Here is a 60,948-nt window from a genome sequence, read left to right as displayed (position 1 = left end):
TCTCTCTTATTTATAATTCACTTCATCTCACAAGGAAATCTACAAAATAAAGAAATCAAGAGTTAAATCAATAATATAATATCTTCAAGATCTTTATCATAAATATGATATCTAAAAAAGTCAAATCCAATATTGTACATAATCTTATCAAGAATGAAATTAGACTTAAAGAAGATATTATATCACAATAAAATCTTAACATAATTATCTAGAAAGGCAAAACCATAATTAAATATTATACTCAATCAAATAAACAAAAAAAGATAATATTAGAAAAATCAATTTAATATGAAAATTATATTTCCCTTCATCTCCTTTACTTGACAATGTATACCCATATCTGGTTTAGCGACGTAAGCCTCAGATACGTTCAATTTTTTTATCCAAATAAAACAGCCAAAATATCCCATCAAATTTTCTTGACATGGAAATTGATTATATATAATGGTTTCTAGGCCAATGTTTTGTTCGGCAGGTTATTTGAACAAAACTAGAATCGAGTATTTCGAGTCTTGTTCGATGCTAATTTTTCCACATAATTATCTATAAATTCTTTATAAAGGGGATCAAAACATAACGTAGTGTAAGTAGATTAATACAACGTAAATAACACGATGTAAAAATAAATAAACGATGTTCTATGAATGGATATCTTATAACAAAACAATTTTATGAAGGAAAAGAGAGGAATTTTTTTTAAATTAATTGCAGCCAATCTTATATGAATTTTAATATCATATGATTATATAAGTTCGTTCATTTTCAGTAGAATTAAAATGTTAAAAAATCAAAGGATTTACTTATATTTCATTTCTTGGTATGAAAAATGTTATTATTAAGGGTTACATACATTACTTTCGTAAACTCCCGAGATTGATTAAAACTCCTCATAATTATTGACTCCTTTTATTTTCAAATCATGAGTACACATATCCCTAAAAATACGTATGGATAAGAATACATACGCTCAAGATTTTAAAATATGAGAATGTATGTGCCCAAGATTTGATAAATCATTTTTCATGAAGAGATTTTAGTAATCTCGAGATTTTATTGGGGTGAAGTATGTATCTAACTTTATTATTAATCTTGTAGAAAAAATAATAATTGTTAGGAATTTTTTGGATATAGAGGTATTTTATGAATTTTTAGGTAATTGTTTTTAATAAAAAATGTTTTAAATAATGTTGGAGCGACTGTCCTTGATTACGTGCAGCAGGAGGAGAATCAGCTATTTAATTAATGTAATTTGATGGGTAACAGGAATATTTTTTGAAAGCTTACAATTAAATGTTATTTTTTAAGTATAATTAATTAAGATTGACAATATTTCTCTGTGCAATTATGCCTTGAAAATGTAAATTTGTAATGAGATAAATACGAAAAAGCTTCCAAATTATATTTGATTAACATATATTTTACAACAATCTTGACTGAGATTTGCCTGTTATACAATATTACAACTTTTAATTAATTTTCTAATACTACTTTACATGCCTAAGTATGAAATGGAAATTTTCAATCTCCACGAAACTGTAAAAATATATAGAAGTTTAACAATGGCTAAGTTACATGCGTTGCTCCATTTGCCCGTGAAAAGTGCCGTCACATTCATAATCTTGATTGGGTTATTTCTTCTTTGCTCGCGTTTAGCAGGTCGATTAATATAATTTCCTGTTTATTCATCTTTTTTTTTATTTGTTTTTTGACTCGATAGACTAATTAATTCTCCATTCGTTATTATTGAAATGAATAAATGATATCGAGCTTGATGAATGTTGGATCCAACAAAAATAAAACATGATGCAAATATTGCACCGGAATCAGCAAGAACTAATTATGTTTTGCATGTTAAAAACAAATTAAATGCAGATGCTCAAACGGGAGTATGTTATGGAATCCTGGGCAGCAATTTACCTTCGCCGCCAGATGTGGTTTCACTTTGCCTCCAACACGGTATCCACTCGGTCCGAATCTACAACCCCAACCCCAACATCCTCCAAGCCCTGAGTGGCTCCAAAATTTCAGTCATGGTAGGAATCCCGAACGAAGGATATCCCTGCAATAGGGAAAAACCCTGCTGTAGCACAAGAATGGGTCCAAAAAAATATTAGGAGATTTCCAGGCGTTAGTTTCAAGTACATCGTTGTGGGAAATGAGATCGACCCGTCAGACCCCGCCCATGCCGGAATCGCCCCATATATTGCCCCTGCCATGAAGAACATTTACTCGGCCGTTTCTGGAACTATCAAGGTTTCTACGTCCATAAGCACGACACTTCTCGGCCAGTCCTATCCTCCCTCGGCAGGAGCTTTCCGGGCGGAAATAGCTAGGTTTATTGGCCCGATTATCAATTTCCTCAAGACACATGATGCAACCCGGGTGAAACGGACGAGTCGGGTCAGGAACTCTGCCGGGTAAACTATCAGGATATTGAAGGAAATAGGAGTTAGACGCTGGACTTGGATTGTAACTTCTCGAGCTTCTTGAAGGATCTGTGAATAAGAAAATAACCACGTGAATGGGCGCCGGAGGGGAGTCCGGCGTGGCCACTCCGATGCTTAAGTCAGCAGGGTACTCAAGCAATAAAACCAATGTAGCCAAGTGATGACTGTGATGATTGGTGTGTAGTAAAGGAGAGTATTAAATGTGAATTAATATCTGAAAAAGATAGTAAATGCGAGTAAAGAACCTGATATTTATAGTAGAGGATACAATGATGACCTCGTTCTTCGTGTGAGAGCATTAATTATAATAGGGTGGCTGATTATACCCTATTGTTCTGACATGTCAAATCGCACACTTGTCACATCCAGGCCACTTGATTTATTGACCACTTGTAATAATGTCAGAGATAAATCGGCTATAAACACTGTTGATCGGCGGCATTAAATACTTCACTCATATCGAAATGATCAGGGTGAGGTATTTCTCGGGATTCCTTATAAGAACATAAATGTATAACTTCTCAGGGAGGTTCTGCCTCGGGTGCTCTTGTGGCCTGGCCTCTGATTGACCGGCCCTTCCGTGGGTTCTTCCAGCCACCTTCTCGTTATCCCGGGTAATTTCATGACTCGGGTGCCGATCCGTCCGATTACTTTATTGGTATGGTCAGAACATTTTATTCTCCTGACCCGGGCATTAACCATGGATATTATCCATGACCCGGGATATCTCGGGGCATCATCACTCCTACCTTAATTAGTCGGGCTAGAGTCCACTCGTTGTCCCGATCAGTCTCGTGTGCCCGGTCAGGAAAAATTGTTTGCTTACTCGCTTATTATTATTATTGTTATTTTTTTTAGGCTGATCGTAGTATATGGACACGTGGATTATAGCTGACATAGGCCGTAGGATTTGTCAGAGACTTTTTTTTTCCAAGAAAATGAATCATTATGACGCATTGATTCCTGGACCTGTCTTTTCGAATATCTTCTCGTCTGTATGAATATCTTTGCACTATTTCCGATGGATATCTGAGCCATTGGGTCCATTATGGATTAATGGTGTGGATTGGCTTCACTCTCCTATATATATAACAACCCTTCCTTTGTTCAATGACACCATCATTTATCTTCTAGAGAATAGAATGGCAGGTGCAAGCGGCTCCAAGACTCCTGGTATGGCGGAAGAGTTCATGAAAACATCCCGCGAGAAACGAAAGCTGGAACTGGAGGATGAAGTCTTCCATAAAATTATCCACTACTGGGAAAAGCTTCAGAGATTGAAGTTTCTCTACGAGACTGGGGAAACTAATACTCCTAGACTGGTGGTAAAGCTGAAGGAGTATCGGGAACGTCTGCACGTTTCTGAGACAGCTGATCTCTTCAAGGACGATTATGTCTACGAGCTGATGCTCTACAAGGAAAGGAAAATTCTGACGGACATTGTCGAATCCGACAGCTTCCTCAAATCGTCTACTGGAGAAGTAAAGGGCTGGATGACCCTGTGGATGATGTTTGTAGAGGAAGCATATTATGATGTAGTCCGCAAGAATTTCTTTTTCTGAATAAAAGTTATTTTTGTTTTATATCTCCGTTACTTCCCCAGCACCCTTTCCGGAATAAAAATGCTTGTCCATTTCTAATTCTGTCGAGAATTTCAGTTTTTCTAGATATTGTATTTGTACTAGGAACTGAATAAAATAAATCTCCTTAACTGAGATGCCGGGAGCTAAAATTCCTCGTGCTATAGAATAAGATGCCGGGGCCTCAAACCTCCCGGGCTATGATGTAGAATCATAATGACGCATGTATCAATATTAAATTCCTGTCGAAAAACGTTCCATATTTCGAGATGGATAAGAATGATGCTTCGATAACCGTGAACGTCCTTTCGTCTTACTTGATACCATTTACGAGGTGCATCCATTAAATGTCATGTGCCTATAAATAAGAGAATAGAAATGAAAGGTGAACATCAGTTCAACATGTCTTCAAGTGACTCCACTAATTGCAGGAGCACACACGTCTTAGTAACCAACGCAATGCGTCCTCATCTGGAGGACTTGAAGAAGACGATTGAAGAATTAATCTGGGTGAAGGTCATGTCTACCTGGTACAAGGTTCAAGACCTAAATGATACCTACCGGAACGGTTTGGCTCCTACTCGAGCACAAAGAGCAAGAGCAAGGAAGTACACCCGAGAATTTGAAGTGGGTAGAGTTACAGATCTGGCTACCGACCAGGTTCTGTTACACATGATGCTGTGGAAAGAATGGCATCAATTGGAAAAGATCTTAACTGCTGAGTCCTTCATCAATCTTCGGATTCATGAATTGACCGACTGGCTAACTGAATGGCAAATTTATGTATATTCAATAATGGATAATGTAACAATTCGCCGGATCTTTCTTTAATAATGAAAAATTATTAATTATCGTGTCTTATGTTTCTTTATCTCCTGCACGCAAATAGGTACAAATAACCAATAAACAATAGTACCCCGGGCTTATAAGAATATGCCGGGGCCTCCCATTATTCGAGCCTGTAGATAGTGCCGGGACCTTGCGTCTCCCGGGCTAATATGCTTCGTTGGTTAATGTAACCGGTCAATCCATAAGGATTATTATGATGCATGCTTATTTATGTCAACGAAAATCGTTTCATATTCCAAGGTTATAACACCTAGATATTCGTGTACGTCTTTCCGTCTACTCTGCTCTATATTCAAGACTAATCCTGACCGTTTATGTATTCAGTCAATGATGGTGATCAACTTTCCTTTTGGGTAAATAGGAAGGCGCTTCGACTGCCTAGGGCCTCTTTACCTTCTTTAACATTAAATGTCACCTTCCTATAAATAAGACGATATGGATGAAATGAGTATTAGTTCATCATGTCGAGCTCAAGTGATTCCAGTGTCTGCAGCAGTACAGTCTCTTCCATTGGTGCACATAGCCAAATACCAGCCGAGCTACGTCCCTATGTGGAGAATCTAAAAAGAACTGTCGAAGAGTATACCGAAGTAAAGGTTATGTCCACTTGGTACAAGATTCAAGATATTACCCTCGCTTACCAGAATGGCCTGGCTCTTACTCGTGCACAGAGAGCAGTGGCGAGGAAATATAGGCGAGAGCTTGAAATAGCTCGAACTGCAGACCTAGCCACCGACCAAGCTCTGTTGCATGCTATGCTGTGGAAGGAGTGGCATCATTTGAACAAGATTTCAACCGCCGAGTCCTTCACCAATCTCTACTTTCAAGAGTTGACTGATTGGATGAATGAATGGCAAGATTATATATCTTCTAGAATAGCTGTAATACGACGCCGACCATTTTCTTAATAAAAATTTTAATGTATCTTGCTACTTAATATCTTTTGTGAAGAAGCCGGCATAGATTAAGAATCAATAAACAAGAAAACCATAAGCTATTAATTGATCGCAGGGTCCTCGTGCCACCCGCACTTAAGATAATACGCCGGGGCTTCGTACCACCCGGGATTAGGATAATACGCCGGGGCTTCGTGCCACCCGGGCTTAGGATAATACGCCGGGGCTTAGCCTTCCCTGATCATTTAATGAGATGTCAGAACGACGCATTCCCCTCTGACAAGCTGTGAGGAACTGTCCGTATTCCGAGCAAGTGAATGACTATAATTTCTCGATTTGTGCTCACGTCTTTTCAAATATCCCGCCCAATGATGCCGCTCAATTTCCGAGGCTGATCTGGTCCGTTCGATCTGCTTTAGATCAACGGTATAGATCACCCTCTTCCCCTATATATAGTATATGACTGGTTTTCAAAATTCACTTGCAAGTTCCCTTGTAGCGAAGCTCTGCCAAATTCTTTCCTCGAGCTTTTCCGTCACGTGGGTGTTATTCCGGCGATCTTTCCGTTCATCGACAACCGGTCACCATCTCCATTTCTTCCTAGTAAGTCTTCTTTCCTCATTTACCCTTTTCATTATGTCAAACTCCACATCTTCCACGTCTGGCAAAAATGTCAGGGGCCGATCGGAGGATAACTCCCCGACCCCTTCTGAGACCTCCGTTCGCCTTCCAGTAGGTATTCCTATTTCCCATTCTCGACCCCTTAAAAAATCCAAAACTTCTTCTTCTCGGCCTGCTGGTACCCAGGGCAAGGGAAAAGAAAAGGCCACAAGTCTCCATGGTTTTCCACTGTGACTTCTACCATTTGCCCGGGTAGTATAGAGGAGTTGAAATCTTTGGGCTCCATCCCTTCTACTTATGACATCAAAATTCCCGGACCGAACGATCACCCAGATACCCCTCCCCCCGGCTATCATGCTTTCTTTCTTGAGCAGCTCAAGAGTGGTCTCCGCTTCCCGGTACACCACTTCTTTGAGGGAGTTTCCCGTTTTTTCAACCTTCCCATCAACCACCTCCATCCTAACGCTTTTCGTATTATGGCTGCTACTTTTGTACTGTTCCGTATGAAACAACTTCTCATCAATTCTTCAATTTTTCATTATTTTTATTCTTGCCGGTTTAATGATGGGGTATTTTCTTTTATGGCCCGGATGCATTACCGGTTCTTAACTGATATCCCTTCCTCTTTGAAGGGATGGAAGACAAAATTTTTCTTTCTTCAATTCCCGACTCTCCCCACCACTGCTTTGGGCTTTTTTTCTGCTATGCCCTCCCAACCCGAGCTTCCCCGGGATTACAAACTCCTCCCTCCTTTTATCCAAGCCTGGGGGGCCCTAGAAAAACAATCTTATCTTTCCTCTGTATTGATTGGGGGGGACAACTTGATTCATTATGGGATTGGGTCCCGGCCTGAAGACCCCGTGGACAAGATAATAGATGAGTTCAATCACCCCGGGTCGCAGGCTGGTAAAGTATTATCTTACCATTATTTCCCTTTACGTATCCTTCACTTGCTTGGTCATCTGACATGCTGTTTTTGTAATGCAGCCGAGGACATGATCAGGACGAGTTTCCAGGAGGCCGCGGCTAAGAGAAAAGCCGAACAAAAAAGAGCCTGTGCTGAGAAAAAAGCTCGGGAAACTCAAGAGGAGGAAGAATGCCAAGCCCGAGAATTGGCTGAAGCCCGGGAAACTGAAGGACAGGGGGACGAAGCAGAAATGATGGTTCGTGAGGAACCCATTCTTCCCCAGGAAGAATCCACCGTCCCAGCTACCGAAGAGGATCCAGCTCCTCTTAATCAACGAAAGAGGAAAGCCATCCAGGAGCCGGTGGTGGCAGTAGAGGATGACGTCGAGGAGGTCGTCCGGTCTCCTCCTATGACAGGTTCTTCTACCGGGCCCTCTGGGGGAAGGCCTTGGGTTATCCCCAACATCTTCGGGGAAGATATCAGTGCGGACCTTCTTAAAATGATCTGGGGCCTTCTTCGTCCTGACGAGGTGGCACACCTTCAGGGACTCCATCCCAACATGCTTCTCTGAAAAGGAACGTCCCGGGTTTTTTCTGTAAGTTCAGGAAATTGTAACCCCCCCCCCCCCCCCATTTTCTTCTCTTCTTTCTTTCTCTTTTCTCGCTTTATCCCCAAGTTTGAACAATATTTTCAGGGCCTGCAGATGCTCGTACATTCTTACGAGCGAGTAGCTACGTAGCTAAAGGGGCCAATGCTCGGGCTACCTCGGCCCAGGAGACGCATGCTAAACTCCGAGAGGAGGTGGGCCGTTTGAGCGAACTTCACGAGCATGTGTTGGCTCGGGAGAGGGCTGTCTGGGAGCAACAAATGGATTTGATACGGGTGGAGCTGACAGTGGCCCGAGCAGAGACACAAGCGTTAAAGGAGGAAGCCGAGTCCTCCCGTGCTCGAGCTGATGGTCTCCAGGCTGTCGTATCCCTTCTTAAGACTGCTCAGGAGGAGCAGATGACCAACTTTTTAAAATCTCCTGAGTTTAAGCTGATGTTGGCTAAGAAAGCCTTTCCGTACTTTGAGCAGGGTTTCAACAAGTGCCTGGAACAATTCGAGGAGGCGGGTTTGGTCCCAGCTGACCGGGAAGATTTTCCTGATTTAGAGAAGGACAGTAGCCTCTCTCCCAGACGAGGAGGAGGAGCAGAACAAGGAGCATGATCCCAAATAAAACTAGTTTTTTTTTTTTTTTTTTCTCCCGGGTTCCGGGCACTTTGTAAATATCTTCTTTGTTAATGAGATCTCTTCATCGCATTTGATAACGGCTTCCCCGATATTCCTAGATTTGAAAGTATAACCGGGGTACGGGTCCACCGGGCCAGGGTACGGGTCCCTGGACTTGAAAGTATAACCGGGGTAGGGGTCCACCGGGCCAGGGTACGGGTCCCTGGACTTGAAAGTATAACCGGGGTACGGGTCCACCGGGCCAGGGTACGGGTCCCTGGACTTGAAAGTATTTGAACGCTTTCTCGAACAATCTTTTTATTTGATGTAGAAATCAGTAGATACAAGTATTTTCTACACATAATATCTCTTTAAATGAAAAGCATTCCATGGCCTCTTGAGAGTTTGTCCCAGGGAATTTTCAAGATAATAAGCTGCACCAGAACTGATTCTTTGAATTATTTTGAAGGGTCCTTCCCATTTTGCTTCCAATTTCCCTACATCGCCCACCGGTTTCACCTTTTTCATGACCAAGTCCCCTATCTGAAAGTTTCGCGCCCGAACATTCTTATTATAGGATTTCATTACCTGGCTACGATAAGCTTCCATTCGAATGTTAGCTCTGTCTCGTCTTTCTTCAACCAGATCAAGTTCAATGGCCCGGGACTGATCATTGTGATTTGGGTAGGACTTTATCCGAATAGAAGATTGCCCGATCTCCACTGACAGGACTGCTTCTGACCCATAGACAAGGCTATAGGGTGTTTCCCGGGTAGATGATCGAGGAGTAGTTCGGTAAGCCCATAAGACACTTGGCAATTCCTCCACCCAATCTTTACCTTTCCCATGGAGCTGGGCCTTCAGTGCTTGCACGAGGATCCTGTTAGTTACTTCCGTCTGGCCATTAGCCTGAGGGTAGGCTACTGAGGTGAAGGATTGAATAATCTTCATTTCATGACACCAGGAGGTGATCTTTTTTTCCCTGGAATTGTCTTCCATTGTCGGAAATTAGCTTCCTAGGGATGCCGTATCTGCAAACAATGCTTTTTCAAAGAAATTTCATAACTTCGTCTTCAGTAATCCTGGCTAATGGCTCAGTTTCCACCCACTTGGAGAAATAATCAATAGCCACTAGAAGAAATCTTTTTTGTGCCCGGGCCATGGGGAAGGGGCCCACTATATCTAGACCCCATTGATCAAAAGGGCATGAGGCGGAGATTGGTTGCATACTTGCAGTTGGGCGATTGTGAAAATTGGAATGGTGTTGGCAACCCTGACATTTTTGGACTAGTCTGGCGGCATCTTGATCCATCCGGGGCCACCAAAATCCTGCTAATAGGGCTTTCCGAGACAGGGCCATCCCTCCCAAGTGTTTTCCACAGCATCCTTCATGAATTTCCCGGAGGATGTACTCTACTTCACTTTCTGAGATACATTTCAATAGAGGACCCATGTATGATCGCCTGTAAAGAGTGTTGTTCAATAGAGTGAACCTGAGTGCTTGCTTCTTTATCTTTAAAGCCTGAACTCGGTCAATCGAAAGCTTGGCATGGACTATGTATTCAATCAGGGGAGTCATCCATGAATTTATTTGGGTAGGTGATGCCTCATCAATAATAGTACCAATCGGGTAAAATACATGATTTCCCGGGTACTTACTTCGGACATAGAAGCAGCTAACTTGGCCAGACTATCAGCTTCCTCATTCTCTCCCCGGGGGATTTGTTCGATGCTCCATTCGGTAAAAGTGGCAGCTCGGGCTGCTATGAGTTTCAAGTATTTGAGCATTTTTTCATCTTTGGCCTCGTAAGCACCCTCAATTGTTGTGCCACTAACTGAGAATCAGAGTAAATAATTACTCGGGAGGCTCCAACTTCTTGGGCGGCTTGTAATCCTGACAAAACAGCTTCATATTCAGCTTCGTTATTTGTAATCCGGGAATCGATTCTCAGGGCCAATTTTATCTTTTCTTCGAATGGGGCTACTATGACCACTCCAACTCCGCATCCGGATAGATTTGAAGCGCCATCAACGAAGACTCTCCATACCTCCTCCTCTGTCGGTTGGATCATTTCTATCAAGAAGTCTGTCAGAGCCTGAGCTTTGATAGCGGTCCGGGGTTGATACTCAATGTCGTATTCCCCCAGCTCTATTGTCCATTTCACCATTCTTCCTGAGACTTCCGAATGTGTCATTATTCTTCCGAGTGGGGAATTGGTGAGGACCACTATCGGATGAGACAAAAAGTATGGCCTTAATTTTCGGGCAGTCATTACCAGGGCTAGAGCTATTTTTTCCATTTCACTATATTTCAACTCTGCTCCTCGGAGGGCGTGACTAACATAATACACGGGCCTCTGATATGTCCCTTCTTTCTTGATGAGCACAGAACTGACAGCATGTTCAGTGGCAGACAAATAAATCCACAACTTTTCCCCCGGCTCCGGCTTTACCAAAACAGGTAATTCGGATAAGTGTTTTTTCAAGTCTTGGAAAGCTTGTTCGCACCCTTCATTCCAACCAAACTTCTGGGCCTTTCTGAGGATTTGAAAAAAAGGATAGCTCCGGTGAGCAGATCGAGAGATGAATCGGGACAAAGCAGCAATCCTCCCGGTCAATTTCTGTACATCCCGAGTAGATTGAGGGGAGGGCATGTCAATCACAGCTTTTATCTTTTCCGGGTTGACTTCAATTCCTCCGTCTGTAACCATGAAACCCAGAAACTTTCCACTCTTGACCCCGAACACACATTTGGCTGGGTTGAGGTTAATCTCATACTTTTCCAACGTGGCAAAAGTCTCTGTCAAATCATCAATAAAACAAGACATTTCTCGAGTCTTAATCAAGATATCATCCACATATACCTCAATATTCCTGCCTATCTGCTTTTGGAAGACTTGACTCATTAGGCGTTGGTATGTGGCCCCGGCATTCTTTAATCCAAATGGCATGAGCACATAGCAAAAGGTGCCCCTAGAAGTGATGAAGCTGGCCTAATCTTGATCTTCTCGGGCCATGGGGATTTGGTGATAACCCTGATATGCATCCATGAAACTTAGTAACTCAAAGCCGGAAGTTGAATCCACCAACTGATCGATTCGAGGAAGTGGGTAACAATCCTTCGGGCAAGCTTTGTTCAGATCCCGAAATCTACACACATTCTCCACTTCCCTGTGGCTTTAGGAACAAGGACCACATTAGAGAGCCATGTGGGAAATTGGACTTCCCTGATGTGGCCGGCTCCCAACATTTCCTTCACATGTTCTTCTATGATTTTGTCTTTTTCGGGCCCGAAGTGCCTTTTCTTCTGTTTTATAGGTCAGGATCCAGGGATGATGTTTAATTTGTGCTCGGCTACTTTGGGTGATATTCCCACAAGTTCCTATTGGGACCATGCAAAAATAGAGATATTAGCTCTTAAACAGGCTAGGAGTTTTACCCGGGTGGAGTCTTCCAGGTCTCGGGCCACTCGGATACTTTTTCCTGGTTTTATTTCGACCACCTCTTGCTCGTCCTCTGCAACAAAATTTACTTCATTCCCTTCGTACCTCCTTTGCTCCCTGAGCCACTTTCTTTCCCCTGTCCTCCCTTCTCGCCCTTTTCTGATCTACTCGGATTGTTTCACCATAGCATTTCCGGGATGAGGGCTGGTCTCCCTTAACCTCTCCCACCTGCCCTCGTATCGGGAACTTGATCTTCTGGTGATAAGTGGAGGCTACAGCTCTCATCTCGTTCATAGCTGGCCTTCCAATGATTACGTTATACGAAGATGAGGCATCTACTATGGTGAAAACTGTCATAACTGTCTTCCTCAAATCTCCACTTCCAAGTGTTAGGGGTAGAGTGATTTCCCCTTCAGGGTATACAGCATGACCGGCAAAGCCGAACAGAGCAGTCGCAACTACTTCCAGCGGATATTCATGTAAATCCATCTGGACCAGGGCTTCCTTGAAAATAACATTAACAGAACTCCCATTATCCACAAAAACTCTCAACACGTCATAATTAGCGACCCGGGCCTGAATAACCAGAGCATCATTATGAGGTAGGCTGACTCCTCTGAGGTCTTCCGGGCCAAAACTAATAACCGGCTCACTTCGATCCCTCCCATCAACTTCTAAGCACACTCTTCTACCCCTTGCTTTCCTGGCTCGGTTGGAATCACCATCAGTAGATCCTCCCGAAATCATTTTGATCACTCCCCGGATAGGGGGAAGGTCTTTTCGTTCCACTTGTCTGCTTTTTTCTTCCATAAAGTTCCCTTCTGCTCTCCTGCTTCCACCGAGGATGTCAGCCGATCTCCTAGGAACATTCGGTCCAGGTCGTCGTGATACCCAGGGCGGCGACCTGGGCTCCTCCCGAATAGGACGAGATTCCGGCTCAGTATGCCTCTTAAATCCCTTCCTAAGGGATCGGCATTCATTCGTGTTGTGGGAGCATTCTTTATGTAGGGTGCAATATCTGACCTTCTCTGATCGGACCGACCGGACTGTGAGATTAGAGAGTGGGGCCACATCCGAGCTGCATTCTTGAACTTCCATACCCCGGGCATTTCTCAAAGGAACATGAGAAAGATGCCCGGAACCATTCCTCTTGTTACTTCTTTCCTCAGGCCTGACAGCCCGGTCTCCCCTTGTTCTCTTCAATGCTTCTCTCTTCTGGTGCTGGGCTTCTTCCATATTGATGTACTTTTTTGCCCGGGACAAAAGATCTTTGAAATCTCCGGGTAGTTTTTTGGTGAGGGAGCGGAAGAAATCCCCTTCTAGCAATCCTTGCGTGAAAGCAGTAGTTTTCGTCTCGGGCGCGCAAGCAGGCACGTCTAAGGCTACTCGGTTGAATCTTTTGATATAAGCTCTTAGAGTTTCCTCCGAGCGCTGCTTTACCTCGAATAGGCTAAATGCGGTTCTTTTATATTTCTTACTACTGCTGAACTGATGTAAGAACACTTTCTGAAAATCTTCGAAAGAGAGAATACTCTGAGGAGCTAAACCCTCAAACCACCTTTGTGCCGAGTCAATCAGAGTGGTTAGAAACACTTTGCATTTAATTTGGTCCCCATAACAATGCAACATAGCCATGTTTTCGAAACCAGCGAGGTGCTCTTCGGGGTCAGAACTCCCATCGTAGTCCTTGATTTTAGCCGACTTGAAATGCCCGGGTAATGGTTCCCGAACAATGATGTCAGAAAATGGGCAACCTTTTGCAACTGGAGCGCTGCCTTTAGAACCAACATGCCCTTCTAACACTTTCACTTTTTTCCTCAATTCTTCCAATTCTTCTGCAACAGTGGGAGACTTAGAACCCGCGCTTGATTCCCCCTCCTCTTCCCTTCTCTCTTTCCTTAGCGGCTGTTCATGTTGTTGCTCGGGATGACTGGCATGGTGAGAAGTGGCCTTCTTTGCCGTGGTCATCTTAATAGCATCAATTATAATCTTCTGTAACTCCTCGGGGGTTAAATGAATGGTAGGCTGAGGACCATTAGGGGGAGGACCATCAGCACCAGAGATACGAGTGTTGTTTTCTCCTTGAACATGAGTGTTGTTTTGATTTGCTGTTCTTCTGATAGGAGCCATATCAACGTCTTAGAACTCCAATTTCCCACAGACGGCGCCAATGATGCAACCCGGGCGAAACGGACGAGTCGGGTCAGGAACTTTGCCGGGTAAACTATCAGGCTATTGAAGGAAATAGGAGTTAGACGCTGGACTTGGATTGTAACTTCTCGAGCTTCTTGAAGGATCTGTGAATAAGAAAATAACCACGTGAATGGGCACCGGAGGGGAGTCCGGCGTGGCCACTCCGATGCTTAAGTCAGCAGGGTACTCAAGCAATAAAACCAATGTAGCCAAGTGATGACTGTGATGATTGGTGTGTAGTAAAGGAGAGTATTAAATGTGAATTAATATCTGAAAAAGATAGTAAATGCGAGTAAAGAACATGATATTTATAGTAGATGATACAATGATGACCTCGTTCTTCGTGTGAGAGCATTAATTATAATAAGGTGGCTGATTATACCCTATTGTTCTGACATGTCAAATCGCACACTTGTCACATCCAGGCCACTTGATTTATTGACCACTTGTAATAATGTCAAAGATAAATCGGCTATAAACACTGTTGATCGGCGGCATTAAATACTTCACTCATATCGAAATGATCAGGGTGAGGTATTCCTCGGGATTCCTTATAAGAACATAAATGTATAACTTCTCAGGGAGGTTCTGTCTCGGGTGCTCTCGTGGCCTGGCCTCTGATTGACCGGCCCTTCCGTGGGTTCTTCCAGCCACCTTCTCGTTATCCCGGGTAATTTCATGACTCGGGTGCCGATCCGTCTGATTACTTTATTGGTAAGGTCAGAACCTTTTATTCTCCTGACCCGGGCATTAACCATGGATATTATCCATGACCCGGGATATCTCGGGGCATCATCAACACATAACTCTCCTTTACTCGCAAATATATACCAATTTCTTTCTTACGCAGGGGATCCAAGCCACGTAAGCCTGTAATACGCTCTTTTCACTTCTCCTTCGGCTGTCGTAATAGACGGGCCTTATAGGTACCAAAACATGTTCGTATCGATCCTGGATGCCATTCACGTGGCTCTGGAGAAGTACGGGGCACAAAATGTAGACATCGTGGTTTCGAAACGGGTTGGCCTACTGCCGGTGGACCAGCTATACCTGTGGAGAATGCAAGGATTTATAACAACAACTTGGTTAATCATGTACGTGGTGTAACCCCGAGGAGGCCTGGAAAGTATATCGAAGCTTATATATTCGACTTGATCGATGAGGATCAAAAGAGCTCGGAATTCGAAAAACATTGGGGTGGTCTTTTATCCAAATAAACAGCCTAAATATCAAATCTCATTTTCTTGATCCGGGAATTGATTATATATACATGTTTACTATACATGCTTGTACAAGGTAAATAAGAAACTTCCAAGCGGAGATAGACTGTGCAGCTGATATGAACAAATACACATTAATCTTAGGTGCAAAAACGCACCATCAGTAATTTATCTGTTTATCCAATATTTTTTATTTGTAGTTTGATGATGGTTTTCTGACCGATGTTTGATTTGCCGGCTATTCTTTAACCAACTTAAAACTACTAAAATTGTGGGAAACTATTTTTTTGTTGATTAGGTCTCTTGTGAGACGATCTCACGAATATTTATCTGTGAGGCGAGTCAACTCTACCGATATTCCCAATAAAAAATAATACTTTTTCATGGATGACCCGAATGAGAGATCTGTCTCACAAAATACGACTCGTGAAGCCGTCTCACACAAGTTTTTGCCTTTTTTGTTCTATTAAATTGTCTAATTTTGGGTTTTGGTTCATTAGTTTGTCAAATTTTGTATTTGATATACTAACTTTTCATGTGGCACATGCGATCCAAGTATATCTCTGAGTCTTATCACCACTTTCGACGAAAAACTATTAAAATTAACTAAAAAATACATAACTAAGTCTTAGATTGGACAACATAAAAAATCAAAAATCGCAAAATAACAAACATATAAAACTAAATTGCGGTTTTCCCTATTTTTAATCATGGATTGAAATGTGTACTATTTCTTTAGTTATTTGTTTTGGCTCCTGCTTTCCCTAAGCAAGTAATGATTTACCTTTCTTTCTTCAGTGAGCGAGTCGTTTTTCTCTTAGTCTTTTACTAACCTAACTCCCATTCCTTCTCTCTTTGGAAGTCTTTGAAACCGGTCTCTCTCTTTCGATGTGGTCGAAGAGTCTTCCTTTCAGTCGGAAAGTAGAGCGAGTCTAGGGTTCGAATCCCGTTTCCTAATGATCCGTAAGCAGTAAAAATATATGTTTATAATGTAGAAAAAGTTTTTATTTACATCTTTATTTTTCGTTTTGTAATTATGCCATAAAAATGTATATATGTAATGAGATAAATATGAAAAAGCTTCCAGATTATATTTGATTCGCATATATTTTACAACAATCTTGACTGAGATTTCCATGTCTTTGTGCAATATTACAACTTTTAATTAATTTTCTAATACTACTTTACATGCCTATAAGTATGAGATCGAAATTTTCACTCTCCATGAAACTGTAAATATATATATATATATAAGTTAAACAATGGCTAAGTTACATGCGTTGCTCCATTTGCCCGTGAAAAGTACCGTCACATTCATGATCTTGATTGCGTTATTTCTTCTTTGCTCGAGTTTAGCAGGTCTATTAACATAATTTCCTGTTTATTCATCTTTTTTGTTTTTGTTTTTGACTCGATAGACTAATTAATTCTCCATTCGTTATTATTGAAATGAATAAATGATATAGAGCGATGAATGTTGGCTTCAAGAAAATTGTAACATGATGCAAATATTGCACTGGAATCAGCAAGAACTAATTATGTTTTGTATGTTTCAAACAAATTAAATCCAGATGCTCAAACAGGAGTATGTTATGGTATCCTCGGTAGCAATTTACCTTCGCCACCAGAGGTGGTTTCACTTTGCCTCCAACACAGTATCCGCTCGGTCCGAATCTACAACCCCAACCCCAACATCCTCCAAGCCCTGAGTGGCTCCAAAATTTCAGTCATGGTAGGAATCCCGAACGAAGATATCCCTGAAATAGGGAAAAACCCTGCTGTAGCACAAGAATGGGTCCAAAACAATATCAGGAGATTTCCAGGCGTAAGTTTCAAGTACATCGTTGTGGGAAATGAGATCAACCCATTAGACCCCGCCTATGCCGGAATAGCCCCATTTGTTGGCCCTGCCATGGAGAACATTTACTCGGCCGTTTCTGGAACTATCAAGGTTTCTACGTCCATAAGCATGGGACTTCTCGGCCAGTCGTATCCTCCCTCGGCAGGAGCTTTCAGGGCGGAAATAGCTGGGTTTATTGGCCCGATTATCAATTTCCTCAAGACACGTAACTCTCCTTTACTTGCAAATATATACCCATTTCTGGCTTACGCAGGGGATCCAAGCCACATAAGCCTGGAATACGCTCTTTTCACTTCACCTTCGGATGTCGTCATAGACGGGCCTTATAGGTACCAAAACCTGTTCGTAGCGATCCTGGATGCCATTCACGTGGCTTTGGAGAAGTACGGGGGACAAAATGTAGACGTCGTGGTTTCCGAAACGGGTTGGCCTACTGCCGGTGGACCAGCTACAACTGTTGAGAATGCAAGGATTTATAACAACAACTTGGTTAATCATGTACGTGGTGGAACCCCGAGGAGGCCTGGAAAGTATATCGAAGCTTATATATTCGACTTGATCGATGAGGATCAAAAGAGCCCGGAATTCGAAAAACATTGGGGGGTCTTTTATCCAAATAAACAGCCTAAATATCAAATCTCATTTTCATGATCTAGGAATTGATTATATATACATGTTTACTGTACATGCATGTACAAGGTAAATAAGAAACTTCCAAGCGGAAATAGATTGTGCAACTGATATGAACAAATGCACAGTTAATCTTAGTTGCAAAAACGCACTATCAATAATTTATCTATTTATCCAATTTTTTTTATTTGCAGTTTGATGATGGTTTTCTGACTGATGTTTGATCTGCTGGTTATTCTTTAACCAACTAAAAACTACTAAAATTATGAGAAAATATTTTTTATGTCTATTAAATTGTCTAATTTTGGGTTTTGGTTCATTAGTTTGTCAAATTTTGTATTTGATATATTAATTTTTAATTTTCGACTATTTTAGTTCAATCGTGTACGGGACATTTGATAAATCAGCAATTTTTTATGTCACATAAGCATTTTTTTGAGTACGACGTCAGTAATTGCACCAAAATAGTCGAAAATTCAAAATTAATATACTAAAACCAAACTTTTAAAACTTAACGACCGGCAAAGGGAGATCTCTTTCTTGAAATGGTCCTTTATGGACTTCTGATGATAGCTAGCATGGACTTAACAGTTCCCTTTCTGTTTCTTTGTTGGAATATAGAGAAACAATTTCGATTAATGACATCTTCTCCCCCAGACGTCGTGTCCCCGTACAATAAGAACAACGTCAGAAGAATACGGATTTACGACCCCCACCAGCCAACTCTCCAGGCTCTAACATCCAGGTCATATTAGGTGTTCCGAACACCGACTTGCAATACGTTGGATTCGTTCTTCCGGTTTTGAGGAACATTTTATTGTGATTTCTGGTTCCGGACTCGGAAACCAGATAAGAGCGTCCGCTGCTATTGACACAGAAGTTCTTGGGAACTCTTACTCTCCGGCGGATGGAGTGTTTAATGATGATGTTCGGTCATAACCTGGGCCGATCGTAAGCTTTATAGCAAATAACGGAGCCCCTTTGCTCGTAAATTAATACCCTTACTATTCATATGTTGGCAATCCTGGAACTATTAGCCTTCCTTGAGCGCTTTTTACATCTGATGGAATCGTTGTTCCTGATGGACTACGGTATCAGAATCTTTCTACGCGATCTTAGATGCTACGTTGCAGCACTTGAAAAGTATGGAGCAACGTCAGTTGACATTGTGGTATCCGAGAGTGGATGGCCTACGGCTGGAGGAATTGCGCCGACAGTTGAAAACGCAAGACTTCAGAACACGAACTTGATTCAAAGGGTCAAGAATGGAACGCCTAAAAGACATAAAAGGGCAATGGAAACATACATTTTTTCCGCATTTGCATAAAATCAGAAGAATCCTAAGATTGAAAAGCATTTCAGGGTCTTCCAACCGAATGGACAAAGCAAGTATCCGATCAGTTTTAACTAGTTCTGTTGAATAAAAATTGTATCCATAGAATAAGGACTTCAAGTTCAACCGATGTATTACAATCAAACGTTATTAAGCTATAAATTCTACTGAACATAGTGTATTTATCTGGTTTCTTCACTATGTTACCTAGTTTTCTATGCTAGAGAACCGAGCCTATAACATGATGAATTTCAGTTGGCGATAATATATGTCATTTTACAAACAAAAGATAAAAAATTTGGACTAGAAAGAAAAGAGGGCTCTCTATAAGATTCATCGGCCAAAAAGTAATTAGAAAACAACAAACCAAAGCGAAAAGGCGAAAATTTGGGTAAATGCACATATTGACACGATAAATTGTAATCTAAGCTCAGAAGTGGGAGTATATTCAAAGGTTTAACATATAATATAAATGAAGACTGAATCATTTTCTTTCTTAATCTTGATGAACCATGATGTTCTTCTTATAGGTGTTACATGTTCTTCTTATAGGTGTTAGTTGTTTGACCATTGAATGAACTAGATGAACAAATCTTGATCTTGTACGGAGAATGTTGGCCTGAGTATGTGTCACATAATCTCAGCCGTTGCCTTGGTGTGCTCAGTGATCTAGACTTGGCCTTGGCAGATTCTGTGGTGGTCATGTATGCTGGAAAAACTGGACAATTGGGTAAAAATCCATCTTCGCCTATTGATTTCTGTTTCATGTGACAAAACGATCTTCTTGGTAATGAAAAGGGCGAAGTTAGTTCTTCCATTAGTTCTTGTTTCTCTGTAGTTCGCAGCCTAAGGTTTGAAAGTGGCAAATTCTTCGACCTCTCTGTTTCTTCATGCTGATGTTCCTCGAATTCTTGATCAAACCAGCTGCTTTTTCTGTTTTCTTTGGGGATCATTGATCCTTGCAGGTTTTGGTAATTTTCCCTCTCCTAAATAAGAAAAAATAATCTCTCTTGAAATAAATAACGAAAAGGTGCACAAACTTTACGCCTTATTTGGTTATGAATAAAGATACTTGTGACACCAGATAAGCTAATAAAAGAATCAAGATTACCCGACGAGAGAACGAAAAATGCTTCATTCGGTCCCTTTTAGCGACAGATTCTTGCTTTCTCAGGTATAATCCATCTTTCGACACTAAGGTTAAATCCCAACTCCTGTGAGTACAACAACGAAGCTGCCATGAACAGAATAAAGGTTTTTTTAGTTCGATTTTTAAGCCAAAAACAATCATGCAATATAATGCAGAATCTTCCTCATTTACTCTTAGTTCTTCAGATTTGATCCCTTCCTTTCCCCTAAGATTACGTCTCTTTTCACTGTAATTTAGGTAATCAAGAAGAGTTGGAGCTCTACGATGATGTGGTTTTTCCAACTGCATGGATGCTAAGTTCTTAGGAATTCCGCATCTTACTAGCTCGCCTCGGACCACTGCTTGAAGTTTCACTATCCCTTTTAATGCACCCAATGCTTTTCTAGCCTGCAAAACATCCAAATCAATCTAAACATCCGATCAAATTTATCGATTCTTTTTAACTATTGCAAAAGACCTACCCATTTTTTTCTCTTACATAGTGATTATTGAATGCACAATTTTTGTGGCGAAATTTTCGACGAATTTAAATTAACTCACAAGATGTCCCCTATAAGCACTTTGAATTTTGAGGGTTGCCAAGTACTGATTTTTCAGTTCAATTTTGTACGAGATACTTGTGAGACGGACAACCTCGGCTGCAGCATTGGCGGCAGCAACGGCAGCTTCTGCTGCAGCTGCTGTTGCAACGGCCACAGCTAATGCACGTTTTCGCTGCTCTTCTGTCGCCTCGTTTAGCAATTTTTGAGGTTGTTCCAGCTCAGGGCACTGCATGAACTTGAAAATTCCTAAAAACCAACTCCATTTCTTTGATCTCTAACCATTCACATTCACAGAACCATTATCAAAAACAAAAATTTATGAAAATGAAGAATAGAACATATTTACGATCATAGAATTTTTACCTCATCTGATTTCTGTTTTGACTCGGAAATGAAAAATCTTTTCACACAAGTGAACCAGCCTTTTCCCTCTCCCATATCAAACAAATCTCCTAAATCAGTGAAAGAACAAAAAGATGAGTAGGTGATCGATGATCCCGCGGGTTCAAGTGATCAAAGAACCTAATTTCATATAATCGTCAAGAAAAATTCAGCTGTCAATTTCAAGAAAACGAAATTTACAGATCTTTCATCAATCACAACTAACGAAAAGAGCAGAGTGCCAGCTAAAAGGAGCGGCCCATATGCATACGATTCATTCAAACAATAAAATCATCCTCTAAAATACATCAAATCACTCGTTCTCGACTAATGAGAGACGAAGTCACCTCAAGGGGAAAACCATTAATGAGAATGTCACCATACCTTCGAGAAATTCATGTGACGCATGCAGGAGAAAGCTAACAACGCAATTTATACAAAAAACTCCAGCATTTTCTTGGACTTCATTCTTACAACAATAAAGGACATATTTCTTTTTTTATATAATCATAATATAATAACCCCTTCGAAAAAAAAAGGTTCCAAGTACAAGTAGTTTTTTTGATTTTTGTGCTCTGAATAGCAAAACATGTGCTGATAAGAAAGTGAGATCGAAAGCAACTTTAGGCTACGAATTAAAGTTTTCCCAAACAACTATTTGAATTATCAAGTCATTGTAAGTACTGTTTTAGGGTGACATGAGGAAATGCTTTTAACATCAAATGGGCTTGGATTTTTGCATTCTTTTCTAACTGTCATTTTCTCAAACATCTGCCACTCATCACTTCAAATGTCTCTTTCGCATGAATCAGATTAATTTTTTTTTTAACATATCATATTTCTTGAAGGGAAAAAAACAAGTGCAACTTACATATCAGTACAAAAATCTTTCAAATTTTAAATTTAGTACCTAGCTTCCCCTAATTCCCCTCAACCCCATTTGAGTAATTGTTTTTCTCTTTTTTAAATAATGGCCCATCATGCTTTCGTAAAATAAATTAAATCTTTTACCTCTTTGACCGAAGTATCACCGGGTTATATCCACCGTATTTTACGAACTGCTCCTCACAGTCCAACCACACGATCGCAACCGATGGTTACAGACGCAGATTCCTTCAGTAGTACTTGGGCACAACTCTAATTCGTTTCCTACCTTAGAGTGTACAATAAAAGATAAAATTTTGAAAATAATACATGAGAGGGGCTAAGAGCAAAGATCTCTTTATTCAAACACAAACATTTTATTAGTACATAGTAACCTCTTGTCGAGGAGGAGAAACTTGTTTAGCTACTAATAGTAGCTGAACTCACTACACACATACACTTGAAAGAAAATTATTACAAATGATTTGAAGAAAGATGAAGAGGTTGATCGATGCCTTCATCTTCCTTTTGCTTCCTTATTTATAGAAGGCTTCTTCGGATTTGAAACTCGGACTTCAAATCTTCATAAGCCTTTACAGCTTGCTTGGGGACCATATAGTGGTTGGTGTGGTCCCTTCTTGACCTGTCTTTTTCTAGATTATTAATCTAGAAATTAACTTCTCATCTTCTTTTATCTCTCTGAGATACCATTGACGATGAATATATAAGATATCTGCGGTAATTTCGTCTTCCTTTTCCTGGAAACGTTGAACTAGCCATTTAAGAGCATCCGCCTGTTTTCTTTTATAATTAATTCTTCTTTTCAAGACTTTCAGATATACACGGTACATCTTCTAGTTTTGATTTTGGTGTGTTTAACTGGTTCCATTTACCCTTTTTTATAGTGTAAAGTTGGGGTCCAGTTTTCTTGTTTTTCTTCATTGGATTCCCTTTTTTAAATTAGGTATTCAATGGTCCTTGTCATTTTCCATCGATTATTGGTGGTCCTGTCCCTCCACTCACATGGTGGGTTTTCCTTTTGTTAGTGGACTAGTCACATGTCCACATTCAATTTTGTCGAGGAATCTTTGGCTTTCGGTGTCCCCGAGGAAAACGTGAATGTGGTACATCCCCACTTGTGCTTGTATCGGTAAAGTTTTTCCGATCAGATCTCGGTTTGAATCCTTTACCGAATTCAGGTTCCTTCTGGTTTTGGCATTCAAGGCAGATGTTTTCTGACCATCTTCCTATATGTGCCATATTACAGAATTTTCGGCGAGTTTCTTTACTGGCCGGCAGCTTGCTGTTCCACAAAAGATTTCTCTTTTTCTCAAATAAATCTTCTGCAAAACTTGTTGTTTTTCCTGTCATAGTATTTAACAGGAATGATCCGTTCACTGAATGATTATAAAATTTGAACGGAAACTTGACTTTGTCCATCTTACTGAGACAGACCCATAGACCCCAAGCTCTTCTGGTAGAAATGTCATCTTCAGTAGTTGAAGCAACCAGGGGTGTTTCTTCTGTTGGAGGGTCCTTGATAAATTTTTGAACATTTGTATCCGGCCTCCTTAACTTGATGAAATGAAAGGCTTCGTGAGAACCTTTCCCTGCTGGTTCTGGTGATGCACTGAAAAAGTATAGCTCCAAAATATCTCCTCTGGACAAATAATCATTATTCGCCCAAGTTTCGTGAACAGCTTCCTGGATCCATTTTGGTAGTCCTGAAATTTCCGGAAAGCTTGGTGATGTAGTATAAACTGAGGCAAGAGCCCCGAATTCATACCATGCCTTGACCTCCTTTGGATATGAATTTGGTTTCATCCATACCCTGGGATATTTTCCTGAAACATCAACCCTATTGGTAGCTGGGTTAATGTCAATTCTTGTTTTTAATTTCTCCCAATTCTGTTGATAAACCTGAAATGGAGAAATTGTTGCTTCGTTAGTACCAACCTTAGTTTTGCCTTTGTCAATACGAGGCCTAAGGTTGATCTCTCCCTCTTCAATCCCCGAGGTGAAGGGTTGACTTGAAGACTCAAGATAAGGATCAGGAGTCTCAATTTTTGTTTCAGCCGATTCATCTGGTGATGATCCCGACTTAACACTTGTGCAAGGGGTATTTGAATCCCCCGCTACAGGTATAGAGTCATGTACTCGAAAACTCTCCATTTGGGAAACCAATGGCTTCTCAATGCCTTGGAGGATAGGCCTTTGCATTACAGACCATAACTGAGTATATATGCCTGTAAACAACCTGTAATTCGATCAGAGACAATTCTCTTATCGGCTTGTTGTAGCCTTCCCGCAACTTCTGCGTTAACGGCCAACTTGTTGAACTCGGTTTGAAGCATTTCAAGGTGTTCCCTCAAATGCCTCTGCATCTTGATAATAACATCAATGTCAATGCTGTCCATCTCTTGTTAAAAAATCTGCAAGAATATTTTCATGAGATTTTATTATCACAATATCAAAAATATAATTCTGACATAGTGCTTGCCATCGTAATAATCTAGCCTTCTCAGGTTTAGACTCAATTCTATTCCTTAAAAAAGCTTTAACTTGTGTGTTATCAACTTTCAAAGTGAATTTCTTTGCAAGTAAGAATAATGGCCATTTTTCAAAAGCCCTTTTTACTGCATAAAATTTCTTCTCATTGATATGACATCTAATGGCTTCTGCATCTGAGAATAATCCACTGCAGTATCTGCATGGTTGTTCTCTATCTGGTGTGAGCTTAGTAAGAACTGCTGCCCACCAATGATCACTAGCATCGGTATACAATACCAGATCATCTTCGTCTTGAGGAATAGCCATTTTTGGAAGATTTTTACAAACCTCCTTTAAATGGATAAGTCCTTCCGTGTGTTCTTTTGTCCATATAAATCTTGCATCTTTTTTCAATAATGGACTGAACACCTTCCTGTGTTTTGCTAGGTTTTTAATAAACATCCCAGCAAAATTAACAACTCCTAAGAAACTTTGAAGTTGCTTCTTGTCTTTGATATTTTATGGAAAATTCTGCACTTTTTCCACTATGTGTTCTTGCAGAATTATTCCTGATTCATCGATTTCAATTCCGAGGAATTCAATCTTCCTTGAAGCAATGACTGCTTTCTTTTCAGATAAAACCAGTCCTTATTTCTTGCAAACTTTAGAGAAAATCTCCAAATGCTTAACATGTTCATTCATATCTTTGGATGCTATTAAAACATCATCAATATAAACAAACATAAATTTAAAATAATCTTTAGAAAGATTATCCATTTTTCTTTGAAATATCTGGGGTGAATTGGCCAATCCCATTGGTAATACTTCCCAAATATAATATCCTTGAGGTATGGAGAAAGCTGTGAATTTCTTGCTTTCTTCCTGCATCCGAATTTGGTAGAATCCAGACTTGCAATCGAACTTAGAGAATATCTTGGTATTGCGTATGCAACTAATCAAGTGTTCTCTACTAGGTATAAAATACCCATCAAACTTCAGAATCTTATTAATTTCTTGATAATTAATAACTAATCTGGGTTTTTCCTCGTTTTATCTCACCATGATTTATTACCAGGAACCCTGGACTACTATATGGTGACATACCTGCTTTGATCAAACCAAGGTCCAAATGTTCCTTGATTATAATCTGCATATCCCTTTGATCAATGATATTCATTGGGATAGGCTTGCAACGGACAAATTCATACTCTTTGCCTTCCTTAATCTTGAGGCAAGCTTTGAGTTGATTTCTATCCCACCATGCCAAGGGATCTTCATTGTAATTTTCTTTGATCCTCTTCTTGACATCTTCCAATGATACCTTAGATTCGAACTCTACTTCATTTGTTTGTAGAGTTATCATAAGGCATGCTATATCTTCTGGTTTGAGTACTTGATCTGCTCTTAACTGGAGCATTGTTTCTCCAAACCGTCTAGAATCCTTCATTTTTGGGTTCAGAAGTTGTCCTGAATCACCACGCTTGCTGCGAAACATGATCGGCAATTTTCTATAAAATGCCTCTCGTAGTCTCTGGACTATGATTTTGTGATCACATGGTGTTGTGAATACTAATCTTCTAGTCTCATTTTCTTGTTGAGTATAGGATTTGAACATCTGTAGGAAGTTATTGCCTAGCAATATGTCAGCTCATGTGTCATGAAAATAAATTGGTGGTGTCTTTACCTTGTACCAAGGTGTTTGCCCAGCACCGCCAATCATTATTTCAGTCATCTTAATCCCTTTACATAAGATTAAGATTCTTCTGGAGAAATCTCTTCCAGCTATCTTTGGTAGTTCTTCTTCCAAATTATTTGGAAAAATTCCTCGTTTTGCTGTACATATTCCAGCACCTGAATCAATATAAGCAGCAAAATATTATGCCTTGTATTGTTCATACAACATTCCTATTGGAATGTATATGGAGAATGGACTTGTGGTCATTGGATTTTCCACATCTTATTATTTGCCATAAACTCCATTTCATACTCTAGACGTTTCCAAGGTTTGTGTTCCTCGAGAAACTCTAGTCCAAGAATCAATCTATCTGATTCTTTCCCTGGAATTCCTTGGATATGAACTTCCAATTCTCCGATATTAATCAGTCCTGGTAAGTTCCTATCATTGGTTGTTCTACATAGTATATTGAATTACAAGGAAATTGATTCATTTGCTTTGTAATATCAAATATTATTCCAACTTCCTTCCACCCTTCTGGGCATCTGAGTTTTCCTATTGTAGAAAAATTTTTCGGCTCCTGTTGGGTTTCTATAACAGGTGTTTTCCCCCACCTGTAACTCGTAATTCTATCTTCTTGAAAAGATAGTCTTCTTGATTCCAATCTAAGACTTTGATTCCTTTGTAGAATCGGTTTGTCTTGTATTTGGATATCTATTTCCTGTATTAAAGGAAACTCAACTCTTTCCGGATAAATTGCCTAAGCAACTTTTCCGAATATCTCGGGTATTTCAATGAACTCGTTTATAATAAACAACTCAGAATGATGTGTATTAGATAGAGCATATGAAATTTGATAAGTAATAGAGTATGGTCTATTACCTTCTTTCATCAGCCTCTTTTCCTTGAAATTTTGATGTAATGTCAAGGCTCGGCTGAAATCTCGATCTGCCAGGTTGTAGGCTATCCTTGGATATATTACTCTTACAATCTTTCCTGCACAGAGGTTTCGTGAGATAGTTCCCAGTACTGAATCTTGAAAATTCCCCATTCTTTTATCGCATATAGCAATATCAATAGGCGAATTTATTCCTTCTTTGAAAGTAGCTTTTATCATAATTTAGATTGCTTCAATATGAATCCAAGACATAGTCCTTGCTACTTCTATCTTGAGTTTTTGTAATTCCTCCTTAATTTCTTCAGAAGGAATTAACTGCATCTCCATTCTATTTCCCGTAAGTTCCATTGGGATTGCCATTTCCCTTCTGGAAACTTTATAGATGAGATGATGCTTTCTGTTTCTTAGGCCAAGACTTCCTAAGAACTTTTCTACATGTCCTGCAGAGAATCCTTGATATCTCTGTAAGCTAGGATTTTCTCTCATGATCCTTTGGACCATATTATTAGAGATTGTTGTCTGGCTAAAAAATCCAGACAAATCTTCATGTGTTTCGTGTCGAAACACCTCGTCCTCAGTCAGATTCCGATTCAGTTCCATCGGACTCTTCTTGACTTAGAACTTCTTCTTCTTCATATATACTTTCATCTGAGGCAATGTCCTCAAATCGGTATACTTGAATAAGATCTTGGTAATAAACTTCTTCTTCAATATCCGGGGTAGGATCGAAACGTTTAATACCTCTTCTTTCATTTTCTGGACAGTTGGTCGAAATATGACCTCTTGCTCCACATGTCCAGCAATTGCAATTCTTGAAACTTTAATTGGTTTGAGTATGAGCTCTTCTGAAAGTTTTCTTCGTAGGTGTTCTTCATGTGCTTCGAGATGTACTCGATGCTTGGGATGATATCCTACTCCTCGATGGTCCGCTTCTTTGTCCAGATTTATAAGATCTGGCTTTCTATCTAGACCATACAGTTCTTGGTTTCCAAGAACTTCTTCCACTTCGTGCATAAGGATGAGTCCTAAAACTTTTCCTCTTATACTTCTGTGGTTTACTTCCAATAATTGTTAGAAGATCATTTTTCTTACAACACAATGGAGTTCTTTTGTTGATACCCCTTAAGCGTTTGTAATTCTTTTGTAATGCTGCTATATGGCACCATTCTGCCAACTTCCCTTTGAGGAAAGAGGCTCTTCTTGCCAGCGTATCTGGATTACCAGGTACGTATTTCCTTATGAGCATTTCTCTCCAAGGGCTTGGCATTTTTGCGAAGAAAAGCTGCATAGCTATATCTTCTTCGACTCCTGAATTCCATCGATATTTTGTGAATAACATGATGTATTCATCTACTAAACATATATCGTGTAATTCAAGACTATACAGAGCCTGAGTATATTTCTTCCTTTTCTCTGTATCTTGGCTGTTAAAATAGTCTACTCCTATAAATTGTGCTTTAAATAGGGTAGCCATTTTTCCGGCTATCTCGCTTAGAGATTCTCCGGCCATGACTGACTCTTTCATTTCTGATGAAGTCATGTCCCAAGCAATTTTCACTGATCCCATAAGACTCATTTCTAAAAGTTTAATGAATCCTTCTTTGTTGAGATCAAGTGTACCTGCTGCGATTCTTATAGCAGATGTCCAATCATCTATGAGATCTTCTCTGTTTTTGAAATCTAATACATCAAGGTTAAGCATAATCCCATAAGGATGTATAGGATCTAAAACAGTCTTCCCATAGGGTGTTTGGTGCAAGGGAATTTGACTTCTCCTTGTCCTTGTCCCTGCTGGGTGTGAACCTCCACCAGTATGGAAATCAGATTGAGATTCTCTCATGTTTACATTCTGAGATCCCACACTTTCCTTTGGTGGTTCCTGAGTAGATGATCAGGTTATAGCAGGTACTTCACCTCCTGCTGTGTTCATCTTTAGATTTACCACTTTGAGATTTGCGAAAGATTCCGCAAACTCTTGTAGATCCTCCAAACCAATTCTTTCTAAAGTTGTCATCAGATCAATTTCTTTTCTGAGACATACTTGATTATATTGATCATCTTTTCTTCTTCAGTCAAAGGTTTTGACACCACTCTGGCCTTTCCTTGTTGATGTAACAAGGGTTCAGTACCAAATGAGGGTGGTAACCATCCTCCTGAAGTTCTTTTACTAGAACCTGATTGTTGTTCTAGTCTCTGTATTCTTGTTTGAATATCCTTTAATATTCCAAGAATTTATTCCTGGTTTTAAGGATTTCTTCAACTCGTTGAGGTACAAAATATAGTATGTTGCCATAATTTTGTACTGTTTTCTGGATTTCTCTAAGATCTAAGGAGAGCTTAGAGGAGTCTGGTACAATTTTCAGAAACTTATTTGCTTGAATCATAAGTTTACCTGAGAATTTACCTGAGGGTGCTGATGCTTCCCTTTCTAGTTCTTGGTATCTAACAATAGTTAGATTAACTTGTGTATATTCCAAAATATTGGAATAAATCTTGTAAATTTTTCTCGAACCTAAGTTCGGATTCATAATCTTTTCAAAATTCTCCTTCTCATACAATTAGTTACTTAGTAATAATAAAATCTGTGTTCGAAATAAATTAACCTTAAGCTCTGATACCATTTTGTGAAGTGCGGGGATCAATTAAAACAAATAGGAGACAAGGGTATTTTTGGCATATATTTAAAATTTTTCTTTCTAGGTACTAGAACCAAAGTTCTTTTTCAAAGTGTACTGATACACAATTTACCCAAAAAACAATATCTGATTCCCTCAACCATTCATTGGCATTTGTACTTGTGATAAATTCTTGAAACATTTTTTTTATCGCTTTCTTGAAATATACAAGATATCTTATTAACGGATAAGATTTTTAGTTTACGACGAAATCTTACTCAATTATAACTAACTTCTCCTTCATTAAAAATAAAATCTTCTGAATACTATTAGAAAAAAAATTTATATTAAATTTATGAAATTAGTAGTCATACTTAGGGGTGGTATACCGTACCGTACCGAAAATCATATACCGTATCGAAAATTTCGGTATAAGAAAATTTATACTGATATCGTACCGAAAATCGGTATACCAAAAAATTCGATAAATATAACTAGCATACCGATTATACCGAAATTGTACGGTATACCGAGATTTCGGTACGGTATCGATATATACTTTTTTATACCGAAAAAAGCATTACATTTTAAAATTTTTATGAATTTATTGTTTTAAAATATTATATATTTTAAATTTTTTATATATTTTTCGGTGTTTTGGTATTTTGGTATATACCGAAATTTTTAAATTGCATATCGTTATCGTACCGAAAATTTCGGTATTCTTACCGTACCGTACCGAAATCTTCGGTATACTGAAAATTCGGTAAATTCGGCATTTTTTCGGTACGATAATATCGGTATACCGAAAATTCGGTATTTTTTCACACCCCTAGTCATACTATGTATATAACATGATACATATAGTAAATATTGTTTTATTATTATTATTATTATTTTATGACGATGAAATCTACCGTCGTTATATTCGATAAATTCATTGTCCACTTGACGACCAACATAGCATTAGATGTATATTAGTAAAAGATGCACATGCATTGCATGTACTATTATTATTTTTAATTTGATTAAATAATACTAATAACACGAAATTATTTTTGATTTAGAAAAGTTGTTCGATTTAAAAGGAAAGTTTTGTTTTGATTTTTTTCTATTTAAAATATGGAGTGATTTGAGAAGGTTTTTAGTAGGGTAAGAAGGGTAATTTTGGAATTAAATATTTTGGTGTCAGGTAGTTATTCTAAGATCCTCACACTTAATAATATAGTATAGATGTATCTTATGAAGGTTCATGTAAATAAATTTTAAAGGGATTCTTCTTTTTTCAAAACAAAAAAAAAATTGTTTTTCCATCTCACTTTCAATCATTCAATGTTCTAATCTACAAAAAGCTTCATGTATTGATTAATTGATGTCAGCGAAACAATTTTTTCATGCCACTTTTCATTTTTCACCTTCACCTTCCCCAAAAAGCAGTCACACGTAGGGGTGGGTACGGTATACCGTACCGAACTACGGTACCGTATACCGTATCAAAAATATCGGTATGGAATTTTTTCATACCGATACCGATACCGAAATTTCGGTATACCGAATTTTCGGTATGGAAAAAGTTCATACCGGTACCGTACCGACACCGAAAATTTTGTCGGTATACCGAAAAAATGTCGATATACCGAAAACATGTCGGTATACTGAACTTAAATTTAAAAAAATAATAATAAAAAATTATTTTCGGTATTTCGGTATATACCGAAATATCGAAAAAAAATATATTTCATACCGATACCGATACCGAACATTTCGGTACGGTAATGTTCGGTATACCGATTTTTTCAGTAAGTTCGGTATTTTTTTCGGTACGATTTTTCGATATTTCGGTATTTCGGTATTTTTTCCCATCCCTAGTCACACGAACTCGAATTCATAATTTAAGTATCAGAAAAGATTGGCCACACAAAATAAAGTAAATTGCAATTCTTTTTTAAAAAATTTTCTGGCAAAGTTAAGAAATGGGGCACAAAAAAAAAGGATATGGAAGGGAAAAAAATTAAAAAATAAATAGAATAAGCAGAAAGCGTGTTTTTGGCTTTTTAGCTGTTAAGCGGATCAAAAGCGTTTTTAATGATGGAAATCAAGCCTTGGATATAATTTTAGAATGCACAAGTTTGGGAACGAAGCTTGAATCTTGGTTCAAAATGGTCTTTCAAGAGAAGCAAAATTCCTATAATAATGAAAAGAAAATAATTTTTTTAATGCTAAAGTCCAAATGTTTTTTCTTTAAAAGTTTACTTGAAAAGCAAAGTCAAATTTCAAATAGGTGGTAGAGTCCCCATTTGAGGCTTGAATGTAAACATAGAATAGTCAATACCTACATTAAAAGAAAATAAAGAAAAAGCCAATACCTATTATTTTGAAATAAAAGAAGATTGGACACAAAACTGGTGTTTTTCAAGAAAATCAGCGTGAATCAAATTTATAGTGTCAAATCAGTTTGGACGTACTATATTTTCAAGTCTCACGTCTATATGTAAGAAATTTAACAAAAAAAAAAAAATTTGAGATCTTAAAAAGAATAATGACATGCTTAGAAAACGTGAATTAAATATAGATTAGGCGCATATAACGCTTATGGGTTTTTTTTTTTTTTTTATTCACTTTTATCATAATTTATATTTAAAAAATTTTGAAGATTTGCTTGCGATCGAAACGAAATAATGGGCATGACCCCGAGAAAATGATGCCACCCACCTTTGCTTTGATTAAATATCTTTACAAGAAATATTCTTTCCATTGGATCAGATCAGTCCATGTGAAAATATGTTTTTTAAAAAAATGTTAAAATTCATTTATGTATATATATAATTTTGATATGTCGTACACTAATCATAGATAACTATGTGTCGCTGAATTGATGATAACTTATTGGATACATATGACATTATTTAAGTCCCTACTTCATTGTAATCTTTACATTTTGTATGAATTCTACCACATTCATAACCGAAAGCAACAAACTTTATGGACAAGATTGGGCCAATCTAAATGAATCATGTCATATTATAAGCAAAACGAGAAAGAAACATCATCAAAGCACAGGTCACCCTGGAAATAACATATGCGCTGAAAGTGCGAGTTTTTTTTTTTAGATCAAGGAATTTTTATGTCAGATTCAGACTGTAATATGAAGTTTTTGCCCTACTACACATATCGGTAACGAGGATGCTGCATCAAGAAACCAAAAACACAGTTTTGCAAATTAGATGCTTCCCTTTTTTGGACCAAACCAAAATTGATTCCACAAAAGAAGTTGAGAATCCAACTTGCACGTATTCAATAGGCTAAGAGTTTCCAAACGTTGCTACCCATTTCAAGAATGCGAGCAAAGGATTATGGATCAAGATGGTCTTCACCCTTTAGTAAAAGAACCTATAATCCCAAATATATTCAAATCCTCCATCGAGGAAGAGTCTGGTTCACGTCAGTCTTATAGTTTGAGAATGAGGCCAATGGGACAATGATCACTTCCAGCAACATCTGGGAGAACATATGGGTCGTATACCTGGTTGGCAATTGATTCGGAGGCAAGGAATTAGTCGAGCCGCCATCCTAATTCAAACACAATATATTTTTAATTTAAAAAACAGATAGAAAGAGCCAAACATACTTGTGAATATGATGTGAAAACAGTATCCAGGAATATTTTGACAACCGTAACCCGTGAAAAACAGTGGCTTCTGGGATAAATATTATGTTCGAATCATTCAAGTATTTGAGTTGACACAGCCGGCAAAAGTTTTAGAATCAGTTATACATATGAAAGCATAAAATCTGATACACACACAAGCTCGGACATCCTTGGTAACTAAACAATGCAAAATACTGGTAATCTACCCTTGACTAAAAACATTGTAAAAAACCACCAAGTTAAAACTCGTTCATGTTTTTAAATTGATAGCATAAACCTCCTCGCCAGTGGTTTTATACGATACAGGTCCTCCGGCTAAGTTAAAACTCGTTCGTGTTTTTAAATTGATAGCATAAACTTTCTCGCCAGTAGTTTTATATGATATGTGCGCTTCATATAAGCCTATACATGAAATTAGCCAAAATCAAAGTTCTCAAAAGTCCAATATCATTCTAAACATAACAAAAATATAAATGCTTCACTTCTCCCTTATCTTATGGCACCCAGAAGCTTCAAATGTTATTATAGAGAGCCTGTGCTATAAACCGAGAAGATAAACATATTTATGTTTTTATTACATGCAGGACATTTTTTTGATTGATCACTCTAATATGAGGTAATATAATGTATTGCCTGGTGTTAAGCGAGTGCACCATAAAAATTAACTAATAAAATTCTCACATAAAGTTTTAAATTCTTTGGCATAACACAAGGGGTCCATCTGTCGTTTACCCTCAAGGCATACCCAAACTAACTGGAGCATAGTTGAACTTAGCTAAATGCTTGTAAATTCGAGATCAAAGTAATCTCTCTGGCCTCTCCTAAGTTTTGTATACACAGGTGACTTTCCATGGAGGAATTAAAGCTCGAGTGCATAAATATATGGAAGTATATGGAGTACACTATGACATACCTCTGTTGGTTTTTCATCCACCGTGCCTGTAGCCCCAATACGTATAACCAACAGTGCCAGGGGCTGTTTCCGAAAGGTATCAATAAAACCTTTATCAAGAAAATTTGTTTGAAATGATTGTCTCTCTTCATCTGTAAAACCTGCACTTCTTTTGTTTCCCTGAAAGACTAAAAAATTAAAAGTTTGTATCACCAATTTCATTGAACTAATAGTACAAAGAAACCTTCTTCTTTGGATAAAAGAAACTTCTCAGTTCATAGCTAATGGCAATGAACTCCAATTCTGTGCAAACTATTAATCCTACATTGTCATTAAAAACAAGAAAAGGACTACGACAAGGAAAAAGATAAAATCAATCCCTACATCCCTATACTAACTCATCCAATTACTCTCGGAAGATTTTGAGAATGCATGACTCCTCCTTGATACATTAGAAAGGGTAGAAAAGGGAAGAGAAACTAAATCAATCAGAGTCTAGTTTCAAAAAAAAAAATCAGAGTTTAATCTACTCACAGCTGGATTCCATATATCAATTTCTTGATGTCAAGTCACCAGTAAGAATAACAGGCTTTGACTGTTCCAGATCCTGCAAAGCATATATTCAACTTCAACATTTAACTCATATTCTTACGATGCATAGAACATCGACACCACGGGAAATAAAATTTTTATATCATTCAATACATAAGTCTTTTCCACGCCTTCCAAACGAATAGGAACAGTAACACAATACTAAGCGAAAATCACGATAATAAATTAATAGACATGAAGAATTGATTTTTGGTACATGATTACATAGCCATATTTACTTTGTAGATGAAATTCAGTATCAAAACCAGAGTCAAGGACACACACACACACACACACACTAATATATACATATATACATATCTCAACCGAGTTCGGAAAAAATGGATCATAGGAAGGGAAGAAGTAGGTTCTAAGAATAACTCGATAATTAACTTACTTTCATATAGTTGCTGAGAGAGGGATCCCACTGTGTTATCCTGTATGACTTAACGACAGAAATTTTAATCAGTTTCACTCCAAGAAAAAAGAAAAGAAAAGAAAAAAGGTGCATAAGAATTCTGAAGATGTCATGTATCAGTCGTTTGAGACCATCACCAGAATTAGGAACATAGCCACACAATAAATAGAATTTAACAAACTCCACTGTCACGAGGAGCCATTCACCATCATGATCAGATAAGCCCAAACCATACCGAACAGAATCTGGTTTTATCTTCCATATAGAAAAAAGTGAAGAAGTGAATACTTGGTCAAAGTTAATATATCAAACCAAGATCTGGCTTTCTGGATTGCGGTTTATTTAGTGTATTGATTGAAGGCATCATGGTGAAACGTTTTAAGATTATTTCTTATATTGCTGGGTTCTCATCAATATGTTCGATATACTAAATTTTATTGTTCAAGTCAGCCATCAGCTGCCTCGCTTAGGCCCAGCAAAAATAGCATAATCAGAATAACAAAAACACATTAAGCTCAATTTTTCGGATGTTTTACTTTATGGCACAAAAAATTCAAAATTCATGACCTATTTATATATACCAAAACCATATGAAAAAGGTATTCTCCATGAAATGATTGGAAAATCAAAATGGTGGGGTAACTTTACGAGCATTCTTGTATCATTGGATAAAAGGACATAAAAGCAAAATCCTGTAGGGAAACAGTTGGCATTTCGGGCAGATTAATCTGGCACGCGGATATAATAAGCATACAAATCGTTATCGATTCTGCATTAAAAAAGAAAAGCCAGAAAAAGGGTTCATGAAAAATCAATTTGAAAGAGAGAACAACAAGTAATTCTCAGGTCCCGTGTTAATAGAAAAATAATATCATGGTTGAGTATTCACCTATGAGGCAAAAGATGCCGTAAAAAACTCTTCAAAAGGATTTGGCGGCATCACGTGAATCATAGAAGCAAGAAATGTTAAATCAATACTTACTAAGGAAGTTATATTAATATGATAGCAAGTTTAAAATATGTAAAAAGCAAGCTTCAGTATCTCCACTGGTAGAAGAAACCAAAGGAACATGGATAAATTTCCAAGATGATCAGTAGATTCATATGACCAGTTATGAAGAACAGGTATGATTATGGCCATGTAGGGAAACAAAAACAAAAGAATTTACCCGTGAGATATAGCCGTCACTGAATAACCAAGCTTCGAGACACTGCATATTCAATAACTATTGTCATAACCTTCTAGTAGACTTAGTCTAATTGCGTCAACATCTTTCTCCTGTTCAGGTAGTAAAAATTAAAATAATACCAAAATGTTTAAGAATCCATATTCAGCTTGAATAAGTCACGATAATACTCGTATCCAACAAAAACTAGGCTTGAATGTCAGGAGTAATTCTAAACTCAAGAGAGAACAATACAAAGAAAGTATGCCCGATCCATCTCAAAATGTGTTGCTTTACACCATACCTGATAAAACATTGTGCTTGTTTCGCCATTATATTTTCTCCAAGTTGCCTACTCAATTTTAACAACAAACATAGTGAGACCTTTCCTGTAGCTTTGTCTCTTGCAAGCACAACACATCAAAAGTTTCTCTTTGTGCAAGTTGCAGAGCAGAAAAGCACTTCAACTTCAGTAAAGCTCTTAAACCATTGACATCCAAGACATTAGCTTCATTTGCACCGTGTCAGCAGCAATAGAAGGTGGCCTCATAATTTCGGACTGTAGGCCATCCATCCTTTTTGTGGATTCTTGTGAGCAAGAACATTCATCTATAGAAAAATCAGAATTGACGCGATTCATAGTATTTACAATCAGGGAATTGAAGTGAAAAAGGGCATTGAAGTTTTTTCTGATATTGTCAATGAACTATCAAGGCATGGGCATTGAAGTGAAAAAGGGACACAATATCATGATAATAGCACATTCCCAAGGAGAAAATATAAAGAAACAGACAAATTGAGCACCTTTCATCTCGGTTGATGTAATTACTAGCTCTTTTCCAATTGTGTGTTCCAGAGTTTTGCGGTTGCTCCTTTCAGATGACTGTTTCATTCTTCTGTTAGTCCGTTTACCAGCAGACATCTCTGAATCCTTGTTGGTTACCTAGCATCATTCTTTTCCAGAATTTCTTAAGCCTCTCTCTTTGAATTAGTTATCTAACAGCTGGCATATCATGAGAGACTATTTGATCTTGTAGATCAGAAGAACCTCCACCTGCATTCAAAGGATAATCTTCAGCACTGGTCACTGGATGACTGTTTGAACACTAAATATGATATTAGAATGAGGATAAATATAAAATAATAGTAAAAATTAAAAAAAGTTCGACTTTCTTAGCAACCAATACATGAAATTACATCGTAAGAAATACCATCTTGGCTGTCCATGAAAATCTTCAAGGCAGACAAAAGTTCAGACTTAGCTCCTTTGGCAGGAATCCCGATACTCCTACAAGTTAAAATCGTTTATGAAATAATTCAAGTCTCAAGAACTACATCAGAAAGCCAAAAACTATGTAAGAAAATGCGAAGTAACAAAACTGCCTGGATGCAATAAGATTTGTGGAGTTGAATATGTTGTTGTTTTTTAATACTAAAAAAGATCTCCGCATATAGTCTCCAGTCTCAACCATGCGCCTTACATCATCATCATCATAGCACATTCTCGCTAGTCTCGCGGTCGGCTACATGAATATTAGTTTTCCAAACTAAGCGATTTTTCCACATGTCATCTCTTAAACTAAGATCTAAGATATCCTCCTTAATCACATTTATCCAAGATTTCAATACTTATCCCTCCTTTACTCATGTCGGATTGGGACCGTGTTTGATCTCCTCTTCACATGAACAAACTACATTAGGCATCTATCCTTAATCTTATCCTCTATAGGAGCTACACCTAAATAGATCATAATCCTTTTATTCCTAATTCTATCATTGCGCTTTTTGCCACACAACCATCTTAGCATACGCATCTCTGTTGCCGTCATTTTATGCATATGTAGTCTTGTAGTAGCCCAACACTCCGAGCCATAAAGCATAGCTGATCGAAACAAGAGTCTTATAACATTTTCCTTTTAATCTCACAGGCATCCTTCTATCGCACAAACTCCTGATGTCAGTCCTCCATTTCATCCACCATGCTTTAATCATATGGTCTATATCATTTTTAATGTCCCCAGTCTTTTGGATAATAGATCTTAATAGCCTTATGTTTCCAGTCTTTTGGATAATAGATCCTAAATAACGAAAAGCTTCACACACTGGTACTTCTCGATTGTCAATCCCAATTGCACTACCCATTCGTCTACATTCAGGACCAAAGTTACAAGCTAAATATTCCGTTTTTTGGGCGACTAATTCTGAAAACTTTATTCTCAAGAGCTTCACGCCATCTATCCTAATTTTTGATTTACACCTTCTTTGGTTTCGTCTATCAAGACAATATCATCTGCAAACAACATACACCAAAGTACCTCATCTTGAATATATCATGTCAGCTCATCCATAACCAAAGCAAAGAGGTAAATGCTTAAAGTCGATCATTGATGAAGTCCTAGTGCCACAGGAAATTCACATGACATCCCTCCAACAAACCTAACACTAGTTACGACACCTTCATACATATCTTTAATGATCTTGATGTAGCATTGAGGCACGTGCTTCCTTGTAAGTACCCACCACATTAATTTTCTAGGCACTCTATCACTGGATTTCTCTAAGTCGATAAATACCATATGCAGTCTCTTCTTTTGTTCTCTTTATTTCTTTATCATTTATCTAATCAAGAAAATAGCTTTTATTGTAGACCTATCAAGCATAAACCAAATTATCTATCTGATATAGTAGTGGTGCTCCTAATTATCCGCTCTATCACTCGCTCCCATAACTTCAAAGTATGGCTTATAAGCTTAATCGTTTTATAGTTTATGCAGTCATGAACATCTCTTTTATTCTTATAAATTGATACTACAATACTATGTCTCCAACATTCTAGCATTTTCCTAGTATCTAGAATCCTATTAAATAGCCTAGTTAGCCATAGGATCCCAACTTCCCCTAGAGACTTCCATACCTCAATTGGTATCTCATCTAGTCCAACTGTCTTCCCCGATTTCAATTTCTTCAGTACCTATGTTACTTCCTTGGCACTAGCTCTACGATGGAACACTAAATGTCTTACTTCCTGCATCTCATGTCTCCACCCGTTTAACTCCTCCGTATTTGTCTCATTCAATAAGTTCTTAAAGTAATCTGTCCAACTATCTAAGATAGTTTATTTTACATTTAAATTCTACCATATTCATGTTTGACCGCACATGACATGGCTCACCTTACATGTTAAAAAAAATTTATAAGGCTAATAACTACCTTAATCTTGACTTAATCTGTTGCAGAGTCATTTTCTCTATAACCATAGTCTCATCCCCAAGAACACCGCTTTCCCTGATACTCGCCTGCATTTCGACCAAAACCATTGAACGTCTCAAAAATAATAAAAAGCATTAATATATAGCGCAAATTGATTTATCATGCACTCTGAGCGCAAAAAAGTGACCTTGGAGGTAGTCTTTTCATGTTTCGACACATCAACGTTGGGTTTATCACCCAACTAATATGTAGCTCACATTTGTAAACATACAGATGGTGATATATGATTTCACAAGAATCACCGCGTACCTCCAGAAGCTTGAATTGCTTCTTGAATCATTCGGCGGAAGAGTGCGTAGATGGAATAGCGGGAGACGGTGCATACGGTGGAATACTTGAGTGACCGACCCTCAAAACGGGCCAACCCGGCCCAAAAATTCATGCTTTAATTAAAATAAATAGATTTGTGCTCTGTGCATAAAACAGGACAAATATGAAATACTCCATCTACGCCAGAGGTACTTATTATTTCTAAAAAATATACATGGCATGTTTGTTCATTAGAATTTAAAGTATATGTTTCGACAAGTGCTTTAAAAATATTTTTAATGTCTTATAACTGAAAAAATTGGTCAAACGGGTAATAAATCATAAACAAAAAAAATTAAACTTTTTATAAAATAATTTTTCAAACATCTTTTTAATTATTTCTCGCTACAAAACAATTTTACAAAGAGCAGGTCTCTTGTGAGACGGTCTCACGAATCTTTATCTGTGAAACGGGTCAATTTTACCGATATCCACAATAAAAAGTAATATTATTAGCATAAAAAATAATATTTTTTCATTGATGACCTAAATAAAAGATCCGTCTCACAAAATACGACCCGTGAGACCGTCTCACATAAGTTTTTGCCTTTAAAGAAAATTGTTTTTCAAAAGCATATTTATTTTTAAAACAATTTTTTAAAATATTTTATATTTTTTTATAAAAAATATTTTTATGAAAAACGTATTTATATACTAGTCCAAACGAGCCTATATAACTTCTATTTAGACATTTTGAAATCGATCTCAAACCAAAATCTTGGTTATATGTGCATATATATAGTTTGCAAAATTTTTATTTAAAATAAGAGTAAATCTCTTGTGAGATTAATAAATCTAGTTTTAAATCTCTTTTGAGATTAATAAATCTAGTTCCATACATATAATAAATAATAATATTTTCGTATTTTGTGAGACATATCTCTTATTTGGGTCATCCATAAAAAAATATTACTTTTATTGTGAATATCGATAGAATTGACCCGTCGGATAAAACTTGGTAAAATCGTACTAAGAAGAGACCTACTCGTAAAAAGAATATACTATCAGGAAATTCTACGCAGATCCAAGAATAGGATAAATTTGTGCCCGTGTATCTCGCACAACATGCTATACAAGATTGTCGGGCGATCTTCTTCTCCATGTGTAGCATAAAAATTAAATATCACGTATCGAAACGAATGTCATACGTGGGCGGCGCCTGCGGTGGAATAGCTGGAAACTCAAGAACTTTCCGAGAACGGGTTTGATCGTTTATCGCCCTCAAATACGTGTTGTTTTCAGTATTAATGGTGGATGGATTGGTGCTACCAGATGACATACTTGCTGTAATGACAGAACTGAAAAGTTGTGATTCCCTTAAGCTTTGTATGAGGACCTGAAAGTATATTTGAAAAGGGATGAGCCGATGTAGAAGCAGAACATGTCCATTTGAAATAAGTAGTTATTTTGTAGCTTCACAATTGGAGAGAATGGAAGTACCATCGGAGTGTGTATTCGGGTCAGCACGCCTTCTTTCAAGAGTTTTAAGTTGAGTTCCTTGTCGTCCCAAACAACATGAGCACGGTACCTGTGGAAGAACAACAAGGGAGGACGAAGTCGAAAATGTTTCAATGTTTTAGAGATTTGGCGAATCTACTTGATTCTGAAGTTCTGAAATATTGAAAAATATGAGGAGATAGTAGTAATCACCAGCTAAGCATTTCTTCCTCTGTTGCGGTAGACGCGATCACAAAAGCCTGCGGTTCAGGTCGGCCTCGAGTTAAGTATGGCAACTACGTTGTTTGAAAAGAGTGTAATCAGTAAAATACTCCAAGATAACACAATTTTTGGAACTCACAGCTCTATCAAAGTCTAGCATGAAGCATCTTTCAATGTCTTCCTTTGTAAGTTTACAGCCACATCGATCACGTCTCGAAGTCAGGTCTGAAAACTTCGCATATGTGTAATGCAAAACCGCAGCCTCGTTGAAACTGATCTCCCTTCGGAAAAGAGTAGAACAAAACAGAAAATTTGATAAATTGGTACTTCTTTTGTTTTAGTATAGATAATGTACTTGTAATCGAAGCCAACATACTTGGGAATCTTGTTGTAATTGTGCCATCTGTGTGCTCCATTGGGACGCAGATGGTGCTGAAGACGAGCAGCAGACTTCCCATTCCCGTAAGTCAGAAAATAGTTGGGATTCCCATGAGACGCCTCCATGTAATTTCCAAAGTAGACATGTCTCGGAACATGGTCGTGATTCTTCTTGAACATCGAAACCTGAGACGGTGTAAGAAATAAAGATGTGAAATTCCTTTTGAAGCAATTGCAAGAAATCATTAGTTACTACCTCGCTGAAAGGTTCTTTGATATCATCTCTTTCCACAATACTCTCCTGCGCGCAGAGAGAAACATCCTTATATATTCATCTTGATTTAACTTGATACGAGTAACTTCATTTCAAGGGAAATATCACTCACATAATTTGGAAAAATAACCAAGTCGACATCCCGAGGAACATCGAGCAACAGTTTTTGAACAGAATACTGGCTGCTCCCAACAGGATGAATCAGTTCATCGGTGTCGACGTGGATTATCCAATCCATACCAGCTTCCTGGCGTATCATACACATCAACATTAACCGATCAAGCAGCGATATATTTGAAATTCGTTAAAGTTGGTCGTATTGGTGAGGACATACAGTTGCCATGACAATGCCCATTTCCATATTGAGCGTCTGCTTGACAAATAACTCGTAGTTGCATGGTTTATAAAAGAAAGATGACAGCCAAGTTTCGTTCCAGATTCGGCTAAGGATTACAGAAATATAGGTGAATAGTCCACATTAATGGTCCACCAAAAACTACATTTTGCAGAGGAACACCAACCTCTTAGCTTGTTGCTCATCTAACTCTCGCGTTCTTCTTATAACTCTCACCCCCTGCAAGAAAACGAAGCATTGAAAGACAAACTTGGCCTTTGTCCATCTACATAAAGCTCAAACGTAGCGTTCCGACAGTGGTAACAACAATGTCAATAGTCACTCCTCAACAATACCATGAAGCTAATAGTCAAGTAGTGGAAAAACAAAAACAAGCTAGACCAGAAAAAGAGGTGGAGCTGGAATTGGTATCTAACCGGGATGGAGTCGAGGACTTTATAAACAGCTGGTGATGCAGTTTTCCCTTCCACAAACAGAAAAAATTTTGCAACTCCAATAACCTTGTGATAAAATATCCATGGTAGAATTTGCTCTAAGCCGGCAGAACTTGTTGAAATGATACATATCTAACATATAGATAAAATCCTCGATTATGAAATATAAGTTACCTAATGAGGCCAAACAAAACTGCAAATTCCTTAGCAGCCGTGTGATGAACATAGGAACTAACCAACAATATCTTGTCTCCAAAGCATTTAATTTGTAAGCAACATAATAGGGTACATATACATATACATATATGTAGAAAACCCCACCATTTAAAAATCTTTTTCAATACAATTTTTTTTGAAATGTTGATTTCTTAAATTTAAATTTTTTAAAGTATACATTTTTTTTAAAAAAACATGAGAAAATTATATGAAAACTTACAAAATATTTACAAATACAACTCTACATGTAAAAATTTTATAAAAAAAGTACTGCAAAATATTTCGGGAAAAAATTTTTGAACTAATAACGACTCGAGTGATTTTCCAGTTATTCGATATGTATTGTTGTTGTGGCTCAGTACTCTCTTAACAAATTTTTCTTGTTTCTGAATAGTTTTTGCCCAAAAATCCCAACTTTGGAACATAATCAAAACATCAACAAAATCCCAAAAAAAAACCACCAAAATTGTTAAAAACCTGCTCAAATCATTCACCAAAAACAAAATTAAAAAAAAAAAAAAAACCAACCTTGGGTCCAAGATCCGACCCGAGACCAAACTTCCACTCCCTGTAATACGGAAACGACACCTTATCACTCTGTCCAAGAACTCCCGCGCAGTCCACCGAGGAAGGCGAGGAGCTAACGGGTTCCGGAAAAGCCAAACCCGCAAATGCAGCAGGGCCATCGTTGCCGTGTTGTAATGGGATAGTCGGGTCGGTGAACTGCAGGAGAAAAACGAGCAACGCGAGAGAGATCAAAAGGAGGAGAGTGAAGAATCCGATGGGACGTCGGAAAGCTAAGAAGACCGGAGAAGAGAAGGCGGTGGTGTTCCTGTGAGTAGTGGAGAGACCTGCCGGACGACATTTGATAGTTAGATTCGAACGTAGATTCTGATACATCGATGTGTATGTATTTACATGCAAAAGGATTCTCTGTGCGTGAAACGAAGCGGAAGCGCCGTTAGTTAGTAGGATATATGACTGTTATCGCTATATTTTTCTAATATATGTATGGAAAAGTTTGAGAAGATAATTGTTAAATTTTTATTGTTAAATTTTTATTGTTAAATTGGATTGTGATTATCGATATTTCAAAACATTTATCTGATAAAATATATCACGACTTTTCAATGCATATCGAATAACAAATATGATTCATAGACAAAGATTGTACATATGAATATCATCAGTTACTATATGCAATAACGTGTGCGGTATTTTAATTATGAGTAGGTTTTTTGTGAGACGGTCTCACGAATCTTTATCTGTGAAACGAGTCAATTCTACCGATATTCAAAATAAAAAGTAATACTCTTATCATAAAAAGTAATACTTTTTCAAGGATAAACCAAATAAGAGATCTGTTTCACAAAATACGACCCGTGAAACCATCTGACACAAGTTTTTACCTTTAATTATTAGTAAACAAAAGGTTACATTGAAAAGAATGTATCAAAATATGAAACTAGTTATTTGAATGAGAGTATGTCTCTTGTGAGACAATCTCACGAATCTTTATCTATGAGACGGGTCAACCCTATCGATATTCACAATAAAATGTAATATTTTTTAATGAATGACCCAAATAAGATATCCGTACCACAAAATACAATCCATGAGACCGTCTCACACAAGTTTTTCTCTTTGAAAATGAACATATTATTAGCCAAAATAGTTAAAAACTCATGCAAATTTACATACACATAAACGTATATTTCTTAAATTTCTTGGTTTATGTGCTACAATTTCCAAATCATTTTATGAATAGAAAATTCTAATTTTATTTTGACTCGTTTAAATTACAACACAATAATGGTTTGATTAAGTAATTAATCAATTAATAATCGGGGGGTTAATTTATATGCAATAAACGTTTTGGCCCTTTTGGGGTATTTAGGGTTTTTTTATACTTTAAAATTTTTTAAACAAAAAATAATAATAGTAGACCAGTGCATAACATTAATCATTTATCATAATTCAAATCTACAATTTAATATTTTCTCAAGATAATTTATCTTCTCCAACAACTGCTTGGAATCTTGGATTTTCGTCAGATAATGAGTGTGGGTTGTTAATATTTTTTATTTAAATCTAATTTCATCCATTTTTTTAGTTCGAGCTCGAAAATCACACTTTTTAAAAAAATTTAATATTAACATAAATAAAAGTATTGAAGAAGTTAGTTATATATAATCCATGTGGAGTAGGTATTTTGTGAGACGGTCTCACAAATCTTTATCTGTAAGACGAGTCAATCCCTACCGATATTCACAATAAAAAAGTAATACTCTTAGCATAAAAAGTAATACTTTTTCATGAATGACCAAAATAAGATATCTGTCTCACAAAATATGACTCTTGAGATTGTCTTACGTAGGCTTTTGTCATCCACATGTTATTACTAATCCTAAAATTTATCTCCGTTCACTCACTCGTGAACGACCTCGACAAGTGCTGTAGGCTTCACTAAAATAAAAGTAACATCAAGTCTAGTGACAATTTGAATTGATTTAAATTAAAATCTATTCTTTTAAATTTAAAAACGGAAAGAAAATTTAAACTCTAGTCTATTTTATTTAAAACTGAGAATATGATAGAAACGGTCAAAAACACCAACATATGTATATTTATTTTTGCCCCTCCATTATGGACAAATTCACCAAAATTGTTTTCTATCAAAACTATAATGTAATTCCTCGTTATTTCTTATAATTACATCTTGATTCTCATTTAAATATAAATCAAATGGATTATAAAAAATATTATACAAACACGCAACGTTTGCGTCAATATACTAGTATAACATATGAGAGGGAGGCGATAAAAGTAAACATTTACTAATTATATAGTAATATAATACTAATATTTAGGTTTATTTTAAATTTTGATAAAATTAAAAATAAGGGGTTAAATTTGCTTTATATATATATATATATATTAATTACATATTTTTAGGTATCTATGTATGCTGCAGAATTAAAATTTAACATTAATTAACGAGTTTATTGCGTAAATATTATATCAAAGTTTAAGAGTTGTTGCATAGCTAAAATAATACAGTGAGAAAATCGATCCACAACGCCCTTACGTAAAAGCCAAAACCATGGTGAAGTTATCCATATCTGAAGCAGACAAATAACACCACATTATTTAGTACACAATGGCGAAGTTATCCATACCGGGAAGTATATAAATCTTAAAAAAAAAAAAAAAACTGGAAGTATAAAAACAACAGGCACATAATCTACACATTACTGGCTGTTGCTGAGTTTAATGATGAATGGTGAATTAATAAAAATTGACATGATATTGATGTTATCTCCTCAGTAGCTTTAGTACATCTCCAACCAAATGCAAGGACCCCGTAACAAGAACCTGTAAACTCAAGAATAGTAGATAAATGTACGTCAATTACTGTATATACTTGGATAAGTCTTGTCAACGTGTAACAACCAACGCAAGAACGACAAGTTTCATTTCAAGCATGAAACATCAGTCATATAGAAATATAGAAGATAGATCAGAATCCAAAGATTTGTATAAAACTAGTTAACTATCTGCAGGTAGTGATATTTGGTGAGCACGTGACATTCAGAAAAAGGCATTGTTAAATTTAGTTCTGAATGCTTACCTGAATCCTGAAGGATGGGTTTTCTTTAACGTAATCCCTTAACCAATTTATGGTCAATGGCAGAGAAGAAACCACCGCACTGCAGGTAAAACGTCCATTTGTGGGACTGCAGTTTGATATATCATCGTTCATGAACCTCGAACGTGGTTTACTTTCTGGGATTTCCAATCTGAAAATCCTTGCATTGAATATCTGGACGACGATCATAACAATTAAAAAAAATAAAATACAAGAGAGACATCAGAGCTTGGCAATAAGTTCAGCTTTACAAACTCAAGAATTAAATAGACAGATCACATGAACTCTTATTAACTAACAAGTTGATCTGCTTTGCCAACACATGTCAGTTACCATAAGCAGCAATATGCGAAGAACTTCAAATTAACAAGTTTGACGACCATAAAAAAGAACTTAATTACAATGAAGCATACGGAATATGAACAAGAGCAAAAACACTTTGGTTTGAGATACTGTAATTTCATCACTGCCGCAACTTTTTTAGTACAACACTTTGGTATGAGGATGATGCTATCAAAAACGACTTGCATCCTCTGTAACTGGAAGTCCAAACCATAAGCAATGTTCACTGTATGCTTGAGAAGGATCTCATTCAGCATTAAGAATAATCAGGCAATTGCAATGTTCTACTCTTGGAATTCATCTAAGAAGCACTTTACATGCACTATTTGATCTCTCAAACAATTCTACAAGGAAACGTGAATAGTCAACCTTACTCTAGTGATTTCGACAGGCCTGGATGCTTAAGTTTGCATAGAGTAAATTCAGAGTGTCGATGAAAGATGGGTATTAGAACGTAGGAATAAAGAATCGTGTATTTATGGAGAACCTCCAAGTAACTAAAGGGGTTGTTGATTACCACAGATTTCAGAAAGTAACCAAGGAGAGGTTACCTTTTCCGTGAATGATCTTCTCCCATACACTTTGGAGGAAAAACTGCCACGCCAAATCCTTGGAAGATATATCCAGAGGAATAACCGACGAACCAGAAGTAACCTTGCTATATTTTGATATACTAGGGACAAAAATAGCTTTCGAGAAATAAGTGCCTGAAAACACAACACATTCATTGCAATTGTCATAGTGCAAATAAGTGTAGAAATAATTAGGAAGGAGGAGAATAGATTAAGATCCATAACACTTGAGTTTCATTAAATTAAATGATATTCAGTTATAGAAAAATGTCACAAAGATCAATCACAACTTGATACAATGTCGGGCCCATACCTGAGGAAGCACATGTATCAACAAGTGTAGGGAGAAGAATTTGGGGATCTCTCACATCCATACAATTGAATAAAAGAATCTGTAAAATGTGAATGAGTATATGTTAGATCAAAAGAAGGTCTACTACTCAAGCGACCATTTTCCCATTATCCAGAAGGAATATTGAAATTTACTTTCTTGGAGATTTTGTCGGACTCGGGCTTTCGCTGTTTTGTGCAACAATTAATCAGTGTTTCTTCCACATTATGAAGCTTTGCATGAAAAAATGGAATTGATGACCCGTGTTTTTCATCTTTCACAGCACAAGAATACCATTTGGCACAAGCTTCCATACTTTCAGGACTATGAGCCCCATCCAAATAGAAGATTAAATCCCCTGAACTTCTAATCGCTCCAGACTTTTCAGAATATGTAGATGGAGAATCATGAACAATCTGAGCCCTCCCAGAAAGACGGGCAGTTGAAAGTCCCCGTAAAAATGCCTCGGGTAAACTTTCTTCAAAGTCAGCCTGATTTGACAAACAAAAGATATTAGCCATCTGATTGAGTAGGACAGGCATTCACCAATTGAAAAATACAAGTCAAAATCCAGAAACACCAGTCAAGCTACTCGAGGCATTAGAAGTTCTATAAATTCGGTGGAAAGACAAAAGCATACATATGTTTTCAGGTAAAGCTCATTCTCAAAAGATGGGTTACAATAGCGTTTAACTAACATGTGGCAGCTTTTCCTTATGTCCCGTTCTCTGGAGCCAACTTTTACAAAGAGCAACAGCAAGGCCAGCATTGGTGAACTGGTGATCCCCAGACAAGCTTAGGGATACTCCATTTAGTTTCATATGGTCAAGTGGTCCAACGACTTCCAAAGGGACCTGCAGCAAGTGAGAAGGCAGAGAGCCTTGATTATGTTGAAAGTTGGATCAAGCCCCATTTCTAAATAATTAAATCTCAATTTTAGGGATTAAAATAATTTCATTGATGAAAACTAGATACAATTGGTGATATATTCTAGAGATTAATTTCCCTTCTTTTTGAACATGTACACCAAATTTAAAGAAGAAACGTAATTTTTCATTCATGAAAACAAATAAACAAGATTATTTTTCCCATTTGTTTACATGTTATCACCATAAATTTCTGCAAAGAAAAAACAACAGGGAGCAGGGAGCAAAATCTGAGCTGCCACCAAAGCAGCTCGCAGCATCAACTCAATACTATGATGACAAAAGAAAACATAGCAGGCAGCAGCCAGCTTAAATTTTATTCTTTTAGCAGACAAGCCAATGTTTCAATTCTTCAACAAAGGTTTTCCTTTGTTAGTGAAAAAATTAAAGAAGGAAAAGTTTCTGCCCATGCCAAGTCTCATTGCAGTTTCTGAAACCATCAATTTTGTGTGCTGCGAGTTATTGTTCGTGCAGGTCCTACAAAAAAACCATGAGACTTTGCTTTTTCCTTATATCCAAAGAAAAGGAGTCATACTAGAATTGTTCAACAAACTGGAGCAAGTGAGCCACTTGCACCATCATATCCCCATTATAGTTTTCTCACTGACAATTGTTTTCATCGTCATTTGGCAGCTCAAAGTCACCAAACCATACAAAGACGAAGCACTCTGAAGTATCAACCTATCAAGTGAGAGTGATTATTAAACACGAAAAGCATTCAGCTGTCGATCTGTGGTTAAGAGTGACCTCTTATTATGACCACGCAGCGTGGAGAATTGGTCAGACTTCTAAAAAACAATAGAGTTGATACTTTTTTGGTGTTGAACTGATACAGGAAATAAATGAGGGGGAGAGAGAGTGCAGAAGAATGGTGCAACCAGAAGTTTGTGGAGTAACCACATGAAGCTGGTGCCTCATGGAAGCGTGACAAAAGTACGCATAATAGACGGAGTAAATTCTCCAAGCAAGACGACTGATTCAAGCTCCTTTTTTGTCAAAGCAATGAAGCACAAGATGCTTCATCTCGAGGGGGATGTTAGAAAATCAAATGAAGCTCCATTCAGTCAACTAAATCTCAATATAGAGGATCAAAGTTATCCATTGATTGTAGCCTAGATATGATTGGCGATATATTTTAGGGATCACTTTTCATCTTTGAGTATCTAATCCTACTTTAAAAGAAAAATCAGCCTACAAATCATGTGGTGTTTCATTCATAAAAACCAATTAAACAAGATGAATGCTTCCACATTTTTCTTACAAAACTCCAACAATTAACCCTTGTGCAATTTTAGTACAAGACTAGAAATACAATTATTCAGACACATGCACAGAGACACGCCACTTGCTGCATGTTCATAGAGGCAAATGTGGTTAAGCACATCAAAACCCCACGATTGATTCAGTGAAGAGATTTTGAAGATAAAAGGCCAGTTAACTCACTCAATGGAAATTATAGATAAAGGGTGTTGTTGTATCAAACTATAACTCACATACCTGACCATTGTTTTCCAAGTAAACTCAGGATATTTCATAGCATAACAATTCTGTGGGCCCCGTAATTGAATTTCCTAAATCAAAAATAAATTCATGTTTTGTCCCGCGGAAGTTATAGAAAATATAGTAACAGTTAACCAGTAATGGTTTTTACGGAGCTATATCCCCTAATATCATTTAATTAACTACGTGATTCACCTAGTTAGATTCTGGTACAAAGTAGTCTTAAAGGAGTCATCTCAGGGAATAAACTCCAATCAAACAAATCAGTAACATAGACGTGAACTATATGATTAATACATGATAAATTAGGTCCTTAGAACGACCCGCATAAACATAAAATGTAAGTAAATGTTGAGTTACCTTCAGTTCACTGGCCTTCTTCTGAAGAACATCCATTGCTTCTGACAGCTGTGGCACAGTGAATGCAGGAACTTGAGGCTTCAGGAGAAGAGAAAACATCAAACCATTTTTGCAAACACTTGACTATCAAATGCCTATCCAATGTAAAGAAAACTTCTACACTATTATTCCACAGAAGCATCCCGTTAAAAGGCTTTTACCTTGAAGATTCCAGCCTTATGAGAGGCTATCTTCCCAAGTGTATCTCCTGGATTAAGCACCACATACATATAGTTAGCTATGCTTAAAAGATGAATCTAGCAGAAGGAAAATCAAAAAGTTTCAGGTGCCCCACGTGTGATTGAAGTTACTGTTGGACATTTATTTATTTATCTATTAATTTGTTGTTAGGATAAATAGATTTTGTATTTTAAAGTTTGTTGCTTTATCAAGTTATCTTCGGCATATTAGGTCTCCAAGATTGGTTGATTAGATTTATAAATATATGACTAGCTGTTCTTCTTCAATATCAGAAATAACATGTCGACTTCCATATCTCTTGTATTTCTTTCATTATTAGCGACATGGTATCAAAGAGAGTGAGTGATCAATGACGAAGTACGGCATGGCCTCCTCGTCGGGTGATTCTTCATCTCCATCTGACACATCCTCAAACCCTACCCATACTGCAACTGGAATTTCAAATCATATGGCCAGTGGATGATATTGTCCTCACAGGGAATCATGTTGAAGATCTTGCGACCTGTGAAAGTAGTGTGTGACAACCAAGCAGCTATAAGCATAGCCAAGAACCTAGTCCACTAGGACGGAACGAAGCACATTGAAGTGAACCAACACTTCATAAGTGAAAAAGTTGAGAGAAGAATCATTGATCTCAGCAATATTCCGACACACATGCAAATTGCAGACATCTTGACTAAACCACTCCATCGGCCAGTATTTGAAGAAAAAAGTTCCAAGCTGGACATGATCAACGTATACGACCAAGCTTAAGGGGGATAGTTGGATATTTATTTATCTAATTAATTGGTTGTTAGGATAAATAGATTTAGTGTATTAAAGTTTGTCTCTTTATCAAGTTATCTTCGGTATGTTAGGTCTCCTAGATTTGGTTGATTAGATTTATAAATATGTAACTAGCTATTCTGATTCAATATCAGAAATAATATGCCGACTTTCATATCTCTTGTATTTCTTCCATTATTAACGACGGTTACTAAAGATCAGATCTTGTGCACATTGTTAACTGCATGTACTATGAGCATCAATTAGATTAAAAATTGGAGAAGAACAAACCCAATGTTTCCATGTGATCCATGCCAAGGGGACTAACACCACATACAACAGGATCTTTGACCTGCTCAATTTATAACAGAATGATATTAAAATGCATAAATAGCATAAATGTATTTCTTTGAGACCAAAAAGAAATAACAGCATGATATGATTCTGGCAGAAAGAACGCAAGTTTACTTCACTAGGACAACGTGGAATACTGTGTTTTTTTACTACCATATATCTAAAGAAGCTCCCATATTTGAAATCTCTATTTGAATAAGATCTCCATTCCAAATATGGTCTCATTAGATATCTTTCCAGTGGACAGATATCAGTATATGCCATCAATATTGCACAAAATTGACTAACAGGACCATATCAATCAAAGACAAGGAAAATTACCACATTGGTTGAGTCATTGGTCCCTCCAAGACCAACCTCAATGACAGCGACATCAACCTGCAAATGAGACGTCTCATCAAACAAGGCAAACTATAAATAAAAACTGGAACATGTGAAATGCATTTCACAAATAATATAGTATGAGAAATGACAACAAAATATGGCAATGATTTTCAGCTAAAACGTACGAAAAAAGAAATATCTTTCTTTTATCAAACTGCCGTAACGGATTTTGCTTAGCACTTAGCAGCCAATCACGTTAAAAAGATAGGTTAAGGTGAGAGATGAATCTGTACAAGAATAGAATAAAAACTAATATGCAGAAAATACTCCAGATTACAAAATTAATTTAAATTATAATATGTGTCTGTTATTCTTCTTTCCCGCTAATCAGAAATTAAAAAAGGGAAAAAATGGCACCAGGGCCCTGTCCTTTGTAATAAAGACAATAATGCAAATCTTTTCATTAATCTGAAAAGGAACAGGCATAGGAGAGAGAAGGAGAGAGGGAGAGATTATCAGAACCCAAAATATAATATTTTAAAGGTATAAAATTATTTTATCAAACATTTTTTACATGACTTGGCATCTACAAAAACAATTTTACTTCTCTAAAACAAAATGAAACATTCAACTTTTAAAATATTTTCCAAAACATTTCCAGAAAATCAAACAAGCCCATAGGATCTGGCAAAAGAACATCACCTTACCTTTTCACAAGTAAAAATTTTAAGGGCCAACACAGTGAGGAACTGGAACAGAGGAGGCATAGGTAATTCATCATTGACATTTTCCTGCAAATCAAAACTTTCATGATTAGAAAAGCCCACTGCAGGAAATAAAAAATTATGATGGGCGAAGCCAAATGCAAACTTCTAGTTAGAAAGTTGTTTAATTATTGTCACGTCTTTCTCAGAAGTTTTTTAACAACCCAAATACTGCATGAATGGATCAATAAATTGTTAAGGAATCAAGTAAATTTAACTAATCAAAATGAGTGTCGATACAATTCGATTTCTGGATGATGCACCATGCTTCCAACGAAGTCCAATGACTCCAATCATTACATGGAATACACATATCAAAATATTTGTCTTCTAAGTTGACTGTGATCGAGAAGTAAATAGCCTTCCACGTTCCACTGCAAACTCGACTGATCAGGCTACCGGTTGTTGTCGAGGAAACAACATGTAGAACAAATAAATTTTAAAAAAAAAAGTACATCTATCAACAACTTTTTTGGGGGTGTAAAAGAATGTCAGGACTCAGGAGAAATAAAATCAAATTGGACAAATGAGGAAAAAGTGCATAAGAATACCCGCAGTTGATGCCAGCATGCCCAAAAATAATGTAAAAACTTTTCTTCGGATATATCAAACCTATAAAAGAGAAACAAAAATGAACAAGGAACCACATGGGATAGCCTCTAAATGACATATAAATAAATCAATTGATGTACAAGCGCAAAATAAGAAAGTAGTGACAACGATTAAACCTTCCACCCACCCAAACCCCCAAACACAAAAGTGAATGCAAGCAAGAGCGCGCACACACCCACAAAAAAGGAATAAAAGACACGCCGGTGCTACTCAGGATAAAGAGATATATTTAGGCATTTGGATGCTCACCCATCTAGCCGAAATCTTTCTCTCACGTCAATTAAGTGAGGAGAAGTGAATAGTCCAGTTCTAAACCCACACTCTCTCAAAATTGCCTCACAAAATGCGCAAGTTGATCCCTGAAACATGAAATTTAAGAAGAAACAAAGAAGAAATGTGAAAACAATTGAGTAAATAAAGCATAACTTGACAATGTTCTTTAAATGCAATGCACTTTCTCTTATACTTGTACAGCAGAATGAACAAAGGAGTCAAACCCTTGCCCAAATCATTATCTCTTTATAAAGGTACAACCCTCTTATCTCTAATACAACCCCCAGAAAACAAAAAAACCAATCATAGTTGAGGTGAAACTCAAATACTGGAATGTTCGGTAGAAAAATGCAAACAAGTAGCCGTGACGATCTTATGTCACATGAACAAAAAAATATCTTTCTTTCTCTTGATCACCAATTTAACAAAAATGCAGACAAGAGCGTCATATTTGAGAAATCGACAATGAAATATATGCTGGTTCAAAATCTCATAAAAGGGATAATTGCAACCATAAGCTAGGGCGCTTCCTCAATCATTTCAAGATACAATTTGTAAAAACTTGTTTGTTCACAAAATTTAAAAGATATAGCTTTTATCAATTGAAAGTCATTCGAGCAAACTGGTATATTATTATTTTCATAAATCTATCAACCGCATAAAAAGTTTACGCTTATGAGAAAAATACCTTCCCTTTAGTTCCAGAAACGTGGATGATTTTGAGGTTAGCTACATGTTCTTCCAAATCCAAAATCTGCCAAGAGAGCATGCACTTAAATTTACTTCTAGAAAAATGATGCAGACGCGAAATGTACGAAGTAACATCTAGCTAATGTTATCAACTATATCTATGCTATGAATTTATCCACAAACATAAACCAAGATAATAAGATTACTTGAGGCCAAACAGCACAACATTTCCTCAAATGCATATGCAAATATTGGAAAGGAAGTATTTTTGAGAAATACTTAACAGAAAAAGGTTTCAACCACGCATAGCCAATAAAAATAAGGGATATCACAAGGAAATACACATGCAACCAGATCTCATGCATCTAATAACAACGGGAGCAACATTAGGCAGGGGGAGAAAGGTTATCTTTTTTACCTTATTTTAATGGATGTTATTCATTAAAAAAAAGGTTATCTCCAGATATTACAATTCCAGTTTATTTCCTAAAAAAGAACCAAAGGTAGACATTAAGTTTCAACACAAAGAAAGGACAAAAGGACCTAAATGAAACACAAGAAAACTTTACGGGGAATGAGTTTAAGTCCATGTCAGAACATACCAAATAAAGATATTTATAGACCTAATTGACAATTTAAGACACATCGCTTTGGATGAGGCATAATGATTCATCAAAAGAAATTGTAAGTTAGTGCATATACTTCAAAGGTTTCATGAGCAAACCCTTTATTTTCGTGAAGCAGAATCAAAATGGCGTCAAACTTATAAATGCACGATCATACACCATTTTTCAGTTGTATAACACCTATGGAGTCAAACTTATAAATGCACGATCATACATCATTTTTCAGTTGTATAACACCTGAGATAGAGAATCAATTTTCTCTACAGCATTACCTTAATATACATCAACATCCTGTCCATTTTGTTATACTTGCCCCTTACTGGTGATCCATCGCCGCGCTTTTTTTGAGTAATGAGAGATGACAGTGCCTCCATGGCAGTATCATACTCAGATGTAAGATGCAAGTTGTACAAGTTTTCTTCAGTCAGCATATTACCACCCATCGTCTCCAGAACGTGAGATAAAAGGTTCTTATCTCTAAAGCCTAAAATATCGAAACAGATAACCTGAGAAACTCAACATTGACGATATTCCAAATTCAGAAAAGAATAAAAAAATCAAAAAAATTCAATAACTTTGACCACCCAAAGATTTCCTGAGCATATGCCAAGTATAAGTTCATATAAGCATTCAGCATACCTTTGTGACCTATTTGTACTTGAGAGTGCAGTCTTTTGATTTCACTTAGACCAAAGCCATTCCTTGAAGCAGGCAAGCAGGAGAATATCCATGTCAACTTATAAGGAAATGAGCATTTCTTCAGACTGAAGTCTGAAATGCCAACAAAATTTTGCCACTGATAAAATTGGTTGTATCTGAGCATAGGTCGATTAAACTCTGCAAACCACAAAAGCTTCCAATCAGCAGAACTTCCCAGAAAAGTTCCTGAAGTCAGACCTACTTGGAAATAGACTCCTCAGCGAAAACAATCATGGGTCGCTAATACACTCGAGAACGATAATACGAGCATCCAATAACTACTAACAATAATGAATCAGTCTATAATTTAACAACGCACGCCATAAAGCATCTTTCCAACACTCAGTTGAACTTGAAATCTAACAAATACAGGCAAAGCTCGGTACTTTTTTTCAAAATCATTCGTATTCGTTTACATTTACAATAAAGAAAGCCATAATAAGCGACAAACCTTCATCATACCCACACATACATGGCCGCAGCGCCAAAAGAACAAATTTTCAGGCGAGAAATTTATCTTACCTCAGGGTTACCATCTTCCAATCTGATTGTCAGCCGTCGAGATAACCGTTTTCACCATCTTTCACACGCAAAATGAGAGTTCTGGGTGGAATACATACACGTAGTCGAAATCGAAATCTCAACTTCGCGATGTGCTCACGGCACGCTTCCATCGCGAAAAAACGTCCTTTTATTTTTTCCCAATTATCATTATTATTATTATTTTATAATAATAATCTTTATAATTTTGTTGGTTTCGGGAATTATCATTATTTTTAATAATAATCTTTATAATTTTGTTGGTTTTGAATCCAAATTCATTTATTTTTAAAAAACTAAAATAAAATCATTCATTTCAGATAATAATAAATAAATAAGAAATCATTCATTCTACTCATATAACAAAAAATAAAATAAAACAAACTTGCATAATTCAATGAGCGATCACATTTTGAACTCTCAATTACTGGAAATATGGGTTTTAAATAAGGCACGAGGTTTTAATTCCACAATATGTGAATAATGAAGGGACCGAGATGGAATAGCGAAACAAATTAAGAGTCCAAGATTGAACTATTTGGTTTTAAAAAAAATTAATTTTGATTTAAAATTTACTAGTTAAATGTGAAGATATTCGGAATTGAGGTTGTGTTTTGACGTAAGAATTTGGATTTCAAATTTATTTGATTGTTTGGATTGGTTTTCGTTGAGTGTATTCCAAATTCATCATCTGGTCAATCCATGAAGATGCAATAATAATTATAATGTATTTAAGATGCGTGTCATTTCAAATACATCGTTTAAATATCTCCTCTCTAAATCAATATTTTCTTCCATTTTTTGAGATTCTTCAACTCCAGCATCATGCAACTTTTACCAAACATGTTCCGGCTTAGTATGTGAAAACATTCAAATATGTATTCGATTCGCCTAAAATTCACGACCTAAACTGTTTCATCTTCATACGTTCATCACGTCAATGGTAATATAATAATATATATAGTTCGTGTGGCAAAATTGAAACTAAATAAAGAAAGCAACAATATTTCAAAAATCTTTGTTCCTAGACTGTAAATACTAGAAAAAGATGGTCAATTGTGTCAATAAGAGAGTTAACATTACTGATGATGACCGGGTGAATCGGGTGCGAACGTGGGCGATTACACCGGGTTGGGGTGATGAGCTGGAGGTGGTTGCCCGGGTATCTGAACCTGTACTCTCAAGGGAGAAAGAACGTTGATGGGTGCCGGAAGATTATCCGGCATGACCACTCTTACGCTCAAGTCAGTGAAGTGTTTTAGAAAGAATCTTGTAATAAATATTGCAGGCAATATGTAAGTGAATGAATCTTTAAATGTTAAACAAACCTGATATTTATAGAAGAATGTCAATGATGACCTTGTTTTCAGTATGTGCTTACTAATTATGGCAAGATAGTTTCTCATACCCTGTTTTCAATAGGTTTCCTCCATCTTCCACTTTTGCAATCTCATATTTCTTAATATTCTCCTCTTTTCTCTAGGCGTCGTACGCTCTCAGTGCTCTGGTGATCTCCAACTTTTCAACCAGTCACCTTTCTTCTAAAAATCTCGTAAGTTCACTTTCCTTCGCTATTTTTTCTTAAAAATGTCTCATTCCACCTCTTCTACTTCTGGGGCGAATGCTCGCGGTTCATCGGAGTATGAATCTGCGGTGATTCACTCTGATTTCTCCCTCTCTTCTAAAAAACCAAATTTTTCCCTTTCCACAAAACCTGAAAAACAAAAAAACAAACCTTCTACCTCTTAACCTTTAAAGAGAAGCAAGGACAAAAACAAAGCTCGGGCTACTAGCCCTTCTCACTCTGAGGTCCCCAGAGTTCCTTGTTTTATTTCATGAGTAGCACTCTGCGCTCAGGGGCTGACGAGGAACTCCGGACTCTTGGGTCTATTACTTCCTCTTTTTCTATTTTAATTCACGGCCCGTCTGCTAGGGCCGATCACCCTCCCCCGGTTTCATTACTTTCTTTCGGGACCAGGTTAGAAATGGTTTTCGATTCCCCATTCCCTCCTTCTATATCGAGGTTGCCAAGTTTTTTGGTGTCCCCGTAAACCAATTGCATCCAAATTCCTTTCGGATTATGGCATCTTCTTATGTACTCTTTAGGATGCATAACCTTCTCATCACCCATCTCATTTTACATTATTTCTTCGTTTTCTGAATAGGGGATAACGCTTTCTCATTATCTGCCTGTTTAAACGCTCGTTTCTTTGATGATATCCCTTATTCCCAGAAGGGATGGAAATGACCTTTTTTCCTATTAGCCTTCTGGCTCCTCTCTCTTGCTCGACCGATTTCCTCCCCAATCTTCCTATACCACCCGCTCTTCCCCGAGCTTACAAATTTGAAGAGCCCTAGCTCTGTAGTCAAGAGTTAGTAGAAAATAGGAAATTCTCCTCCTCATCCTCCTTAATATCTGAAGAAAACTTGATAGCCTATGGGTTGAGTTCTCGGGCTGAAAACCTTGTCAATCGAGCAGTGAACTAATACAATGGCTCAGGCGCTCAACCTGGTATTTCTCTCTCCTTATTATGTTTCTTTATTCTGACTATGCATCTGTTTATCTTATAGGTAAAACATAAATCCATGCTATTTTTGCATGGAGGTGTGCTGCTGAGAAGGCGAAATAAAAGAAACAAGCTGCTCAGGAGGTAGTTGTTGAGGAGCAAACCCTTACCCGAAAGGCTGGTGGAGAGGAAACCTAGGATACCTTCGAAATGGTTGAGCCGAGTGAGTCGGGGCCATTACCTCAGTCTACCGTGGCACCTCAATCTCCCGAGGATTTAGATGACCAGATCCCTCTGCGACAATGCAAGTGTAAGGCGATGGTTGCGCTCGAGTCGGTTTTGGTGAGCAACACCGAGGAAGAGCTTCCCTTACCGGTGTTCGGCTTATCAAGAACATGCTTCTTCCTGCAGAGGAGGCTTATCTAAAAGGCTCTCTCCCAACCCCGAAGCTTTTTTAGGGGTCTACCGAATCATCTCCATAAGTTTTGCTCCCTTCAAACCTTTTTAAAAACTTTGCTGGACCGGGTGTTTGATATTAGCTTTTTAAGAATTAGCCACGTTGGCTACTAAGGAAGCTAGTTGGGCCCGAGTTTCCCAAGAACTTCATGGTCAACTTAAAGAGGAACTAGCTCGGGTCCGACTAGCTCATGAAGAGATGGTTACCGGCCTCTGTACTACCTTGGAAGCAGCCAATCAGCAGCTGTCAGTGGCCCAAGTAGATCTGACGAAGGCCAAGGAGGATGTGGATGCAGGCCTTGCTCGGGAGGAGACAATGTAAAGGAAAATCTCTTTTCTGGCATCAAAGATTCATTCTTTAGCTGAAGAAGTAGAGAACCAACAATCCCGGACAATAGCTAATGAAACTACGCTAGCAGCTTCCCTGCATTCTCATGAAGAATGACAGACTTCCTTCTATGAGTCTCCCGAGTTCAAAATGGTAGTAGAATACAAGTCTTATGTCTTCTTCAAGACGGGGTTTATCAAATGCCTGGAGCAGTTCGAGGAGGAAGACCTTCTCCCTGCAGATGAGGAAGGCTTCCCAGATCTGGACAGGGCCATTGATTTGCTCCCAAAGGATGATGCGGAGGTCGGGAATAAAGATGCTAGGGGAGCTAAAGAGAATGCTGAGAGAATTGGAAATGAGGATACTGAAGCCTCGGCCTCCAACACCAAGAGTCCTAAGATAATAGAATAGGCATGTAACTTTATCAATTTTTTATTTTTGTTTTTTGTAGTTAGTGTTTGTGGGCCTTCACCAATGAAAGTGGTATTTCCTGTTTTTTCCCTTGTTGACTTATCTGTTAATTTCAGACTGAAAATGCCCTAAAAATTCGATGAGAACTTAAAAAATATTTTAAGTCTTGAATAATAACCGTGATTCTTCCAATCATATACTGCTTCAGGCGAAATATTAAAACCTTAGAAATTTTCTAAGTGTTGGAGAATATCTGAATTG

The 60,948-nt window shown here is 37.5% G+C and overlaps 5 protein-coding genes and 1 pseudogene across 7 annotated transcripts; 2 read left to right on the top strand and 4 right to left on the bottom strand.

Moving 5' to 3' along the window:
- Window positions 1-1,527: 1,527 nt before the first annotated feature.
- On the top strand, window positions 1,528-18,125 carry LOC142529537 (glucan endo-1,3-beta-glucosidase-like). 3 transcript variants are annotated; one of them, XR_012815921.1, is made up of 2 exons: window positions 1,528-1,656; window positions 1,873-2,364. XR_012815921.1 is itself a non-coding variant. In XM_075635087.1 (2 exons), exons 1-2 carry the CDS (start codon window positions 1,560-1,562, stop codon window positions 17,878-17,880), a joined length of 1,038 nt encoding a protein of 345 aa, XP_075491202.1. In that variant the 5' UTR covers window positions 1,558-1,559; the 3' UTR covers window positions 17,881-18,125. The 3 variants fall into 3 exon arrangements, 2 of the variants coding, with proteins under 2 accessions (XP_075491202.1, XP_075491201.1); XM_075635087.1 differs by lacking the exon at window positions 1,873-2,364 and adding an exon at window positions 16,940-18,125 and having other exon boundaries at window positions 1,558-1,656; XM_075635086.1 differs by lacking the exons at window positions 1,528-1,656; window positions 1,873-2,364 and adding exons at window positions 16,618-16,727; window positions 16,940-18,125.
- A 312-nt stretch (window positions 18,126-18,437) lies between these two features.
- Window positions 18,438-19,722, top strand: LOC142528483 (lichenase-like; annotated as a pseudogene).
- Window positions 19,723-19,725: 3 nt separating this feature from the next.
- Window positions 19,726-21,948, bottom strand: LOC142528482 (protein IQ-DOMAIN 12). The gene is made up of 6 exons (XM_075633530.1): window positions 21,650-21,948; window positions 21,248-21,336; window positions 20,883-21,158; window positions 20,514-20,729; window positions 20,304-20,426; window positions 19,726-20,178 (listed from the first exon to the last, which is right to left on the bottom strand). Exons 2-6 carry the CDS (start codon window positions 21,320-21,322, stop codon window positions 19,726-19,728), a joined length of 1,143 nt encoding a protein of 380 aa, XP_075489645.1. The 5' UTR covers window positions 21,323-21,336; window positions 21,650-21,948.
- Window positions 21,949-32,808: 10,860 nt separating this feature from the next.
- On the bottom strand, window positions 32,809-40,037 carry LOC142530084 (uncharacterized). Its single transcript, XM_075635853.1, has 8 exons — window positions 39,921-40,037; window positions 39,734-39,819; window positions 37,735-37,811; window positions 37,328-37,577; window positions 36,828-37,132; window positions 35,337-35,612; window positions 34,370-34,528; window positions 32,809-33,377 (listed from the first exon to the last, which is right to left on the bottom strand). The coding sequence occupies exons 5-8, from the start codon at window positions 36,837-36,839 to the stop codon at window positions 33,216-33,218; spliced, it is 609 nt and encodes a 202-aa protein (XP_075491968.1). The 5' UTR covers window positions 36,840-37,132; window positions 37,328-37,577; window positions 37,735-37,811; window positions 39,734-39,819; window positions 39,921-40,037; the 3' UTR covers window positions 32,809-33,215.
- Window positions 40,038-41,090: 1,053 nt separating this feature from the next.
- Window positions 41,091-44,318, bottom strand: LOC142528481 (glycosyltransferase-like At2g41451). The gene is made up of 11 exons (XM_075633529.1): window positions 43,947-44,318; window positions 43,185-43,334; window positions 42,935-42,987; window positions 42,748-42,856; window positions 42,526-42,660; window positions 42,396-42,440; window positions 42,138-42,325; window positions 41,901-42,042; window positions 41,753-41,799; window positions 41,543-41,630; window positions 41,091-41,438 (listed from the first exon to the last, which is right to left on the bottom strand). Exons 1-11 carry the CDS (start codon window positions 44,316-44,318, stop codon window positions 41,226-41,228), a joined length of 1,542 nt encoding a protein of 513 aa, XP_075489644.1. The 3' UTR covers window positions 41,091-41,225.
- A 2,172-nt stretch (window positions 44,319-46,490) lies between these two features.
- LOC142530083 (folylpolyglutamate synthase-like) lies at window positions 46,491-57,132 on the bottom strand. Its single transcript, XM_075635852.1, is given in 18 exon segments — window positions 46,491-46,793; window positions 47,050-47,223; window positions 47,225-47,241; window positions 47,961-48,116; window positions 48,295-48,373; window positions 48,468-48,803; window positions 49,011-49,166; window positions 51,099-51,176; window positions 51,299-51,345; window positions 52,395-52,455; window positions 52,779-52,835; window positions 53,489-53,572; window positions 54,097-54,157; window positions 54,407-54,516; window positions 55,119-55,184; window positions 56,019-56,230; window positions 56,386-56,583; window positions 56,968-57,132. Coding segments are annotated over 17 exon segments (1,938 nt in total). The 5' UTR covers window positions 56,570-56,583; window positions 56,968-57,132; the 3' UTR covers window positions 46,491-46,733.
- Between the last annotated feature and the right edge of the window lie 3,816 nt (window positions 57,133-60,948).

The sequence above is a fragment of the Primulina tabacum genome, chromosome 16 (genome assembly GCF_025594145.1).
Source record: "Primulina tabacum isolate GXHZ01 chromosome 16, ASM2559414v2, whole genome shotgun sequence".
Classification (NCBI taxonomy): Eukaryota; Viridiplantae; Streptophyta; class Magnoliopsida; order Lamiales; family Gesneriaceae; genus Primulina; species Primulina tabacum.
Note: the sequence above shows the minus strand (reverse complement) of the source record. Positions and strands in the feature narration are given on the sequence as shown.

Excerpts from the sequence above, each read along its gene's own strand:
- LOC142530084 (XM_075635853.1), bottom strand. Across the intron at positions 34,529-35,336 it reads CTCTCAGCAACTATATGAAA|GGAAACAAAAGAAGTGCAGG; the intron begins GTAAGTTAATTA and ends TTAGTCTTTCAG. Across the intron at positions 33,378-34,369 it reads TGGATGAAAAACCAACAGAG|GATGGCGGCTCGACTAATTC; the intron begins GTATGTCATAGT and ends TGTTTGAATTAG.
- LOC142528482 (XM_075633530.1), bottom strand. The coding sequence starts at position 21,322 with ATGGGAGAGGGAAAAGGCTGGTTCACTTGTGTGAAAAGATTTTTCATT. Across the intron at positions 20,427-20,513 it reads TCAAATCTGAAGAACTAAGA|CTTCGTTGTTGTACTCACAG; the intron begins GTAAATGAGGAA and ends TGTTCATGGCAG. Across the intron at positions 20,179-20,303 it reads ATTTTTCGTTCTCTCGTCGG|GAGAGGGAAAATTACCAAAA; the intron begins GTAATCTTGATT and ends TTTCTTATTTAG.
- LOC142529537 (XM_075635087.1), top strand. The coding sequence starts at position 1,560 with ATGGCTAAGTTACATGCGTTGCTCCATTTGCCCGTGAAAAGTGCCGTC. Across the intron at positions 1,657-16,939 it reads TCTTTGCTCGCGTTTAGCAG|ATGCTCAAACAGGAGTATGT; the intron begins GTCGATTAATAT and ends AATTAAATCCAG.
- LOC142528481 (XM_075633529.1), bottom strand. The coding sequence starts at position 44,318 with ATGTATCAGAATCTACGTTCGAATCTAACTATCAAATGTCGTCCGGCA. Across the intron at positions 42,661-42,747 it reads TGGGCATTGTCATGGCAACT|GAAGCTGGTATGGATTGGAT; the intron begins GTATGTCCTCAC and ends ATGATACGCCAG. Across the intron at positions 42,326-42,395 it reads TCAAAGAACCTTTCAGCGAG|GTTTCGATGTTCAAGAAGAA; the intron begins GTAGTAACTAAT and ends ACACCGTCTCAG.